Here is a 72,089-nt window from a genome sequence, read left to right on the forward strand (position 1 = left end):
CGTCACCCTCTCTCTGTGCCTGTCCCCTCTCCGTCACTCTCTCTCTGTGCCTGTCCCCTCAGTCCCCCTCTCTCTGTGCCTGTCCCCTCTCCCCGTCACCCTCTCTCTGTGCCTGTCCCCTCAGTCCCCCTCTCTCTGTGCCTGTCCCCTCTCTCAGTCCCCCTCTCTCTCTGTGCCTGTCCCCTCTCTCCGTCACTCTCTCTCTGTGCCTGTCCCCTCTCTCAGTCCCCCTCTCTCTGTGCCTGTCCCCTCTCCCCGTCACCCTCTCTCTGTGCCTGTCCCCTCAGTCCCCCTCTCTCTGTGCCTGTCCCCTCTCCGTCACTCTCTCTCTGTGCCTGTCCCCTCAGTCCCCCTCTCTCTGTGCCTGTCCCCTCTCCCCGTCACTCTCTCTCTGTGCCTGTCCCCTCTCCGTCACTCTCTCTCTGTGCCTGTCCCCTCTCCGTCACTCTCTCTCTGTGCCTGTCCCCTCAGTCCCCCTCTCTCTGTGCCTGTCCCCTCTCCCCGTCACTCTCTCTCTGTGCCTGTCCCCTCTCCGTCACTCTCTCTCTGTGCCTGTCCCCTCTCTCCGTCACCCTCTCTCTGTGCCTGTCCCCTCTCCCCGTCACCCTCTCTCTGTGCCTGTCCCCTCTCTCCGTCACCCTCTCTCTGTGCCTGTCCCCTCAGTCCCCCTCTCTCTGTGCCTGTCCCCTCTCTCCGTCACCCTCTCTCTGTGCCTGTCCTCTCTCTCCGTCACCCTCTCTCTGTGCCTGTCCCCTCTCTCCGTCACCCTCTCTCTGTGCCTGTCCCCTCTCCCCGTCACCCTCTCTCTGTGCCTGTCCCCTCTCTCCGTCACCCTCTCTCTGTGCCTGTCCCCTCAGTCCCCCTCTCTCTGTGCCTGTCCCCTCTCTCCGTCACCCTCTCTCTGTGCCTGTCCTCTCTCTCCGTCACCCTCTCTCTGTGCCTGTCCCCTCAGTCCCCCTCTCTCTGTGCCTGTCCCCTCTCCCCGTCACTCTCTCTCTGTGCCTGTCCCCTCTCTCCGTCACCCTCTCTCTGTGCCTGTCCCCTCTCCGTCACTCTCTCTCTGTGCCTGTCCCCTCTCTCCGTCACTCTCTCTCTGTGCCTGTCCCCTCAGTCCCCCTCTCTCTGTGCCTGTCCCCTCTCCCCGTCACCCTCTCTCTGTGCCTGTCCCCTCAGTCCCCCTCTCTCTGTGCCTGTCCCCTCTCTCAGTCCCCCTCTCTCTCTGTGCCTGTCCCCTCTCTCCGTCACTCTCTCTCTGTGCCTGTCCCCTCAGTCCCCCTCTCTCTGTGCCTGTCCCCTCTCCCCGTCACCCTCTCTCTGTGCCTGTCCCCTCTCCGTCACTCTCTCTCTGTGCCTGTCCCCTCAGTCCCCCTCTCTCTGTGCCTGTCCCCTCTCCCCGTCACCCTCTCTCTGTGCCTGTCCCCTCTCCGTCACTCTCTCTCTGTGCCTGTCCCCTCAGTCCCCCTCTCTCTGTGCCTGTCCCCTCTCCCCGTCACCCTCTCTCTGTGCCTGTCCCCTCAGTCCCCCTCTCTCTGTGCCTGTCCCCTCTCCCCGTCACCCTCTCTCTGTGCCTGTCCCCTCAGTCCCCCTCTCTCTGTGCCTGTCCCCTCTCTCAGTCCCCCTCTCTCTCTGTGCCTGTCCCCTCTCTCCGTCACTCTCTCTCTGTGCCTGTCCCCTCAGTCCCCCTCTCTCTGTGCCTGTCCCCTCTCCCCGTCACCCTCTCTCTGTGCCTGTCCCCTCTCCGTCACTCTCTCTCTGTGCCTGTCCCCTCAGTCCCCCTCTCTCTGTGCCTGTCCCCTCTCCCCGTCACCCTCTCTCTGTGCCTGTCCCCTCTCCGTCACTCTCTCTCTGTGCCTGTCCCCTCAGTCCCCCTCTCTCTGTGCCTGTCCCCTCTCCCCGTCACCCTCTCTCTGTGCCTGTCCCCTCTCCGTCACTCTCTCTCTGTGCCTGTCCCCTCAGTCCCCCTCTCTCTGTGCCTGTCCCCTCTCCCCGTCACCCTCTCTCTGTGCCTGTCCCCTCTCCGTCACTCTCTCTCTGTGCCTGTCCCCTCAGTCCCCCTCTCTCTGTGCCTGTCCCCTCTCCCCGTCACCCTCTCTCTGTGCCTGTCCCCTCAGTCCCCCTCTCTCTGTGCCTGTCCCCTCTCCCCGTCACCCTCTCTCTGTGCCTGTCCCCTCTCCCCGTCACCCTCTCTCTGTGCCTGTCCCCTCTCCGTCACTCTCTCTCTGTGCCTGTCCCCTCAGTCCCCCTCTCTCTGTGCCTGTCCCCTCTCCCCGTCACCCTCTCTCTGTGCCTGTCCCCTCTCCGTCACTCTCTCTCTGTGCCTGTCCCCTCAGTCCCCCTCTCTCTGTGCCTGTCCCCTCTCCCCGTCACCCTCTCTCTGTGCCTGTCCCCTCAGTCCCCCTCTCTCTGTGCCTGTCCCCTCTCCCCGTCACTCTCTCTCTGTGCCTGTCCCCTCTCTCCGTCACCCTCTCTCTGTGCCTGTCCCCTCAGTCCCCCTCTCTCTGTGCCTGTCCCCTCTCCGTCACCCTCTCTCTGTGCCTGTCCCCTCAGTCCCCCTCTCTCTGTGCCTGTCCCCTCTCCGTCACTCTCTCTCTGTGCCTGTCCCCTCTCTCCGTCACCCTCTCTCTGTGCCTGTCCCCTCAGTCCCCCTCTCTCTGTGCCTGTCCCCTCTCCCCGTCACCCTCTCTCTGTGCCTGTCCCCTCTCCGTCACTCTCTCTCTGTGCCTGTCCCCTCAGTCCCCCTCTCTCTGTGCCTGTCCCCTCTCCCCGTCACCCTCTCTCTGTGCCTGTCCCCTCAGTCCCCCTCTCTCTGTGCCTGTCCCCTCTCCCCGTCACTCTCTCTCTGTGCCTGTCCCCTCTCTCCGTCACCCTCTCTCTGTGCCTGTCCCCTCTCCCCGTCACCCTCTCTCTGTGCCTGTCCCCTCTCCGTCACTCTCTCTCTGTGCCTGTCCCCTCAGTCCCCCTCTCTCTGTGCCTGTCCCCTCTCCCCGTCACCCTCTCTCTGTGCCTGTCCCCTCTCCGTCACTCTCTCTCTGTGCCTGTCCCCTCAGTCCCCCTCTCTCTGTGCCTGTCCCCTCTCCCCGTCACCCTCTCTCTGTGCCTGTCCCCTCTCCGTCACTCTCTCTCTGTGCCTGTCCCCTCAGTCCCCCTCTCTCTGTGCCTGTCCCCTCTCCCCGTCACCCTCTCTCTGTGCCTGTCCCCTCAGTCCCCCTCTCTCTGTGCCTGTCCCCTCTCCCCGTCACCCTCTCTCTGTGCCTGTCCCCTCTCTCCGTCACCCTCTCTCTGTGCCTGTCCCCTCAGTCCCCCTCTCTCTGTGCCTGTCCCCTCTCCGTCACCCTCTCTCTGTGCCTGTCCCCTCAGTCCCCCTCTCTCTGTGCCTGTCCCCTCTCCCCGTCACTCTCTCTCTGTGCCTGTCCCCTCTCTCCGTCACCCTCTCTCTGTGCCTGTCCCCTCAGTCCCCCTCTCTCTGTGCCTGTCCCCTCTCCGTCACCCTCTCTCTGTGCCTGTCCCCTCAGTCCCCCTCTCTCTGTGCCTGTCCCCTCTCCGTCACTCTCTCTCTGTGCCTGTCCCCTCTCTCCGTCACCCTCTCTCTGTGCCTGTCCCCTCAGTCCCCCTCTCTCTGTGCCTGTCCCCTCTCCCCGTCACCCTCTCTCTGTGCCTGTCCCCTCTCCGTCACTCTCTCTCTGTGCCTGTCCCCTCAGTCCCCCTCTCTCTGTGCCTGTCCCCTCTCCCCGTCACCCTCTCTCTGTGCCTGTCCCCTCAGTCCCCCTCTCTCTGTGCCTGTCCCCTCTCCCCGTCACTCTCTCTCTGTGCCTGTCCCCTCTCTCCGTCACCCTCTCTCTGTGCCTGTCCCCTCTCCCCGTCACCCTCTCTCTGTGCCTGTCCCCTCTCCGTCACTCTCTCTCTGTGCCTGTCCCCTCAGTCCCCCTCTCTCTGTGCCTGTCCCCTCTCCCCGTCACCCTCTCTCTGTGCCTGTCCCCTCTCCCGTCACTCTCTCTCTGTGCCTGTCCCCTCAGTCCCCCTCTCTCTGTGCCTGTCCCCTCTCCCCGTCACCCTCTCTCTGTGCCTGTCCCCTCTCCGTCACTCTCTCTCTGTGCCTGTCCCCTCAGTCCCCCTCTCTCTGTGCCTGTCCCCTCTCCCCGTCACCCTCTCTCTGTGCCTGTCCCCTCAGTCCCCCTCTCTCTGTGCCTGTCCCCTCTCCCCGTCACTCTCTCTCTGTGCCTGTCCCCTCTCTCCGTCACCCTCTCTCTGTGCCTGTCCCCTCTCCCCGTCACCCTCTCTCTGTGCCTGTCCCCTCTCCGTCACTCTCTCTCTGTGCCTGTCCCCTCAGTCCCCCTCTCTCTGTGCCTGTCCCCTCTCCCCGTCACCCTCTCTCTGTGCCTGTCCCCTCTCCGTCACTCTCTCTCTGTGCCTGTCCCCTCAGTCCCCCTCTCTCTGTGCCTGTCCCCTCTCCCCGTCACCCTCTCTCTGTGCCTGTCCCCTCTCCGTCACTCTCTCTCTGTGCCTGTCCCCTCAGTCCCCGTCCGCCTCTCCCCGTCACTCCGTCTCTCTGTGCCTGTCCCTCAGTCCCCCCTCTCTCTGTCCTGGTCCTCTCTCTCCCGTCACCCTCGCTCTGTGCTGTCCCCTCTCCGTCACTCTCCTCTCGTGGTCCGGTCCCCTCAGGTCCCCCTCTCTCTGTGCTGTGCCTGCGTCCCTCTCCCCGGGTCAGCCCTCTCTGCTGTCCGTCCCCTCTCCGTCACTCTCTCTCTGTGCCTGTCCCCTCAGTCCCCCTCTCTCTGTGCCTGTCCCCTCTCCCCGTCACCCTCTCTCTGTGCCTGTCCCCTCTCCGTCACTCTCTCTCTGTGCCTGTCCCCTCAGTCCCCCTCTCTCTGTGCCTGTCCCCTCTCCCCGTCACCCTCTCTCTGTGCCTGTCCCCTCAGTCCCCCTCTCTCTGTGCCTGTCCCCTCTCCCCGTCACCCTCTCTCTGTGCCTGTCCCCTCTCCGTCACTCTCTCTCTGTGCCTGTCCCCTCAGTCCCCCTCTCTCTGTGCCTGTCCCCTCTCCCCGTCACTCTCTCTCTGTGCCTGTCCCCTCAGTCCCCCTCTCTCTGTGCCTGTCCCCTCTCCCCGTCACCCTCTCTCTGTGCCTGTCCCCTCAGTCCCCCTCTCTCTGTGCCTGTCCCCTCTCCCCGTCACTCTCTCTCTGTGCCTGTCCCCTCAGTCCCCCTCTCTCTGTGCCTGTCCCCTCTCCCCGTCACCCTCTCTCTGTGCCTGTCCCCTCAGTCCCCCTCTCTCTGTGCCTGTCCCCTCTCCCCGTCACTCTCTCTCTGTGCCTGTCCCCTCTCTCCGTCACCCTCTCTCTGTGCCTGTCCCCTCTCCCCGTCACCCTCTCTCTGTGCCTGTCCCCTCTCCGTCACTCTCTCTCTGTGCCTGTCCCCTCAGTCCCCCTCTCTCTGTGCCTGTCCCCTCTCTCCGTCACCCTCTCTCTGTGCCTGTCCCCTCTCTCCGTCACTCTCTCTCTGTGCCTGTCCCCTCAGTCCCCCTCTCTCTGTGCCTGTCCCCTCTCTCCGTCACCCTCTCTCTGTGCCTGTCCCCTCTCTCCGTCACTCTCTCTCTGTGCCTGTCCCCTCAGTCCCCCTCTCTCTGTGCCTGTCCCCTCTCTCCGTCACTCTCTCTCTGTGCCTGTCCCCTCTCCCCGTCACTCTCTCTCTGTGCCTGTCCCCTCTCTCCGTCACCCTCTCTCTGTGCCTGTCCCCTCTCCCCGTCACCCTCTCTCTGTGCCTGTCCCCTCTCCGTCACTCTCTCTCTGTGCCTGTCCCCTCAGTCCCCCTCTCTCTGTGCCTGTCCCCTCTCTCCGTCACCCTCTCTCTGTGCCTGTCCCCTCTCTCCGTCACTCTCTCTCTGTGCCTGTCCCCTCAGTCCCCCTCTCTCTGTGCCTGTCCCCTCTCTCCGTCACCCTCTCTCTGTGCCTGTCCCCTCTCTCCGTCACTCTCTCTCTGTGCCTGTCCCCTCAGTCCCCCTCTCTCTGTGCCTGTCCCCTCTCCCCGTCACCCTCTCTCTGTGCCTGTCCCCTCTCTCCGTCACCCTCTCTCTGTGCCTGTCCCCTCTCCGTCACTCTCTCTCTGTGCCTGTCCCCTCAGTCCCCCTCTCTCTGTGCCTGTCCCCTCTCCCCGTCACCCTCTCTCTGTGCCTGTCCCCTCTCCCCGTCACCCTCTCTCTGTGCCTGTCCCCTCTCCGTCACTCTCTCTCTGTGCCTGTCCCCTCAGTCCCCCTCTCTCTGTGCCTGTCCCCTCTCTCCGTCACCCTCTCTCTGTGCCTGTCCCCTCTCTCCGTCACTCTCTCTCTGTGCCTGTCCCCTCAGTCCCCCTCTCTCTGTGCCTGTCCCCTCTCTCCGTCACCCTCTCTCTGTGCCTGTCCCCTCTCTCCGTCACTCTCTCTCTGTGCCTGTCCCCTCAGTCCCCCTCTCTCTGTGCCTGTCCCCTCTCCCCGTCACCCTCTCTCTGTGCCTGTCCCCTCTCTCCGTCACCCTCTCTCTGTGCCTGTCCCCTCTCCGTCACTCTCTCTCTGTGCCTGTCCCCTCAGTCCCCCTCTCTCTGTGCCTGTCCCCTCTCCCCGTCACCCTCTCTCTGTGCCTGTCCCCTCTCCCCGTCACCCTCTCTCTGTGCCTGTCCCCTCTCCCCGTCACCCTCTCTCTGTGCCTGTCCCCTCTCTGTTCCTCTCTCCGTCCTCTGTCCCTCCTGTCCTCACAGAGACCATCCTCTCCCCCCGGCCCATGTCGGTGCTGCGGCCGGTGTGTGCCGGGGACTCTCCTCCCCGGTTCTCCCGCCGGTATCCGGTAGGGGGCAGCTGTCCTCGCTCCTCCCCCGCCACACAGTCACTGTTCCCGGAGCCGCTGCTGCCTGGATCTGCCGGTCTCCTCCCTGCACAGGCCTCACTGACTACTGCACAGGTAACGGGCGGCGGCGGACGGGAGGCGGCTGCGAGCTCAGGAAAGTCCCCGGCTTGCGGCCTAGCCCGAATGTTTCCCCTCACTGGCCTGTCACCATGTCACATAATACCCAGAGGCACATACACAGTATATAGTATACAGCCCCAGCTGCAGTGCTATATATAATGCCTGTATTATATTATCCCCCCATATACTGAGTGTGCTGGGAACCGGAGTATTATATATACATTATATTATCCCCCCATATACTGACTGTGCTGGGAACCGGTGTATTATATATACATTATATTATCCCCCCCTATACTGACTGTGCTGGGAACCGGTGTATTATATATACATTATATTATCCCCCCATATACTGACTGTGCTGGGAACCGGTGTATTATATATACATTATATTATCCCCCCATATACTGACTGTGCTGGGAACCGGTGTATTATATATACATTATATTATCCCCCCATATACTGACTGTGCTGGGAACCGGTGTATTATATATACATTATATTATCCCCCCATATACTGACTGTGCTGGGAACCGGTGTATTATATATACATTATATTATCCCCCCATATACTGACTGTGCTGGGAACCGGTGTATTATATATACATTATATTATCCCCCCATATACTGACTGTGCTGGGAACCGGAGTATTATATATACATTATATTATCCCCCCATATACTGACTGTGCTGGGAACCGGTGTATTATATATACATTATATTATCCCCCCATATACTGACTGTGCTGGGAACCGGTGTATTATATATACATTATATTATCCCCCCATATACTGACTGTGCTGGGAACCGGTGTATTATATATACATTATATTCCCCCATATACTGACTGTGCTGGGAACCGGTGTATTATATATACATTATATTATCCCCCCATATACTGACTGTGCTGGGAACCGGTGTATTATATATACATTATATTATCCCCCCATATACTGACTGTGCTGGGAACCGGTGTATTATATATACATTATATTATCCCCCCATATACTGACTGTGCTGGGAACCGGTGTATTATATATACATTATATTATCCCCCCATATACTGACTGTGCTGGGAACCGGTGTATTATATATACATTATATTATCCCCCCATATACTGACTGTGCTGGGAACCGGTGTATTATATATACATTATATTATCCCCCCATATACTGACTGTGCTGGGAACCGGTGTATTATATATACATTATATTATCCCCCCATATACTGACTGTGCTGGGAACCGGTGTATTATATATACATTATATTATCCCCCCATATACTGACTGTGCTGGGAACCGGTGTATTATATATACATTATATTATCCCCCCATATACTGACTGTGCTGGGAACTGGTGTATTATATATACATTATATTATCCCCCCATATACTGACTGCTGGGAACCGGTGTATTATATATACATTATATTATCCCCCCATATACTGACTGTGCTGGGAACCGGTGTATTATATATACATTATATTATCCCCCCATATACTGACTGTGCTGGGAACCGGTGTATTATATATACATTATATTATCCCCCCATATACTGACTGTGCTGGGAACTGGTGTATTATATATACATTATATTATCCCCCCCTATACTGACTGTGCTGGGAAGCGGTGTATTATATATACATTATATTATCCCCCCATATACTGACTGTGCTGGGAACCGGTGTATTATATATACATTATATTATCCCCCCATATACTGACTGTGCTGGGAACTGGTGTATTATATATACATTATATTATCCCCCCATATACTGACTGTGCGGGGAACCGGTGTATTATATATACATTATATTATCCCCCCCTATACTGACTGTGCTGGGAACCGGTGTATTATATATACATTATATTATCCCCCCATATACTGACTGTGCTGGGAACTGGTGTATTATATATACATTATATTATCCCCCCATATACTGACTGTGCGGGGAACTGGTGTATTATATATACATTATATTATCCCCCCATATACTGACTGTGCTGGGAACCGGAGTATTATATATACATTATATTATCCCCCCATATACTGAGTGTGCTGGGAACCGGTGTATTATATATACATTATATTATCCCCCCATATACTGACTGTGCGGGGAACCGGTGTATTATATATACATTATATTATCCCCCCATATACTGACTGTGCTGGGAACCGGTGTATTATATATACATTATATTATCCCCCCATATACTGACTGTGCTGGGAACTGGTGTATTATATATACATTATATTATCCCCCCATATACTGACTGTGCTGGGATCTGGTGTATTATATATACATTATATTATCCCTCCCTATACTGACTGTGCTGGGAACCGGTGTATTATATATACATTATATTATCCCCCCATATACTGACTGTGCTGGGAACCGGTGTATTATATATACATTATATTATCCCCCCATATACTGACTGTGCTGGGAACCGGAGTATTATATATACATTATATTATCCCCCCATATACTGACTGCTGGGAACCGGTGTATTATATATACATTATATTATCCCCCCATATACTGAGTGTGCTGGGAACTGGTGTATTATATATACATTATATTATCCCCCCATATACTGAGTGTGCTGGGAACTGGTGTATTCTATATACATTATATTATCCCCCCATATACTGACTGTGCTGGGAACCGGTGTATTATATATACATTATATTATCCCCCCTATACTGAGTGTGCTGGGAACTGGTGTATTATATATACATTATATTATCCCCCCATATACTGACTGTGCTGGGAACTGGTGTATTATATATACATTATGTTATCCCCCCATATACTGACTGTGCTGGGAACCGGTGTATTATATATACATTATATTATCCCCCCATATACTGACTGTGCTGGGAACCGGTGTATTATATATACATTATATTATCCCCCCATATACTGACTGTGCTGGGAACTGGTGTATTATATATACATTATATTATCCCCCCATATACTGACTGCTGGGAACCGGTGTATTATATATACATTATATTATCCCCCCATATACTGACTGCTGGGAACTGGTGTATTATATATACATTATATTATCCCCCCATATACTGACTGTGCGGGGAACCGGTGTATTATATATACATTATATTATCCCCCCATATACTGAGTGTGCTGGGAACCGGTGTATTATATATACATTATATTATCCCCCCATATACTGACTGTGCTGGGAACCGGTGTATTATATATACATTATATTATCCCCCCATATACTGACTGTGCTGGGAACTGGTGTATTATATATACATTATATTATCCCCCCATATACTGAGTGTGCTGGGAACCGGTGTATTATATATACATTATATTATCCCCCCATATACTGACTGTGCTGGGAACTGGTGTATTATATATACATTATATTATCCCCCCATATACTGACTGCTGGGAACCGGTGTATTATATATACATTATATTATCCCTCCATATACTGACTGTGCTGGGAACCGGTGTATTATATATACATTATATTATCCCCCCATATACTGACTGTGCTGGGAACCGGTGTATTATATATACATTATATTATCCCCCCATATACTGACTGTGCTGGGAACCGGTGTATTATATATACATTATATTATCCCCCCATATACTGACTGTGCGGGGAACCGGTGTATTATATATACATTATATTATCCCCCCATATACTGACTGTGCTGGGAACCGGTGTATTATATATACATTATATTATCCCCCCATATACTGACTGTGCTGGGAACTGGTGTATTATATATACATTATATTATCCCTCCCTATACTGACTGTGCTGGGAACCGGTGTATTATATATACATTATATTATCCCCCCATATACTGACTGTGCTGGGAACCGGTGTATTATATATACATTATATTATCCCCCCATATACTGACTGTGCTGGGAACCGGAGTATTATATATACATTATATTATCCCCCCATATACTGACTGCTGGGAACCGGTGTATTATATATACATTATATTATCCCCCCATATACTGAGTGTGCTGGGAACTGGTGTATTATATATACATTATATTATCCCCCCATATACTGACTGTGCTGGGAACCGGTGTATTATATATACATTATATTATCCCCCCTATACTGAGTGTGCTGGGAACTGGTGTATTATATATACATTATATTATCCCCCCATATACTGACTGTGCTGGGAACTGGTGTATTATATATACATTATGTTATCCCCCCATATACTGACTGTGCTGGGAACCGGTGTATTATATATACATTATATTATCCCCCCATATACTGACTGTGCTGGGAACCGGTGTATTATATATACATTATATTATCCCCCCATATACTGACTGTGCTGGGAACCGGTGTATTATATATACATTATATTATCCCCCCATATACTGACTGTGCTGGGAACTGGTGTATTATATATACATTATATTATCCCCCCATATACTGACTGCTGGGAACCGGTGTATTATATATACATTATATTATCCCCCCATATACTGACTGCTGGGAACTGGTGTATTATATATACATTATATTATCCCCCCATATACTGACTGTGCGGGGAACCGGTGTATTATATATACATTATATTATCCCCCCATATACTGAGTGTGCTGGGAACCGGTGTATTATATATACATTATATTATCCCCCCATATACTGACTGTGCTGGGAACCGGTGTATTATATATACATTATATTATCCCCCCATATACTGACTGTGCTGGGAACTGGTGTATTATATATACATTATATTATCCCCCCATATACTGAGTGTGCTGGGAACCGGTGTATTATATATACATTATATTATCCCCCCATATACTGACTGTGCTGGGAACTGGTGTATTATATATACATTATATTATCCCCCCATATACTGACTGCTGGGAACCGGTGTATTATATATACATTATATTATCCCTCCATATACTGACTGTGCTGGGAACCGGTGTATTATATATACATTATATTATCCCCCCATATACTGACTGTGCTGGGAACTGGTGTATTATATATACATTATATTATCCCCCCATATACTGACTGTGCGGGGAACTGGTGTATTATATATACATTATATTATCCCCCCATATACTGACTGTGCTGGGAACTGGTGTATTATATATACATTATGTTATCCCCCCATATACTGACTGTGCTGGGAACCGGTGTATTATATATACATTATATTATCCCCCCATATACTGACTGTGCTGGGAACCGGTGTATTATATATACATTATATTATCCCTCCTATACTGAGTGTGCTGGGAACTGGTGTATTATATATACATTATATTATCCCCCCATATACTGACTGCTGGGAACCGGTGTATTATATATACATTATATTATCCCTCCATATACTGACTGTGCTGGGAACTGGTGTATTATATATACATTATATTATCCCTCCATATACTGACTGTGCTGGGAACCGGTGTATTATATATACATTATATTATCCCCCCATATACTGACTGTGCTGGGAACCGGTGTATTATATATACATTATATAATCCCCCCTATACTGAGTGTGCGGGGAACCGGTGTATTATATATACATTATATTATCCCCCCCTATACTGAGTGTGCGGGGAACTGGTGTATTATATATACATTATGTTATCCCCCCCTATACTGACTGTGCTGGGAACCGGTGTATTATATATACATTATATTATCCCTCCTATACTGAGTGTGCTGGGAACTGGTGTATTATATATACATTATATTATCCCCCCATATACTGACTGTGCTGGGAACCGGTGTATTATATATACATTATATTATCCCCCCCTATACCGAGTGCGCGGGGAACCGGTGTATTATACAGTCAGGTCCATAAATATTGGGACATTGACAGAATTGTCATATTTTGTCCTCTATTCACCACCACAATGGCTTTGAAATGAAACAAACAAGATGTGCTTTACCTGCAGACTATCAGATTTAATTTGAGGGTAATTACATCCAAATCAGGTGAACGGTGTAGGAATTACAACGGTTTCTATATATGCCTCCCACTTTTTAAGGGGCCAAAAGTAATGGGACAAACTAAACAATCCTAAATCTAACTTTCACTTTTTAATACTTTGTTGCAAATCCTTTGCAGGCAATTACAGCCTGAAGTCTGGAACGCATAGACATCACCAGACGCTGGGTTTCATCCCTGGTGATGCTCTGCCAGGCCTCTACTGCAAATGTCTTCAGTTCCTGCTTGTTCTTGGGGCATTTTCCCTTCAGTTTTGTCTTCATCAAGTGAAATGCATGCTCAATCAGATTCAGGTCAGGGGATTGACTTGGCCATTGCATAACATTCCACTTTTTAGTCTTAAAAACTCTTTGGTACCTTTTACAGTATGCTTCGGGTCATTGTCCATCTGCACTGTGAAGCGCCGTCCAATGAGTTCTGAAGCATTTGACTGAATATGAGCATATAATATTGCCCGAAACACTTCAGAATTCATTCTGCTGCTTTTGTCAGCAGTCACATCATCAATAAATACAAGGCAACCAGTTCCATTGGCAGCCATACATGCCCACGCCATGACACTACCACCACCATGCTTCACTGATGAGGTGGTATGTTTTGGATCATGAGCAGTTCCTTTCCTTCTCTTCTCTTCCCATCACTCTGGTACAAGTTGATCTTTGTCTCATCTGTCCATAGGATGTTGTTCCAGAACTGTAATGGCTTTTTTAGATGTTGTTTGGCAAACTCTAATCTGGTCTTCCTGTTTTTGAGGCTCACCAATGGTTTACATCTTGTGGTGAACCCTCTATATTCACTCTTGTGAAGTCTTCTCTTGATTGGTGACTTTGACACATATACACCTACCTCCTGGAGAGTGTTCTTGATTTGGCCAAATGTTGTGAAGGGATTTTTCTTCACCAGGGAAATAATTCTTCTGTCATCCACCACAGTTGTTTTCCGTGGTCTTCCGGGTCTTTTGGTGTTGCTGAGCTCTCCGGTGCGTTCTCTCTTTTTAAGAATGTTCCAAACAGTTGATTTGGCCACACCTAATGTTTTTGCTATCTCTCTGATGGGTTTGTTTTCATTTTTCAGCCTAATGATGGCTTCACTGATAGTGACAGCTCTTTGGATCTCATATTGAGAGTCGACAGCAACTGATTCCAAATGCAAATGTCACACCTAGAATCAACTCCAGACCTTTTACCTGCTTAATTGATAATGAAATAACGAGGGAATAGCCCACACCTGTCCATGAAATAGCTTTTGAGTTGATAGTCCCATTACTTTTGGCCCTTTAAAAAGTGGGAGACACATATAGATACCATTGTAATTCCTACACCGTTCACCTGATTTGGATGTAATTACCCTCAAATTAAATCTGAAAGTCTGCAGGTAAAGCTCATCTTGTTTGTTTCATTTCAAAGCCATTGTGGTGGTGAATAGAGGCCAAAATCTGAAAATTCTGTCAATGTCCCAATATTTATGGACCTGACTGTATATACATTATATTATCCCCCCTTTACTGACTGTGCTGGGAACCGGTGTATTATATATACATTATATTATCCCCCCCTATACCGAGTGCGCGGGGAAGCGGTGTATTATATATACATTATATTATCCCCCCCTATACTGAGTGTGCGGGCAACCGGTGTATTATATATACATTATATTATCCCCCCCTGTACTGACTGTGCTGGGATCTGGTGTATTATATATACATTATATTATCCCCCCCTATACTGAGTGTGCTGGGAACCGGAGTATTATATATACATTATATTATCCCCCCATATACTGAGTGTGCTGGGAACCGGTGTATTATATATACATTTTATTATCCCCCCCTATACTGAGTGTGCTGGGAACCGGAGTATTATATATACATTATATTATGCCCCCATATACTGAGTGTGCTGGGAACCGGTGTATTATATATACATTATATTATCCCCCCCTATACTGAGTGTGCTGGGAACCGGAGTATTATATATACATTATATTATCCCCCCATATACTGAGTGTGCTGGGAACCGGTGTATTATATATACATTTTATTATCCCTCCCTATACTGAGTGTGCGGGGAACTGGTGTATTATATATACATTATATTATCCCCCCCCTATACCGAGTGTGCGGGGAAGCGGTGTATTATATATACATTATATTATCCCTCCTATACTGAGTGTGCGGGGAACCGGTGTATTATATATACATTATATTATCCCTCCCTATACTGAGTGTGCTGGGAACCGGAGTATTATATATACATTATATTATCCCCCCATATACTGAGTGTGCTGGGAACCGGTGTATTATATATACATTATATTATCCCCCCTATACTGAGTGTGCGGGGAACCGGTGTATTATATATACATTATATTATCCCTCCTATACTGAGTGTGCGGGGAACCGGTGTATTATATATACATTATATTATACCCCCATATACTGACTGTGCTGGGAACCGGTGTATTATATATACATTATATTATCCCCCCCTATACTGAGTGTTCTGGGAACCGGTGTATTATATATACATTATATTATCCCCCCCTATACTGAGTGTGCTGGGAACCGGTGTATTATATATACATTATATTATCCCCCCCTATACTGAGTGTGCTGGGAACCGGTGTATTATATATACATTATATTATCCCCCCCTATACTGAGTGTTCTGGGAACCGGTGTATTATATATACATTATATTATCCCCCCTATACTGAGTGTGCGGGGAACCGGTGTATTATATATACATTATATTATCCCCCCCTATACTGAGTGTGCGGGGAACCGGTGTATTATATATACATTATAGTATCCCCCCTATACTGAGTGTGTGGGGAACTGGTGTATTATATATACATTATATTATCCCCCCATATACTGACTGTGCTGGGAACCGGTGTATTATATATACATTATATTATCCCCCCCTATACCGAGTGCGCGGGAAACTGGTGTATTATATATACATTATATTATCCCCCCCTATACTGAATATTATATTATTCCTGTGACCGGATGGCCTTGCCTCATCCGGGGATTCCTTCTTACACTCATTAAATACTTTTTACTGACTCCACCCACTGCGCAGTGGCAGGTAACTTGTTGCCACCACCAAGCTCCTACCACTGGCCTTTGGGACCGCTTACTTCCACCCAGGCTCCTACGTTGGCACCTGGCAATGCTTTGATATGTGTGCGGGCACAGTGCTGGTACTGTCTGCTAACTTACACTGGTCCCTCACCATGGCGCAGTCTCTGCAGGGTAGCCGGCCCTCTAATATCCCGTTCTTACACCTACGCTGTGTCCCTTACCCAATCACACTATCTCACTAAATATAAATAAATATACCTTAGATTCCACAGGAAATAGTACATTTATACAGATCTGTCCCTTCTCATCCAGCCTCTATATGCCATGCAGTGCGGTATGCCGGGCGTGAGTGAGCCTACATGTCCCGTGCAACACTGCTAGCGTCAGGCGGCTGCTTCTGCCAAAAATGTTTTGTGATGGGTGCAGGGTGCTAGAATGAACACTAGTCACGTGTCTTATTCAGCAGTCACCTTAGTACAGGTGTCACCGGTATCACCTGTCCCGGCACAGGTCTGGCTTAGTCTGGCTGTAGCTATGAGGGGATATATGTGTCTTATTCAGCAGTCACCTTAGTACAGGTGTCACCGGTATCACCGGTCCCGGCACAGATCTGGCTTAGTCTGGCTGTAGCTATGAGGGGATATATGTGTCTTATTCAGCAGTCACCTTAGTACAGGTGTCACCGGTATCACCGGTCCCGGCACAGGTCTGGCTTAGTCTGGCTGTAGCTATGAGGGGATATATGTGTCTTATTCAGCAGTCACCTTAGTACAGGTGTCACCGGTATCACTTGTCCCGGCACAGATCTGGCTTAGTCTGGCTGTAGCTATGAGGGGATATATGTGTCTTATTCAGCAGTCACCTTAGTACAGGTGTCACCGGTATCACCGGTCCCGGCACAGATCTGGCTTAGCCTGGCTGTAGCTATGAGGGGATATATGTGTCTTATTCAGCAGTCACCTTAGTACAGGTGTCACCAGTATCACCGGTCCCGGCACAGGTCTGGCGGCTTAGTCTGGCTGTAGCTATGAGGGGATATATGTGTCTTATTCAGCAGTCACCTTAGTACAGGTTTCACCGGTATCACCGGTCCCGGCACAGGTCTGGCTTAGTCTGGCTGTAGCTATGAGGGGATATATGTGTCTTATTCAGCAGTCCCCTTAGTACAGGGGTCACCGGTTTCACCGGTCCCGGCACAGGTCTGGCTGTAGCTATGAGGGGATATATGTGTCTTATTCAGCAGTCACCTTAGTACAGGGGTCACCGGTATCACCAGTCCCGGCACAGGTCTGGCTTAGTCTGGCTGTAGCTATGAGTGGATATATGTGTCTTATTCAGCAGTCACCTTAGTACAGGTGTCACCGGTATCACCGGTCCCGGCACAGGTCTGGCTTAGTCTGGCTGTAGCTATGAGGGGATATATGTGTCTTATTCAGCAGTCCCCTTAGTACAGGTGTCACCGGTATCACCGGTCCCGGCAGAGGTCTGGCTTAGTCTGGCTGTAGCTATGAGGGGATATATGTGTCTTATTCAGCAGTCCCCTTAGTACAGGTGTCACCGGTATCACCGGTCCCGGCACAGGTCTGGCTTAGTCTGGCTGTAGCTATGAGGGGATATATGTGTCTTATTCAGCAGTCACCTTAGTACAGGTGTCACCGGTATCACCGGTCCCGGCACAGGTCTGGCTTAGTCTGGCTGTAGCTATGAGGGGATATATGTGTCTTATTCAGCAGTCACATTAGTACAGGTGTCACTGGTATCACAGGTCCCGGCACAGGTCTGGCTTAGTCTGGCTGTAGCTATGAGGGGATATATGTGTCTTATTCAGCAGTCACCTTAGTACAGGGGTCATCGGTATCACCGGTCCCTGCACAGGTCTGGCTTAGTCTGGCTGTAGCTATGAGGGGATATATGTGTCTTATTCAGCAGTCACCTTAGTACAGGGGTCACCGGTATCACCGGTCCCGGCACAGGTCTGGCTTAGTCTGGCTGTAGCTATGATGAGATATATGTGTCTTATTCAGCAGTCACCTTAGTACAGGGGTCACCGGTATCACCGGTCCCGGCACAGGTCTGGCTTAGTCTGGCTGTAGCTATGAGGGGATATATGTGTCTTATTCAGCAGTCACATTAGTACAGGTGTCACTGGTATCACAGGTCCTGGCACAGGTCTGGCTGTAGCTATGAGGGGATATATGTGTCTTATTCAGCAGTCACCTTAGTACAGGGGTCACCGGTATCACCGGTCCCTGCACAGGTCTGGCTTAGTCTGGCTGTAGCTATGAGGGGATATATGTGTCTTATTCAGCAGTCACCTTAGTACAGGGGTCACCGGTATCACCGGTCCCGGCACAGGTCTGGCTTAGTCTGGCTGTAGCTATGAGGGGATATATGTGTCTTATTCAGCAGTCACCTTAGTACAGGTGTCACCGGTATCACCAGTCCCGGCACAGGTCTGGCTTAGTCTGGCTGTAGCTATGAGGGGATATATGTGTCTTATTCAGCAGTCACCTTAGTACAGGTGTCACCGGTATCACCATCCCTGCACAGGTCTGGCTTAGTCTGACTGTAGCTTTGTGGGGACATATGTGTCTTATTCAGCAGTCACCTTAGTACAGGTATCACCGGTATCATCGGTCCCGGCACAGGTCTGGCTTAGTCTGGCTGTAGCTATGATGAGATATATGTGTCTTATTCAGCAGTCCCCTTAGTGCCGGTGCCACCGGTCCCGGCACAGATCTGGTTTAGTCCGTTTATAGCTATGAGGGGATATATGTGTCTTATTTAGCAGTCACCTTAGTACAGGTGTCACCGGTATCACCGGTCCCGGCACAGATCTGGCTTAGTCTGGCTGTAGCTATGAGGGGATATATGTGTCTTATTCAGCAGTCCCCTTAGTACAGGGGTCACCGGTATCACCGGTCCCGGCACAGGTCTGGCTTAGTCTGGCTGTAGCTATGAGGGGATATATGTGTCTTATTCAGCAGTCACCTTAGTACAGGTGTCACCAGTATCACCGGTCCCGGCACAGGTCTGGCTTAGTCTGGCTGTAGCTATGAGGGGATATATGTGTCTTATTCAACAGTCACCTTAGTACAGGTGTCACCGGTATCACAGGTCTGGCTTAGTCTGGCTGTAGCTATGAGGGCATATATGTGTCTTATTCAGCAGTCACCTTAGTACAGGTATCACCGGTCTTGGCACAGGTCTTGCTTAGTCTGGCTGTAGCTATGAGGAGATATGTGTCTTATTTAGCAGTCACCTTAGTACATGTGTCACCGGTATCACCGGTCCCGGCACAGGTCTGGCTTAGTCTGGCTGTATCTATGAGGGGATATATGTGTCTTATTCAGCAGTCACCTTAGTACAGGTATCACCGGTATCACCGGTCCCGGCACAGGTCTGGCTTAGTCTGGCTGTAGCTATGAGGGGATATATGTGTCTTATTCAGCAGTCCCCTTAGTACAGGGGTCACCGGTTTCACCGGTCCCGGCACAGGTCTGGCTTAGTCTGGCTGTAGCTATGAGGGGATATATGTGTCTTATTCAGCAGTCCCCTTAGTACAGGGGTCACCGGTTTCACCGGTCCCGGCACAGGTCTGGCTGTAGCTATGAGGGGATATATGTGTCTTATTCAGCAGTCACCTTAGTACAGGGGTCACCGGTATCACCAGTCCCGGCACAGGTCTGGCTTAGTCTGGCTGTAGCTATGAGGGGATATATGTGTCTTATTCAGCAGTCACCTTAGTACAGGTGTCACCGGTATCACCGGTCCCGGCACAGGTCTGGCTTAGTCTGGCTATAGCTATGAGGGGATATATGTGTCTTATTCAGCAGTCCCCTTAGTACAGGTGTCACCGGTATCACCGGTCCCGGCACAGGTCTGGCTTAGTCTGGTTGTAGGTATGAGGGGATATATGTGTCTTATTCAGCAGTCCCCTTAGTACAGGTGTCACCGGTCCCGGCACAGGTCTGGCTTAGTCTGGCTGTAGCTATGAGGGGATATATGTGTCTTATTCAGCAGTCACCTTAGTACAGGTGTCACCGGTATCACCGGTCCCGGCACAGGTCTGGCTTAGTCTGGCTGTAGCTATGAGGGGATATATGTGTCTTATTCAGCAGTCACATTAGTACAGGTGTCACTGGTATCACAGGTCCCGGCACAGGTCTGGCTTAGTCTGGCTGTAGCTATGAGGGGATATATGTGTCTTATTCAGCAGTCACCTTAGTACAGGGGTCACCGGTATCACCGGTCCCTGCACAGGTCTGGCTTAGTCTGGCTGTAGCTATGAGGGGATATATGTGTCTTATTCAGCAGTCACCTTAGTACAGGGGTCACCGGTATCACCGGTCCCGGCACAGGTCTGGCTTAGTCTGGCTGTAGCTATGAGGGGATATATGTGTCTTATTCAGCAGTCACCTTAGTACAGGTGTCACCGGTATCACCAGTCCCGGCACAGGTCTGGCTTAGTCTGGCTGTAGCTATGAGGGGATATATGTGTCTTATTCAGCAGTCACCTTAGTACAGGTGTCACCGGTATCACCATCCCTGCACAGGTCTGGCTTAGTCTGACTGTAGCTTTGTGGGGACATATGTGTCTTATTCAGCAGTCACCTTAGTACAGGTATCACCGGTATCATCGGTCCCGGCACAGGTCTGGCTTAGTCTGGCTGTAGCTATGATGAGATATATGTGTCTTATTCAGCAGTCCCCTTAGTGCCGGTGCCACCGGTCCCGGCACAGATCTGGTTTAGTCCGTTTATAGCTATGAGGGGATATATGTGTCTTATTTAGCAGTCACCTTAGTACAGGTGTCACCGGTATCACCGGTCCCGGCACAGATCTGGCTTAGTCTGGCTGTAGCTATGAGGGGATATATGTGTCTTATTCAGCAGTCCCCTTAGTACAGGGGTCACCGGTATCACCGGTCCCGTCACAGGTCTGGCTTAGTCTGGCTGTAGCTATGAGGGGATATATGTGTCTTATTCAACAGTCACCTTAGTACAGGTGTCACCGGTATCACAGGTCTGGCTTAGTCTGGCTGTAGCTATGAGGGCATATATGTGTCTTATTCAGCAGTCACCTTAGTACAGGTATCACCGGTCTTGGCACAGGTCTTGCTTAGTCTGGCTGTAGCTATGAGGAGATATGTGTCTTATTTAGCAGTCACCTTAGTACATGTGTCACCGGTATCACCGGTCCCGGCACAGGTCTGGCTTAGTCTGGCTGTATCTATGAGGGGATATATGTGTCTTATTCAGCAGTCACCTTAGTACAGGTATCACCGGTATCACCGGTCCCGGCACAGGTCTGGCTTAGTCTGGCTGTAGCTATGAGGGGATATATGTGTCTTATTCAGCAGTCACCTTAGTACAGGTGTCTCCGGTCTCGGCACAGGTCTGGCTTAGTCTGGCTGTAGCTATGAGGGGATATATGTGTCTTATTCAGCAGTCACCTTAGTACAGGTTTCACCGGTATCACCGGTCCCGGCACAGGTCTGGCTTAGTCTGGCTGTAGCTATGAGGGGATATATGTGTCTTATTCAGCAGTCCCCTTAGTACAGGGGTCACCGGTTTCACCGGTCCCGGCACAGGTCTGGCTGTAGCTATGAGGGGATATATGTGTCTTATTCAGCAGTCACCTTAGTACAGGGGTCACCGGTATCACCAGTCCCGGCACAGGTCTGGCTTAGTCTGGCTGTAGCTATGAGGGGATATATGTGTCTTATTCAGCAGTCACCTTAGTACAGGTGTCACCGGTATCACCGGTCCCGGCACAGGTCTGGCTTAGTCTGGCTATAGCTATGAGGGGATATATGTGTCTTATTCAGCAGTCCCCTTAGTACAGGTGTCACCGGTATCACCGGTCCCGGCACAGGTCTGGCTTAGTCTGGCTGTAGGTATGAGGGGATATATGTGTCTTATTCAGCAGTCCCCTTAGTACAGGTGTCACCGGTATCACCGGTCCCGGCACAGGTCTGGCTTAGTCTGGCTGTAGCTATGAGGGGATATATGTGTCTTATTCAGCAGTCACCTTAGTACAGGTGTCACCGGTATCACCGGTCCCGGCACAGGTCTGGCTTAGTCTGGCTGTAGCTATGAGGGGATATATGTGTCTTATTCAGCAGTCACATTAGTACAGGTGTCACTGGTATCACAGGTCCCGGCACAGGTCTGGCTTAGTCTGGCTGTAGCTATGAGGGGATATATGTGTCTTATTCAGCAGTCACCTTAGTACAGGGGTCACCGGTATCACCGGTCCCTGCACAGGTCTGGCTTAGTCTGGCTGTAGCTATGAGGGGATATATGTGTCTTATTCAGCAGTCACCTTAGTACAGGGGTCACCGGTATCACCGGTCCCGGCACAGGTCTGGCTTAGTCTGGCTGTAGCTATGAGGGGATATATGTGTCTTATTCAGCAGTCACCTTAGTACAGGTGTCACCGGTATCACCAGTCCCGGCACAGGTCTGGCTTAGTCTGGCTGTAGCTATGAGGGGATATATGTGTCTTATTCAGCAGTCACCTTAGTACAGGTGTCACCGGTATCACCATCCCTGCACAGGTCAGGCTTAGTCTGACTGTAGCTTTGTGGGGATATATGTGTCTTATTCAGCAGTCACCTTAGTACAGGTATCACCGGTATCATCGGTCCCGGCACAGGTCTGGCTTAGTCTGGCTGTAGCTATGATGAGATATATGTGTCTTATTCAGCAGTCCCCTTAGTGCCGGTGCCACCGGTCCCGGCACAGATCTGGTTTAGTCCGTTTATAGCTATGAGGGGATATATGTGTCTTATTTAGCAGTCACCTTAGTACAGGTGTCACCGGTATCACCGGTCCCGGCACAGATCTGGCTTAGTCTGGCTGTAGCTATGAGGGGATATATGTGTCTTATTCAGCAGTCCCCTTAGTACAGGGGTCACCGGTATCACCGGTCCCGGCACAGGTCTGGCTTAGTCTGGCTGTAGGTATGAGGGGATATATGTGTCTTATTCAGCAGTCACCTTAGTACAGGTGTCGCCAGTATCACCAGTCCCGGCACAGGTCTGGCTTAGTCTGGCTGTAGCTATGAGGGGATATATGTGTCTTATTCAACAGTCACCTTAGTACAGGTGTCACCGGTATCACAGGTCTGGCTTAGTCTGGCTGTAGCTATGAGGGCATATATGTGTCTTATTCAGCAGTCACCTTAGTACAGGTATCACCGGTCTTGGCACAGGTCTTGCTTAGTCTGGCTGTAGCTATGAGGAGATATGTGTCTTATTTAGCAGTCACCTTAGTACATGTGTCACCGGTATCACCGGTCCCGGCACAGGTCTGGCTTAGTCTGGCTGTATCTATGAGGGGATATATGTGTCTTATTCAGCAGTCACCTTAGTACAGGTATCACCGTTCCCGGCACAGGTCTGGCTTAGTCTGGCTGTAGCTATGAGGGGATATATGTGTCTTATTCAGCAGTCACCTTAGTACAGGTGTCTCCGGTCTCGGCACAGGTCTGGCTTAGTCTGGCTGTAACTATGAGGGGATATATGTGTCTTACTCAGCAGTCACCTTAGTACAGGTGTCACCGGTATCATCGGTCCCGGCACAGGTCTGGCTGTAGCTATGAGGGGATATATGTGTCTTATTCAGCAGTCACCTTAGTACAGGTGTCACCGGTATCACAGGTCCCGGCACAGATCTGGCTTAGTCTGGCTGTAGCTATGAGGGGATATATGTGTCTTATTCAGCAGTCACCTTAGTACATGTGTCACCGGTATCACCGGTCCCGGCACAGGTCTGGCTTAGTCTGGCTGTAGCTATGAGGGGATATATGTGTCTTATTCAGCAGTCACGTTAGTACAGGTGTCACCGGTATCACCGGTCCCGGCACAGGTCTGGCTTAGTCTGGCTGTAGCTATGAGCGGATATATGTGTCTTATTCAGCAGTCACCTTAGTACATGTGTCACCGGTATCACAGGTCCCGGCACAGGTCCGGCTTAGTCTGGCTGTAGCTATGAGCGGATATATGTGTCTTATTCAGCAGTCACCTTAGTACAAGTGTCACCGGTATCAACGGTCCCGGCACAGGTCTGGCTGTAGCTATGAGGGGATATATGTGTCTTACTCAGCAGTCACCTTAGTACAGGTGTCACCGGTCCCGGCACAGATCTGGCTTAGTCTGCCTGTAGCTATGAGGGAATATATGTGTCTTATACCACAGTCACCTTAGTAGAGGTGTCACCGGTATCACAGGTCCCGGCACAGGTCTGGCTTAGTCTGGCTGAAGCTATGAGGGGATATATGTGTCTTATTCAGCAGTCACCTTAGTACAGGTGTCACCGGTATCACCGGTCCCGGCACAGGTCTGGCTTAGTCTGGCTGTAGCTATGAGGGGATATATGTGTCTTATTCAGCAGTCATCTTAGTACAGGTGTCACAGGTCCCGGCACAGGTCTGGCTTAGTCTGGCTGTAGCTATGAGGGGATATATGTGTCTTATTCAGCAGTCACCTTATTACAGGTGTCACCGGTATCACCGGTCCCTGCACAGGTCTGGCTTAGTCTGGCTGTAGCTATGAGGGGATATATGTGTCTTATTCAGCAGTCACCTTAGTACAGGTGTCACCGGTATCACCGGTCCCGGCACAGGTCTGGCTTAGTGTGGCTGTAGCTATGAGGGGATATATGTGTCTTATTCAGCAGTCACCTTAGTACAGGTATCACCGGTATCACAGGTCCTGGCACAGATCTGGCTTAGTCTGGCTGTAGCTATGAGGGGATATATGTGTCTTATTCTGCAGTCACCTTAGTACAGGTGTCACCGGTATCACCGCTCCCGGCACAGGTCTGGCTTAGTCTGGCTGTAGCTATGAGGGGATATATGTCTTATTCAGCAGTCACCTTAGTACAGGTATCACCGGTCCCGGCACAGATCTGGCTTAGTCTGGCTGTAGCTATGAGGGGATATATGTGTCTTATTCAGCAGTCCCCTTAGTACAGGGGTCACCGGTATCACCGGTCCCGGCACAGGTCTGGCTTAGTCTGGCTGTAGCTATGAGGGGATATATGTGTCTTATTCAGCAGTCCCCTTAGTACAGGGGTCACCGGTTTCACCGGTCCCGGCACAGGTCTGGCTGTAGCTATGAGGGGATATATGTGTCTTATTCAGCAGTCACCTTAGTACAGGGGTCACCGGTATCACCAGTCCCGGCACAGGTCTGGCTTAGTCTGGCTGTAGCTATGAGGGGATATATGTGTCTTATTCAGCAGTCACCTTAGTACAGGTGTCACCGGTATCACCGGTCCCGGCACAGGTCTGGCTTAGTCTGGCTATAGCTATGAGGGGATATATGTGTCTTATTCAGCAGTCCCCTTAGTACAGGTGTCACCGGTATCACCGGTCCCGGCACAGGTCTGGCTTAGTCTGGCTGTAGGTATGAGGGGATATATGTGTCTTATTCAGCAGTCCCCTTAGTACAGGTGTCACCGGTATCACCGGTCCCGGCACAGGTCTGGCTTAGTCTGGCTGTAGCTATGAGGGGATATATGTGTCTTATTCAGCAGTCACCTTAGTACAGGTGTCACCGGTATCACCGGTCCCGGCACAGGTCTGGCTTATTCTGGCTGTAGCTATGAGGGGATATATGTGTCTTATTCAGCAGTCACATTAGTACAGGTGTCACTGGTATCTCAGGTCCCGGCACAGGTCTGGCTTAGTCTGGCTGTAGCTATGAGGGGATTTATGTGTCTTATTCAGCAGTCACCTTAGTACAGGGGTCACCGGTATCACCGGTCCCTGCACAGGTCTGGCTTAGTCTGGCTGTAGCTATGAGGGGATATATGTGTCTTATTCAGCAGTCACCTTAGTACAGGGGTCACCGATATCACCGGTCCCGGCACAGGTCTGGCTTAGTCTGGCTGTAGCTATGAGGGGATATATGTGTCTTATTCAGCAGTCACCTTAGTACAGGTGTCACCGGTATCACCAGTCCCGGCACAGGTCTGGCTTAGTCTGGCTGTAGCTATGAGGGGATATATGTGTCTTATTCAGCAGTCACCTTAGTACAGGTGTCACCGGTATCACCATCCCTGCACAGGTCAGGCTTAGTCTGACTGTAGCTTTGTGGGGATATATGTGTCTTATTCAGCAGTCACCTTAGTACAGGTATCACCGGTATCATCGGTCCCGGCACAGGTCTGGCTTAGTCTGGCTGTAGCTATGATGAGATATATGTGTCTTATTCAGCAGTCCCCTTAGTACAGGTGTCTCCGGTCTCGGCACAGGTCTGGCTTAGTCTGGCTGTAGCTATGAGGGGATATATGTGTCTTACTCAGTAGTCACCTTAGTACAGGTGTCACTGGTATCATCGGTCCCGGCACAGGTCTGGCTGTAGCTATGAGGGGATATATGTGTCTTATTCAGCAGTCACCTTAGTACAGGTGTCACCGGTATCACAGGTCCCGGCACAGATCTGGCTTAGTCTGGCTGTAGCTATGAGGGGATATATGTGTCTTATTCAGCAGTCACCTTAGTACATGTGTCACCGGTATCACCGGTCCCGGCACAGGTCTGGCTTAGTCTGGCTGTAGCTATGAGGGGATATATGTGTCTTATTCAGCAGTCACGTTAGTACAGGTGTCACCGGTATCACCGGTCCCGGCACAGGTCTGGCTTAGTCTGGCTGTAGCTATGAGCGGATATATGTGTCTTATTCAGCAGTCACCTTAGTACATGTGTCACCGGTATCACAGGTCCCGGCACAGGTCCGGCTTAGTCTGGCTGTAGCTATGAGCGGATATATGTGTCTTATTCCGCAGTCACCTTAGTACAAGTGTCACCGGTATCAACGGTCCCGGCACAGGTCTGGCTGTAGCTATGAGGGGATATATGTGTCTTACTCAGCAGTCACCTTAGTACAGGTGTCACCGGTATCACCGGTCCCGGCACAGGTCTGGCTTAGTCTGGCTGTAGCTATGAGGGGATATATGTGTCTTATTCAGCAGTCACCTTAGTACAGGTGTCACTGGTCCCGGCACAGATCTGGCTTAGTCTGCCTGTAGCTATGAGGGAATATATGTGTCTTATACCGCAGTCACCTTAGTAGAGGTGTCACCGGTATCACAGGTCCCAGCACAGGTCTGGCTTAGTCTGGCTGAAGCTATGAGGGGATATATGTGTCTTATTCAGCAGTCACCTTAGTACAGGTGTCACCGGTATCACCGGTCCCGGCACAGATCTGGCTTAGTCTGGCTGTAGCTATGAGGAGATATATGTGTCTTATTCAGCAGTCATCTTAGTACAGGTGTCACAGGTCCCGGCACAGGTCTGGCTTAGTCTGGCTGTAGCTATGAGGGGATATATGTGTCTTATTCAGCAGTCACCTTATTACAGGTGTCACCGGTATCACCGGTCCCTGCACAGGTCTGGCTTAGTCTGGCTGTAGCTATGAGGGGATATATGTGTCTTATTCAGCAGTCACCTTAGTACAGGTGTCACCGGTATCACCGGTCCCGGCACAGGTCTGGCTTAGTCTGGCTGTAGCTATGAGGGGATATATGTCTTATTCAGCAGTCACCTTAGTACAGGTATCACCGGTCCCGGCACAGATCTGGCTTAGTCTGGCTGTAGCTATGAGGGGATATATGTGTCTTATTCAGCAGTCACCTTAGTACAGGGGTCACCGGTATCACAGGTCCCGGCTCAGGTCTGGCTTAGTCTGGCTGTAGCTATGAGTGGATATATGTGTCTTATTCAGCAGTCACCTTAGTACAGGTATCACCGGTCCCGGCACAGGTCTGGCTTAGTCTGGCTGTAGCTATGAGGGGATATATGTGTCTTATTCAGCAGTCCCCTTAGTACAGGGGTCACCGGTTTCACCGGTCCCGGCACAGGTCTGGCTGTAGCTATGAGGGGATATATGTGTCTTATTCAGCAGTCCCCTTAGTACAGGTGTCACCGGTATCACCGGTCCCGGCACAGGTCTGGCTTAGTCTGGCTGTAGGTATGAGGGGATATATGTGTCTTATTCAGCAGTCCCCTTAGTACAGGTGTCACCGGTATCACCGGTCCCGGCACAGGTCTGGCTTAGTCTGGCTGTAGCTATGAGGGGATATATGTCTCTTATTCAGCAGTCACCTTAGTACAGGTGTCACCGGTATCACCGGTCCCGGCACAGGTCTGGCTTAGTCTGGCTGTAGCTATGAGGGGATATATGTGTCTTATTCAGCAGTCACATTAGTACAGGTGTCACTGGTATCACAGGTCCCGGCACAGGTCTGGCTTAGTCTGGCTGTAGCTATGAGGGGATATATGTGTCTTATTCAGCAGTCACCTTAGTACAGGGGTCACCGGTATCACCGGTCCCTGCACAGGTCTGGCTTAGTCTGGCTGTAGCTATGAGGGGATATATGTGTCTTATTCAGCAGTCACCTTAGTACAGGGGTCACCGGTATCACCGGTCCCGGCACAGGTCTGGCTTAGTCTGGCTGTAGCTATGAGGGGATATATGTGTCTTATTCAGCAGTCACCTTAGTACAGGTGTCACCGGTATCACCAGTCTCGGCACAGGTCTGGCTTAGTCTGGCTGTAGCTATGAGGGGATATATGTGTCTTATTCAGCAGTCACCTTAGTACAGGTGTCACCGGTAACACCATCCCTGCACAGGTCAGGCTTAGTCTGACTGTAGCTTTGTGGGGATATATGTGTCTTATTCAGCAGTCACCTTAGTACAGGTATCACCGGTATCATCGGTCCCGGCACAGGTCTGGCTTAGTCTGGCTGTAGCTATGATGAGATATATGTGTCTTATTCAGCAGTCCCCTTAGTGCCGGTGCCACCGGTCCCGGCACAGATCTGGTTTAGTCCGTTTATAGCTATGAGGGGATATATGTGTCTTATTCAGCAGTCCCCTTAGTACAGGTGTCACCGGTATCACCGGTCCCGGCACAGGTCTGGCTTAGTCTGGCTGTAGGTATGAGGGGATATATGTGTCTTATTCAGCAGTCCCCTTAGTACAGGTGTCACCGGTATCACCGGTCCCGGCACAGGTCTGGCTTAGTCTGGCTGTAGCTATGAGGGGATATATGTGTCTTATTCAGCAGTCACCTTAGTACAGGTGTCACCGGTATCACCGGTCCCGGCACAGGTCTGGCTTATTCTGGCTGTAGCTATGAGGGGATATATGTGTCTTATTCAGCAGTCACATTAGTACAGGTGTCACTGGTATCTCAGGTCCCGGCACAGGTCTGGCTTAGTCTGGCTGTAGCTATGAGGGGATTTATGTGTCTTATTCAGCAGTCACCTTAGTACAGGGGTCACCGGTATCACCGGTCCCTGCACAGGTCTGGCTTAGTCTGGCTGTAGCTATGAGGGGATATATGTGTCTTATTCAGCAGTCACCTTAGTACAGGGGTCACCGGTATCACCGGTCCCGGCACAGGTCTGGCTTAGTCTGGCTGTAGCTATGAGGGGATATATGTGTCTTATTCAGCAGTCACCTTAGTACAGGTGTCACCGGTATCACCAGTCCCGGCACAGGTCTGGCTTAGTCTGGCTGTAGCTATGAGGGGATATATGTGTCTTATTCAGCAGTCACCTTAGTACAGGTGTCACCGGTATCACCATCCCTGCACAGGTCAGGCTTAGTCTGACTGTAGCTTTGTGGGGATATATGTGTCTTATTCAGCAGTCACCTTAGTACAGGTATCACCGGTATCATCGGTCCCGGCACAGGTCTGGCTTAGTCTGGCTGTAGCTATGATGAGATATATGTGTCTTATTCAGCAGTCCCCTTAGTACAGGTGTCTCCGGTCTCGGCACAGGTCTGGCTTAGTCTGGCTGTAGCTATGAGGGGATATATGTGTCTTACTCAGTAGTCACCTTAGTACAGGTGTCACTGGTATCATCGGTCCCGGCACAGGTCTGGCTGTAGCTATGAGGGGATATATGTGTCTTATTCAGCAGTCACCTTAGTACAGGTGTCACCGGTATCACAGGTCCCGGCACAGGTCCGGCTTAGTCTGGCTGTAGCTATGAGCGGATATATGTGTCTTATTCCGCAGTCACCTTAGTACAAGTGTCACCGGTATCAACGGTCCCGGCACAGGTCTGGCTGTAGCTATGAGGGGATATATGTGTCTTACTCAGCAGTCACCTTAGTACAGGTGTCACCGGTATCACCGGTCCCGGCACAGGTCTGGCTTAGTCTGGCTGTAGCTATGAGGGGATATATGTGTCTTATTCAGCAGTCACCTTAGTACAGGTGTCACTGGTCCCGGCACAGATCTGGTTTAGTCTGCCTGTAGCTATGAGGGAATATATGTGTCTTATACCGCAGTCACCTTAGTAGAGGTGTCACCGGTATCACAGGTCCCAGCACAGGTCTGGCTTAGTCTGGCTGAAGCTATGAGGGGATATATGTGTCTTATTCAGCAGTCACCTTAGTACAGGTGTCACCGGTATCACCGGTCCCGGCACAGATCTGGCTTAGTCTGGCTGTAGCTATGAGGAGATATATGTGTCTTATTCAGCAGTCATCTTAGTACAGGTGTCACAGGTCCCGGCACAGGTCTGGCTTAGTCTGGCTGTAGCTATGAGGGGATATATGTGTCTTATTCAGCAGTCACCTTATTACAGGTGTCACCGGTATCACCGGTCCCTGCACAGGTCTGGCTTAGTCTGGCTGTAGCTATGAGGGGATATATGTGTCTTATTCAGCAGTCACCTTAGTACAGGTGTCACCGGTATCACCGGTCCCGGCACAGGTCTGGCTTAGTCTGGCTGTAGCTATGAGGGGATATATGTCTTATTCAGCAGTCACCTTAGTACAGGTATCACCGGTCCCGGCACAGATCTGGCTTAGTCTGGCTGTAGCTATGAGGGGATATATGTGTCTTATTCAGCAGTCCCCTTAGTACAGGGGTCACCGGTATCACCGGTCCCGGCACAGGTCTGGCTGTAGCTATGAGGGGATATATGTGTCTTATTCAGCAGTCACCTTAGTACAGGGGTCATCGGTATCACCGGTCCCGGCACAGGTCTGGCTTAGTCTGGCTGTAGCTATGAGTGGATATATGTGTCTTATTCAGCAGTCACCTTAGTACAGGGGTCACCGGTATCACAGGTCCCGGCTCAGGTCTGGCTTAGTCTGGCTGTAGCTATGAGTGGATATATGTGTCTTATTCAGCAGTCACCTTAGTACAGGTATCACCGGTCCCGGCACAGGTCTGGCTTAGTCTGGCTGTAGCTATGAGGGGATATATGTGTCTTATTCAGCAGTCCCCTTAGTACAGGGGTCACCGGTTTCACCGGTCCCGGCACAGGTCTGGCTGTAGCTATGAGGGGATATATGTGTCTTATTCAGCAGTCCCCTTAGTACAGGTGTCACCGGTATCACCGGTCCCGGCACAGGTCTGGCTTAGTCTGGCTGTAGGTATGAGGGGATATATGTGTCTTATTCAGCAGTCCCCTTAGTACAGGTGTCACCGGTATCACCGGTCCCGGCACAGGTCTGGCTTAGTCTGGCTGTAGCTATGAGGGGATATATGTCTCTTATTCAGCAGTCACCTTAGTACAGGTGTCACCGGTATCACCGGTCCCGGCACAGGTCTGGCTTAGTCTGGCTGTAGCTATGAGGGGATATATGTGTCTTATTCAGCAGTCACATTAGTACAGGTGTCACTGGTATCACAGGTCCCGGCACAGGTCTGGCTTAGTCTGGCTGTAGCTATGAGGGGATATATGTGTCTTATTCAGCAGTCACCTTAGTACAGGGGTCACCGGTATCACCGGTCCCTGCACAGGTCTGGCTTAGTCTGGCTGTAGCTATGAGGGGATATATGTGTCTTATTCAGCAGTCACCTTAGTACAGGGGTCACCGGTATCACCGGTCCCGGCACAGGTCTGGCTTAGTCTGGCTGTAGCTATGAGGGGATATATGTGTCTTATTCAGCAGTCACCTTAGTACAGGTGTCACCGGTATCACCAGTCTCGGCACAGGTCTGGCTTAGTCTGGCTGTAGCTATGAGGGGATATATGTGTCTTATTCAGCAGTCACCTTAGTACAGGTGTCACCGGTAACACCATCCCTGCACAGGTCAGGCTTAGTCTGACTGTAGCTTTGTGGGGATATATGTGTCTTATTCAGCAGTCACCTTAGTACAGGTATCACCGGTATCATCGGTCCCGGCACAGGTCTGGCTTAGTCTGGCTGTAGCTATGATGAGATATATGTGTCTTATTCAGCAGTCCCCTTAGTGCCGGTGCCACCGGTCCCGGCACAGATCTGGTTTAGTCCGTTTATAGCTATGAGGGGATATATGTGTCTTATTTAGCAGTCACCTTAGTACAGGTGTCACCGGTATCACCGGTCCCGGCACAGATCTGGCTTAGTCTGGCTGTAGCTATGAGGGGATATATGTGTCTTATTCAGCAGTCCCCTTAGTACAGGGGTCACCGGTATCACCGGTCCCGGCACAGGTCTGGCTTAGTCTGGCTGTAGCTATGAGGGGATATATGTGTCTTATTCAGCAGTCACCTTAGTACAGGTGTCACCAGTATCACCGGTCCCGGCACAGGTCTGGCTTAGTCTGGCTGTAGCTATGAGGGGATATATGTGTCTTATTCAACAGTCACCTTAGTACAGGTGTCACCGGTATCACAGGTCTGGCTTAGTCTGGCTGTAGCTATGAGGGCATATATGTGTCTTATTCAGCAGTCACCTTAGTACAGGTATCACCGGTATCACAGGTCCTGGCACAGATCTGGCTTAGTCTGGCTGTAGCTATGAGGGGATATATGTGTCTTATTCTGCAGTCACCTTAGTACAGGTGTCACCGGTATCACCGGTCCCGGCACAGGTCTGGCTTATTCTGGCTGTAGCTATGAGGGGATATATGTCTTATTCAGCAGTCACCTTAGTACAGGTATCACCGGTCCCGGCACAGATCTGGCTTAGTCTGGCTGTAGCTATGAGGGGATATATGTGTCTTATTCAGCAGTCACCTTAGTACAGGGGTCATCGGTATCACCGGTCCCGGCACAGGTCTGGCTTAGTCTGGCTGTAGCTATGAGTGGATATATGTGTCTTATTCAGCAGTCACCTTAGTACAGGGGTCACCGGTATCTCAGGTCCCGGCTCAGGTCTGGCTTAGTCTGGCTGTAGCTATGAGTGGATATATGTGTCTTATTCAGCAGTCACCTTAGTACAGGTATCACCGGTCCCGGCACAGGTCTGGCTTAGTCTGGCTGTAGCTATGAGGGGATATATGTGTCTTATTCAACAGTCCCCTTAGTACAGGTATCACCGGTCCCGGCACAGGTCTGGCTTAGTCTGGCTGTAGCTATGAGGGGATATATGTGTCGTATTCAGCAGTCACCTTAGTACAGGGGTCACCGGTATCACCGGTTCCGGCACAGGTCTGGCTTAGTCTGGCTGTAGCTATGAGGGGATATATGTGTCTGATTCAGCAGTCACCTTAGTACAGGTGTCACCGGTATCACCAGTCCCGGCACAGGTCTGGCTTAGTCTGGCTGTAGCTATGAGGGGATATATGTGTCTTATTCAGCAGTCACCTTAGTACAGGGGTCACCGGTATCACCGGTCCCGTCACAGATCTGGCTTAGTCTGGCTGTAGCTATGAGGGGATATATGTGTCTTATTCAGCAGTCACCTTAGTACAGGTGTCACCGGTATCACCGGTCCCGGCACAGATCTGGCTTAGTCTGGCTGTAGCTATGAGGGGATATATGTGTCTTATTCAGCAGTCACCTTAGTACAGGTATCACCGGTCCCGGCACAGATCTGGCTTAGTCTGGCTGTAGCTATGAGGAGATATGTGTCTTATTCAGCAGTCACCTTAGTACAGGTATCACCGGTCCCGGCACAGGTCTGGCTTAGTCTGGCTGTAGCTATGAGGGGATATATGTGTCTTATTCAGCAGTCCCCTTAGTACAGGTATCACCGGTCCCGGCACAGGTCTGGCTTAGTCTGGCTGTTGCTAAGAGGGGATATATGTGTCTTATTCAGCAGTCACCTTAGTACAGGGGTCACCGGTATCACCGGTTCCGGCACAGGTCTGGCTTAGTCTGGCTGTAGCTATGAGGGGATATATGTGTCTTATTCAGCAGTCACCTTAGTACAGGTGTCACCGGTATCACCAGTCCCGGCACAGGTCTGGTTTAGTCTGGCTGTAGCTATGAGGGGATATATGTGTCTTATTCAGCAGTCACCTTAGTACAGGTATCACCGGTCCCGGCACAGGTCTGGCTTAGTCTGGCTGTAGCTATGAGGGGATATATGTGTCTTATTCAGCAGTCACCTTAGTACAGGTGTCACCGGTATCACCGGTCCCGGCACAGATCTGGCTTAGTCTGGCTGTAGCTATGAGGGGATATATGTGTCTTATTCAGCAGTCACCTTAGTACAGGTATCACCGGTCCCGGCACAGATCTGGCTTAGTCTGGCTGTAGCTATGAGGGGATATATGTGTCTTATTCAGCAGTCACCTTAGTACAGGTGTCACAGGTCCCGGCACAGGTCTGGCTTAGTCTGGCTGAAGCTATGAGGGGATATATGTGTCTTATTCAGCAGTCACCTTAGTACATGTGTCACCGGTATCACAGGTCCCGGCACAGGTCTGGCTTAGTCTGGCTGTAGGTATGAGGGGATATATGTGTCTTATTCAGCAGTCACCTTAGTACATGTGTCACTGGTATCACCAGTCCCGGCACAGGTCTGGCTTAGTCTGGCTGTAGCTATGAGGGGATATATGTGTCTTATTCAGCAGTCACCTTAGTACAGGTGTCACCGGTATCACAGGTCCCGGCACAGGTCTGGCTTTAGTCTGGCTGTAGCTATGAGGGGATATATGTGTTTTATTCAGCAGTCACCTTATTACAGGGGTCACCGGTAACACCGGTCCCGGCACAGGTCTGGCTTAGTCTGGCTGAAGCTATGAGGGGATATATGTGTCTTATTCAGCAGTCACCTTAGTACAGGTATCACCGGTATCACCGGTCCCGGCACAGGTCTGGCTGTAGCTATGAGGGGATATATGTGTCTTATTCAATAGTCACCTTAGTACAGGTTTCACAGGTCCCGGCACAGATCTGGCTTAGTCTGGCTGTAGCTATGAGTGGATATATGTGTCTTATTCAGCAGTCACCTTAGTACAGGTGTCACCGGTATCACCGGTCCCGGCACAGGTCTGGCTTAGTCTGGCTGTAGCTATGAGGGGATATATGTGTCTTATTCAGCAGTCACCTTAGTACAGGTGTCACCGGTATCACCAGTCTCGGCACAGGTCTGGCTTAGTCTGGCTGTAGCTATGAGGGGATATATGTGTCTTATTCAGCAGTCACCTTAGTACAGGTGTCACCGGTAACACCATCCCTGCACAGGTCAGGCTTAGTCTGACTGTAGCTTTGTGGGGATATATGTGTCTTATTCAGCAGTCACCTTAGTACAGGTATCACCGGTATCATCGGTCCCGGCACAGGTCTGGCTTAGTCTGGCTGTAGCTATGATGAGATATATGTGTCTTATTCAGCAGTCCCCTTAGTGCCGGTGCCACCGGTCCCGGCACAGATCTGGTTTAGTCCGTTTATAGCTATGAGGGGATATATGTGTCTTATTTAGCAGTCACCTTAGTACAGGTGTCACCGGTATCACCGGTCCCGGCACAGATCTGGCTTAGTCTGGCTGTAGCTATGAGGGGATATATGTGTCTTATTCAGCAGTCCCCTTAGTACAGGGGTCACCGGTATCACCGGTCCCGGCACAGGTCTGGCTTAGTCTGGCTGTAGCTATGAGGGGATATATGTGTCTTATTCAGCAGTCACCTTAGTACAGGTGTCACCAGTATCACCGGTCCCGGCACAGGTCTTGCTTAGTCTGGCTGTAGCTATGAGGGGATATATGTGTCTTATTCAACAGTCACCTTAGTACAGGTGTCACCGGTATCACAGGTCTGGCTTAGTCTGGCTGTAGCTATGAGGGCATATATGTGTCTTATTCAGCAGTCACCTTAGTACAGGTATCACCGGTCTTGGCACAGGTCTTGCTTAGTCTGGCTGTAGCTATGAGGAGATATGTGTCTTATTTAGCAGTCACCTTAGTACATGTGTCACCGGTATCACCGGTCCCGGCACAGGTCTGGCTTAGTCTGGCTGTATCTATGAGGGGATATATGTGTCTTATTCAGCAGTCACCTTAGTACAGGTATCACCGGTATCACCGGTCCCGGCACAGGTCTGGCTTAGTCTGGCTGTAGCTATGAGGGGATATATGTGTCTTATTCAGCAGTCACCTTAGTACAGGTGTCTCCGGTCTCGGCACAGGTCTGGCTTAGTCTGGCTGTAGCTATGAGGGGATATATGTGTCTTACTCAGCAGTCACCTTAGTACAGGTGTCACCGGTATCAGCGGTCCCGGCACAGATCTGGCTGTAGCTATGAGGGGATATATGTGTCTTATTCAGCAGTCACCTTAGTACAGGTGTCACCGGTATCACAGGTCCCGGCACAGATCTGGCTTAGTCTGGCTGTAGCTATGAGGGGATATATGTGTCTTATTCAGCAGTCACCTTATTACAGGTGTCACCGGTATCACAGGTCCCGGCACAGGTCTGGCTTAGTCTGGCTGAAGCTATGAGGGGATATATGTGTCTTATTCAGCAGTCACCTTAGTACAGGTGTCACCGGTATCACCGGTCCCGGCACAGATCTGGCTTAGTCTGGCTGTAGCTATGAGGAGATATATGTGTCTTATTCAGCAGTCATCTTAGTACAGGTGTCACAGGTCCCGGCACAGGTCTGGCTTAGTCTGGCTGTAGCTATGAGGGGATATATGTGTCTTATTCAGCAGTCACCTTATTACAGGTGTCACCGGTATCACCGGTCCCTGCACAGGTCTGGCTTAGTCTGGCTGTAGCTATGAGGGGATATATGTGTCTTATTCAGCAGTCACCTTAGTACAGGTGTCACCGGTATCACCGGTCCCGGCACAGGTCTGGCTTAGTGTGGCTGTAGCTATGAGGGGATATATGTGTCTTATTCAGCAGTCACCTTAGTACAGGTATCACCGGTATCACAGGTCCTGGCACAGATCTGGCTTAGTCTGGCTGTAGCTATGAGGGGATATATGTGTCTTATTCTGCAGTCACCTTAGTACAGGTATCACCGGTCCCGGCACAGGTCTGGCTTATTCTGGCTGTAGCTATGAGGGGATATATGTCTTATTCAGCAGTCACCTTAGTACAGGTATCACCGGTCCCGGCACAGATCTGGCTTAGTCTGGCTGTAGCTATGAGGGGATATATGTGTCTTATTCAGCAGTCACCTTAGTACAGGGGTCATCGGTATCACCGGTCCCGGCACAGGTCTGGCTTAGTCTGGCTGTAGCTATGAGTGGATATATGTGTCTTATTCAGCAGTCACCTTAGTACAGGGGTCACCGGTATCTCAGGTCCCGGCTCAGGTCTGGCTTAGTCTGGCTGTAGCTATGAGTGGATATATGTGTCTTATTCAGCAGTCACCTTAGTACAGGTATCACCGGTCCCGGCACAGGTCTGGCTTAGTCTGGCTGTAGCTATGAGGGGATATATGTGTCTTATTCAACAGTCCCCTTAGTACAGGTATCACCGGTCCCGGCACAGGTCTGGCTTAGTCTGGCTGTAGCTATGAGGGGATATATGTGTCGTATTCAGCAGTCACCTTAGTACAGGGGTCACCGGTATCACCGGTTCCGGCACAGGTCTGGCTTAGTCTGGCTGTAGCTATGAGGGGATATATGTGTCTGATTCAGCAGTCACCTTAGTACAGGGGTCACCGGTATCACCGGTCCCGTCACAGATCTGGCTTAGTCTGGCTGTAGCTATGAGGGGATATATGTGTCTTATTCAGCAGTCACCTTAGTACAGGTGTCACCGGTATCACCGGTCCCGGCACAGATCTGGCTTAGTCTGGCTGTAGCTATGAGGGGATATATGTGTCTTATTCAGCAGTCACCTTAGTACAGGTATCACCGGTCCCGGCACAGATCTGGCTTAGTCTGGCTGTAGCTATGAGGAGATATGTGTCTTATTCAGCAGTCACCTTAGTACAGGTATCACCGGTCCCGGCACAGGTCTGGCTTAGTCTGGCTGTAGCTATGAGGGGATATATGTGTCTTATTCAGCAGTCCCCTTAGTACAGGTATCACCGGTCCCGGCACAGGTCTGGCTTAGTCTGGCTGTTGCTAAGAGGGGATATATGTGTCTTATTCAGCAGTCACCTTAGTACAGGGGTCACCGGTATCACCGGTTCCGGCACAGGTCTGGCTTAGTCTGGCTGTAGCTATGAGGGGATATATGTGTCTTATTCAGCAGTCACCTTAGTACAGGTGTCACCGGTATCACCAGTCCCGGCACAGGTCTGGCTTAGTCTGGCTGTAGCTATGAGGGGATATATGTGTCTTATTCAGCAGTCACCTTAGTACAGGTATCACCGGTCCCGGCACAGGTCTGGCTTAGTCTGGCTGTAGCTATGAGGGGATATATGTGTCTTATTCAGCAGTCACCTTAGTACAGGTGTCACCGGTATCACCGGTCCCGGCACAGATCTGGCTTAGTCTGGCTGTAGCTATGAGGGGATATATGTGTCTTATTCAGCAGTCACCTTAGTACAGGTATCACCGGTCCCGGCACAGATCTGGCTTAGTCTGGCTGTAGCTATGAGGGGATATATGTGTCTTATTCAGCAGTCACCTTAGTACAGGTGTCACAGGTCCCGGCACAGGTCTGGCTTAGTCTGGCTGAAGCTATGAGGGGATATATGTGTCTTATTCAGCAGTCACCTTAGTACAGGTGTCACCGGTATCACAGGTCCCGGCACAGGTCTGGCTTAGTCTGGCTGTAGGTATGAGGGGATATATGTGTCTTATTCAGCAGTCACCTTAGTACATGTGTCACTGGTATCACCATTACCGGCACAGGTCTGGCTTAGTCTGGCTGTAGCTATGAGGGGATATATGTGTCTTATTCAGCAGTCACCTTAGTACAGGTGTCACCGGTATCACAGGTCCCGGCACAGGTCTGGCTTTAGTCTGGCTGTAGCTATGAGGGGATATATGTGTTTTATTCAGCAGTCACCTTATTACAGGGGTCACCGGTAACACCGGTCCCGGCACAGGTCTGGCTTAGTCTGGCTGAAGCTATGAGGGGATATATGTGTCTTATTCAGCAGTCACCTTAGTACAGGTATCACCGGTCCCGGCACAGGTCTGGCTGTAGCTATGAGGGGATATATATGTCTTATTCAATAGTCACCTTAGTACAGGTATCACAGGTCCCGGCACAGATCTGGCTTAGTCTGGCTGTAGCTATGAGTGGATATATGTGTCTTATTCAGCAGTCACCTTAGTACAGGTGTCACCGGTATCACCGGTCCCGGCACAGGTCTGGCTTAGTCTGGCTGTAGCTATGAGGGGATATATGTGTCTTATTCAGCAGTCACCTTAGTACAGGTGTCACCGGTATCACCGGTCCCGGCACAGGTCTGGCTTAGTCTGGCTGTAGCTATGAGTGGATATATGTGTCTTATTCAGCAGTCACCTTAGTACAGGGGTCACCGGTATCACCAGTCCCGGCACAGATCTGGCTTAGTCTGGCTGTAGCTATGAGGGGATATATGTGTCTTATTCAGCAGTCACCTTAGTACAGGTATCACCGGTCCCGGCACAGGTCTGGCTTAGCCTGGCTGTAGCTATGAGGGGATATATGTGTCTTATTCAGCAGTCACCTTAGTACAGGTGTCACCGGTATCACCGGTCCCGGCACAGGTCTTGCTTAGTCTGGCTGTAGCTATGAGGGGAATATATGTATCTTATTCAGCAGTCCCCTTAGTACAGGGGTCACCGGTATCACCGGTCCCGGCACAGGTCTGGCTTAGTCTGGCTGTAGGTATGAGGGGATATATGTGTCTTATTCAGCAGTCACCTTAGTACAGGTATCACCGGTCCCGGCACAGGTCTGGCTTAGTGTGGCTGTAGCTATGAGGGGATATATATGTCTTATTCAGCAGTCACCTTAGTACAGGTATCACCGGTCCCGGCACAGGTCTGGCTTAGTCTGGCTGTAGCTATGAGGGGATATATGTGTCTTATTCAGCAGTCACCTTAGTACAGGTGTCACCGGTATCACCTGTCCCGGCACAGGTCTGGCTTAGTCTGGCTGTAGCTATGAGGGGATATATGTCTTATTCAGCAGTCACCTTAGTACAGGTATCACCGGTCCCGGCACAGGTCTTGCTTAGTCTGGCTGTAGCTATGAGGGGATATATGTGTCTTATTCAGCAGTCACCTTAGTACAGGTATCACCGGTCCCGGCACATGTCTGGCTTAGTCTGACTGTAGCTATGAGGCGATATATGTGTCTTATTCAGCAGTCACCTTAGTACAGGGGTCACCGGTATCACCGGTCCCGGCACAGGTCTGGCTTAGCCTGGCTGTAGCTATGAGGGGATATAGGTGTCACCTTATTACGATATATGGGTACACATTGGTGGATTGTTGATTGGTGAAATCTGGGAATAACTCAGAATAGTGTATTTTTGGTAACAGATCTGCCAATCACGAGAGTCGTCATTTTACTAGTCTGCAAATTCGGCTTATCGTTAACGTACTCTAGCAAAGTATAGTCCCAATTGGTCGGTGAACTCCAACATGTTAAGGGGCCATATCAGCAATGAATTGGAGCAATTGCCCATTTTGCAGATGATGGTGTAAAAATACCGGCAATGTTTGGGGTTCACCAATTGCCGATTCCAACAAAAAAGTGATCGGAATTAATCGGCGTAATTTCCATATATGAATCTGTAATTAGGAATATAGAGGTTTATGTCACCGTGTGTAGATGGCTCCTGATAACAGGCTTATCTCTGCCCCGTATACATTACTGGTCACACGGATGTTAGTATAATCGTGGTCTCAGTGCGGGGTACCGTGTCCCTGAGTGTATGCTATATACTGTATATAATGTGTATAATATGTCACACGGATGTTAGTATAATCGTGGTCTCAGCGCGGGGTACCGTGTCACACAATGTATGCTATATACTGTATATAATGTGTATAATATATAATTGCGCCCTGATGAAGCCACTTACACTCTCTCTCTTCCCAGGTATCCTGTGGGTGATGCAGTGACTTTCTGTGCAGGGTCTTAGCCCCCGAATCACTGTCCTCCTGGATCGGACATTGAGACACCAGAACCCCTGGGGCCTTCGGTTTCCTTTGCCCCAGCATGTCAGAGGGCTGGCCCCCCGCACAGGCCCCCCCTCCCTCGTTACAGCCCTCCCAGCAGCAGGCACCTCAGCATCCCATTGCCCTCGGGGAGCACCCAAACCCAGGCTCTGCCGACAACCCGTTGGGCTGTGCCGTCTACGGAATTCTGCTGCAACCGGATCTTGGGGTACAGCACCCTCCCTTACCACCCGGCGAGCCTCTGCACAAATGTGGCTTGTGTGGGCATGACCTCTCTCACCTGACCAACCCGCAGGATCACCAGTGCATGCCCTCCGTGAATCAGGACCGCTCCTTCCAATGCACCCAGTGTCTGAAGATCTTTCACCAGGCGACCGAGCTGCTGGAGCACCAGTGCGCACAAGTGGAGCAAAAACCTTTTGTTTGTGGTGTCTGCAAAATGGGCTTTTCTCTCCTGACCTCCCTTGCCCAGCACCACAACGCCCACAACGAGAGCTCCCTAAAATGCACTATCTGTGAGAAAACGTATAAACCTCCTGATGCAGACCGGGCCTGTTTGCCCACCGCGCCCCCTCCCCTACCTGCCCCTGTCCAGTCAGCGCACGATTCGCAGGACAGACCCTTCAGCTGCACCCTGTGCCACAAACCATTCAAACACCTGTCAGAATTATCTCGTCACGAGCGCGTTCACACCGGGGAGAAGCCGTACAAGTGCACGCTGTGCGACAAGAGCTTCAGCCAGTCCTCGCACCTCGTACACCACAAGCGCACACACAGCTCCGAGCGCCCCTACAAGTGCACGGTGTGTGAGAAGAGCTTTAAGCATCGTTCCCACCTCCTGCGGCACATGTACGCCCACGCCGGCGAGCAGCTCTTCCAGTGCCAGACATGCCAGCTGCGATTCAAGGAATCCTCCCAGTTACTGCAGCACCCGTGCACGCCGGCGGGAGAGCGACCCTTCCGCTGCAGCGCCTGTCAGAAGACTTTTCGCCGCCCGTCTGATCTCAGACAGCACGAGCGGACGCACAGCGAGGAGCGCCCCTTCCACTGCGACCTGTGTCAGATGAGCTTCAAGCAGCAGTACGCGCTCATGAGACACCGGCGCACGCACAAAACGGACGACCCCAACAACTGCACTCTGTGCGAGAAGGGCCTGGTGTACAATCCGCATGGGGCGGAGAGCGTATTTAAATGCAATGCTTGCCAGCGGGGCTTCAACCAGTCGCAGGAGTTGCTGCGGCACAAGTGTGGACAGAACAGCGCAGAGCGTCCCTTCCAGTGCAGCGTGTGTCACAAGACGTACAAGCGTTCCTCTGCCCTCCAGAAACACCAGGCCGCACACTGCTCCGAGAAGCCGCTGCGATGTACGGCGTGCGAACGACGCTTCTTTTCCTCTTCGGAGTTCGTACAGCATCGCTGTGACCCAGCCAGGGACAAACCCCTCAAGTGCCCGGACTGTGAGAAACGTTTCAAATATGCATCGGACCTTCAGAGACACCGACGGGTGCACACGGGCGAGAAGCCCTACAAGTGCCTGTCATGTGACAAAAGCTTTAAGCAGCGAGAACACCTGAACAAACACCAAAGTGTCCACAGCCGAGAGCAGCAGTACAAGTGTTTGTGGTGCGGGGAGAGGTTCCAGGAGCTGGGGCAGCTGCAGGAACATAGCGCCCAGCACACAGCGGACGGGGCCTTCCAGGTGGCTGCCTGTCTGCCCTGAGTGCACTGTGATCGTTATCATGCCACCCGGGGGTACAGGGGGAGGTGCCACAGTGTATGTAATGTGCAGTATAATGCTCCTCACCCCTCACTGTAATAAGCTGGCAGACTTGGGGCAGAACTAGACATTAACCATGAACATCCTTGTACTGATTCCCTTATTACTGGTCCTACTCTGAGCAAACTCTGATGTTTCATTCTCAGACCCACATCCCACAGTATAATTGCCCCCCATACATTATGCCAACATAGTGACCCCACATGGTATATCACAAGGCTTACACTAAGGTTTATTGTACAATACAGCCTTCATTCTCTGGTGGCTAGAGCACACTGCAGCTGCTGTTCTCTGGTGGCTAGTGCACACTGCAGCTGCTGTTCTCTGGTGGCTAGTGCACACTGCAGCTGCTGTTCTCTGGTGGCTAGTGCACACTGCAGCTGCTGTTCTCTGGTGGCTAGTGCACAGTGCAGCTGCTGTTCTCTGGTGGCTAGTGCACAGTGCTGCTGCTGTTCTCTGGTGGCTAGTGCACAGTGCAGCTGCTGTTCTCTGGTGGCTAGTGCACAGTGCAGCTGCTGTTCTCTGGTGGCTAGTGCACACTGCAGCTGCTGTTCTCTGGTGGCTAGTGCACACTGCAGCTGCTGTTCTCTGGTGGCTAGTGCACAGTGCAGCTGCTGTTCTCTGGTGGCTAGGGGACAATGCAGCTGCTGTTCTCTGGTGGCTAGTGCACAGTGCAGCTGCTGTTCTCTGGTGGCTAGTGCACACTGCAGCTGCTGTTCTCTGGTGGCTAGTGCACAGTGCAACTGTTGTTCTCTGGTGGCTAGTGCACACTGCAGCTGTTGTTCTCTGGTGGCTAGTGCACAGTGCAGCTGCTGTTCTCTGGTGGCTAGTGCACAGTGCAGTTGCTGTTCTCTGGTGGCTAGGGGACAATGCAGCTGCTGTTCTTTGGTGGCTAGGGGACAATGCAGCTGCTGTTCTCTGGTGGCTAGTGCACACTGCAGCTGCTGTTTTCTGGTGGCTAGTGCACAGTGCAGCTGTTGTTCTCTGGTGGCTAGTGCACAGTGCAGCTGCTGTTCTCTGGTGGCTAGTGCACAGCGCAGCTGCTGTTCTCTGGTGGCTAGGGGACAATGCAGCTGCTGTTCTTTGGTGGCTAGGGGACAGTGCAGCTGCTGTTCTCTGGTGGCTAGTGCACAGTGCAGCTGCTGTTCTCTGGTGGCTAGTGCACACTGCAGCTGCTGTTCTCTGGGGGCTAGTGCACACTGCAGCTGCTGTTCTCTGGTGGCTAGTGCACAGTGCAGCTGCTGTTCTCTGGTGGCTAGTGGACAATGCAGCTGCTGTTCTCTGGTGGCTAGTGCACACTGCAGCTGCTGTTCTCTGGTGGCTAGGGGACAATGCAGCTGCTGTTCCCTGGTGGCTAGTGCACACTGCAGCTGCTGTTCTCTGGTGGCTAGGGGACAATGCAGCTGCTGTTCCCTGGTGGCTAGTGCACACTGCAGCTGCTGTTCTCTGGTGGCTAGTGCACACTGCAGCTGCTGTTCTCTGGTGGCTAGTGCACACTGCAGCTGCTGTTCTCTGGTGGCTAGGGGACAATGCAGCTGCTGTTCTCTGGTGGCTAGTGCACACTGCAGCTGCTGTTCTCTGGTGGCTAGTGCACACTGCAGCTGCTGTTCTCTGGTGGCTAGGGGACAATGCAGCTGCTGTTCTCTGGTGGCTAGTGCACACTGCAGCTGCTGTTCTCTGGTGGCTAGTGCACACTGCAGCTGCTGTTCTCCTGGGGCTAGTGCACAGTGCAGCTGCTGTTCTCTGGTGGCTAGTGCACACTGCAGCTGCTGTTCTCCTGGGGCTAGTGCACAGTGCAGCTGCTGTTCTCTGGTGGCTAGTGCACAGTGCAGCTGCTGTTCTCTGGTGGCTAGGGGACAATGCAGCTGCTGTTCTCTGGTGGCTAGTGCACACTGCAGCTGCTGTTCTCTGGTGGCTAGTGCACACTGCAGCTGCTGTTCTCCTGGGGCTAGTGCACAGTGCAGCTGCTGTTCTCTGGTGGCTAGTGTACAGTGCAGCTGCTGTTCTCTGGTGGCTAGTGGACAATGCAGCTGCTGTTCTCTGGTGGCTAGTGCACACTGCAGCTGCTGTTCTCTGGTGGCTAGTGCACACTGCAGCTGCTGTTCTCTGGTGGCTAGTGCACACTGCAGCTGCTGTTCTCTGGTGGCTAGTGCACAGTGCAACTGTTGTTCTCTGGTGGCTAGTGCACACTGCAGCTGTTGTTCTCTGGTGGCTAGTGCACAGTGCAGCTGCTGTTCTCTGGTGGCTAGTGCACAGTGCAGTTGCTGTTCTCTGGTGGCTAGGGGACAATGCAGCTGCTGTTCTTTGGTGGCTAGGGGACAATGCAGCTGCTGTTCTCTGGTGGCTAGTGCACACTGCAGCTGCTGTTTTCTGGTGGCTAGTGCACAGTGCAGCTGTTGTTCTCTGGTGGCTAGTGCACAGTGCAGCTGCTGTTCTCTGGTGGCTAGTGCACAGCGCAGCTGCTGTTCTCTGGTGGCTAGGGGACAATGCAGCTGCTGTTCTCTGGTGGCTAGTGCACAGTGCAGCTGCTGTTCTCTGGTGGCTAGTGGACAATGCAGCTGCTGTTCTCTGGTGGCTAGTGCACACTGCAGCTGCTGTTCTCTGGTGGCTAGGGGACAATGCAGCTGCTGTTCCCTGGTGGCTAGTGCACACTGCAGCTGCTGTTCTCTGGTGGCTAGGGGACAATGCAGCTGCTGTTCCCTGGTGGCTAGTGCACACTGCAGCTGCTGTTCTCTGGTGGCTAGTGCACACTGCAGCTGCTGTTCTCTGGTGGCTAGTGCACACTGCAGCTGCTGTTCTCTGGTGGCTAGGGGACAATGCAGCTGCTGTTCTCTGGTGGCTAGTGCACACTGCAGCTGCTGTTCTCTGGTGGCTAGTGCACACTGCAGCTGCTGTTCTCCTGGGGCTAGTGCACAGTGCAGCTGCTGTTCTCTGGTGGCTAGTGCACACTGCAGCTGCTGTTCTCCTGGGGCTAGTGCACAGTGCAGCTGCTGTTCTCTGGTGGCTAGTGCACAGTGCAGCTGCTGTTCTCTGGTGGCTAGGGGACAATGCAGCTGCTGTTCTCTGGTGGCTAGTGCACACTGCAGCTGCTGTTCTCTGGTGGCTAGTGCACACTGCAGCTGCTGTTCTCCTGGGGCTAGTGCACAGTGCAGCTGCTGTTCTCTGGTGGCTAGTGTACAGTGCAGCTGCTGTTCTCTGGTGGCTAGTGCACAGTGCAGCTGCTGTTCTCTGGTGGCTAGGGGACAATGCAGCTGCTGTTCTCTGGTCGCTAGTGCACAGTGCAGCTGCTGTTCTCTGGGGGCTAGTGCACACTGCAGCTGCTGTTCTCTGGGGGCTAGTGCACAGTGCAGCTGCTGTTCTCTGGTGGCTAGTGCACACTGCAGCTGCTGTTCTCTGGTGGCTAGGGGACAATGCAGCTGCTGTTCTCTGGTGGCTAGGGGACAATGCAGCTGCTGTTCTCTGGTGGCTAGTGCACAGTGCAGCTGCTGTTCTCTGGTGGATAATAAAGAGCAAATTTGCAATCCAGGTCCCAGTTTCTGGTGGCTAGTATATAATACATATAGTAGTAACGTTCAGAATTTATGTATAATTCATAACCATCAACTTCAGCTTTTCTTGAATTCTCATTGTGTTGATGCAGAAGAAGTAAAAGCGACTTCCCCCAGTGTGCAGACTCGTTAGTCCTCTGTATGGTCTGTGTGACGTCCATTGGAAAACTCTTTGTGTTGGGTTATTATCTGCATTCCGTCTCCTGGCTCCAATCACATCATTGTTGTAGTTTATATATCGGCAGCATGATCTGCGTTTCCATCAGTCACAATGCAGCTTATAGTCTAAATTCCCTACACACATAAACACACACACATATAAATACACACATAAACACACACATATAAATACACGCACACATAAACACACGCACATATAAACACACACATAAACGCACGCACACATAAACACACGCACATATAAACACACACATAAACGCACGCACACATAAACATACGCACATATAAACACACACATAAACGCACGCACACATAAACGCACGCACACATAAACACACACACATATAAATACACACACAAACACACACATATAAACACACACATAAACGCACGCACACATAAACATACGCACATATAAACACACATAAACGCACGCACACATAAACACACACATATAAATACACACACAAACACACACAAATACACACATAAACACACACACATATAAATACACACACATATAAATGCACACATAAACGCACGCACACATAAACGCACGCACACATAAACGCACACACACATATAAATACACACAAACGCACATATAAACACACACATAAACGCACGCACACATAAACATACGCACATATAAACACACATAAACGCACGCACACATAAATGCACGCACACAAACACACATATAAATACACACATAAACACACACATAAACGCACACACACATAAACGCACGCACACACAAACACACACACATAAACACACACAAACGCACATAGAGGGGTATTCAATATGAAACGTTAACTTCACTGTCGAAGTTAACGTTTCATATCGGAGTTTTTACCTGCGTTAAAGTATCGGGCGCGCTCCCGCTTATACCCGTATTCAATATAAAATTAACGAAAACGGGAAACTCCGAAGTTGGATTTCCGTAAAATTACGAATTTTTCCTTAAAAAAATTGTAAGATCCCCCCTAAAGTTGTAAAAACATGGGGGATCACTATGGACACACCTGCCGCTAATAATCTATTCTAGAATCCACCTGCAGCTAATAGCCTATTCTAGAATACACCTGCCGCTAATAGCCTATTCTAGAATACACCTGCAGCTAATAGCCTATTCTAGAATACTCCTGCCGCTAATAGCCTATTCTAGAATACACCTGCAGCTAATAGCCTATTCTAGAATACTCCTGCCGCTAATAGCCTATTCTAGAATACACCTGCCGCTAATAGCCTATTCTAGAATACACCTGCTGCTAATAGCCTATTCTAGAATACACCTGCCGCTAATAATCTATTCTAGAATACACCTGCAGCTAATAGCCTATTCTAGAATACTCCTGCCGCTAATAGCCTATTCCTTAATACACCTGCAGCTAATAGCCTATTCTAGAATACACCTGCCGCTAATAGCCTATTCTAGAATACACCTGCTGCTAATAGCCTATTCTAGAATACACCTGCCGCTAATAGCCTATTCTAGAATACTCCTGCCGCTAATAGCCTATTCCTTAATACACCTGCAGCTAATAGCCTATTCTAGAATACATCTGCCGCTAATAGCCTATTCTAGAATACACCTGCCGCTAATAGCCTATTCTAGAATACACCTGCCGCTAATAGCCTATTCTAGAATACACCTGCCGCTAATAGCCTATTCTAGAAAACACCTGCCGCTAATAGCCTATTCTAGAATACACCTGCCGCTAATAGCCTATTCTAGAATACACCTGCCGCTAATAGCCTATTCTAGAATACACCTGCCGCTAATAGCCTATTCTAGAATACACCTGCCGCTAATAGCCTATTCTAGAATACACCTGCCGCTAATAGCCTATTCTAGAAAACACCTGCCGCTAATAGCCTATTCTAGAATACACCTGCCGCTAATAGCCTATTCTAGAATACACCTGCCGCTAATAGCCTATTCTAGAATACACCTGCCGCTAATAGCCTATTCTAGAATACACCTGCCGCTAATAGCCTATTCTAGAATACACCTGTCGCTAATAGCCTATTCTAGAAAACACCTGCCGCTAATAGCCTATTCTAGAATACACCTGCCGCTAATAGCCTATTCTAGAATACACCTGCCGCTAATAATCTATTCTAGAATCCACCTGCCACTAATAGCCTATTCTAGAATACACCTGCCGCTAATAGCCTATTCTAAAATACACCTGCCGCTAATAGCCGATTCTAGAATACACCTGCCGCTAATAGCCTATTCTATAATACACCTGCCGCTAATAGCCTATTCTAGAATACACCTGCTGCTAATAGCCTATTCTAGAATACACCTGCCGCTAATAGCCTATTCTAGAATACACCTGCTGCTAATAGCCTATTCTAGAATACACCTGCCGCTAATAGCCTATTCTAGAATACACCTGCTGCTAATAGCCTATTCTATAATACACCTGCCGCTAATAGCCTATTCTAGAATACACCTGCTGCTAATAGCCTATTCTAGAATACACCTGCTGCTAATAGCCTATTCTAGAATACACCTGCCGCTAATAGCCTATTCTAGAATACACCTGCCGCTAATAGCCTATTCTAGAAAACATCTGCCACATACTTGAAGAATAGCCCTGAACCTATTTCCTTAATGTTAAACAATTTTTTCCCATTTTTTTTTTTTACCCCAATTTTTAAATAAATTTTTTGGGGTGTCCCTATTTTTTTTAAAAAAACTTTTTTTGACACAGTTCTTTTTTAAATGTCAGTCCCAGGGGTGCAGGCTATTTTTTTTAAGCCTGCACCCCTAAACCCCACCCCAATTCTGCACTTTTTTTCGACACCTATTCAATGGTGAAAAGTTATCCCCGTTTTTTATCAAAGACTTTTCAAAACTGCGATAATTACGTCATACCTCCGATATTAACGAAAAAACGATGTTATCGCATCCATATTGAATTCCCCTGATATACACATAAACGCACAATGTTTCTTTTAGTTCGTAGCATGTGGGAGGATATTCAGAAGCAAACACATGGAGAACATACAAACTCCACTCATATATGTCAGTATTCAAACTCATGTCCTGAATGCTGCGGAACAGCAATGCTAACTACTGTGCCACTGTGTTGACCATATGGTCACCTTTCTTGGCCATCTAGATTACCATTAATACACAACCCAAACTAATGCCTGTGGGACACCACTACTTAGTCTGTCCCCATCTACAATATGTTCCATTTAAAATTACTTTTTATTTTCTATCCTTCAACAGGTCTCTGCCCATATACACCGAGTCCTCTCCTCCTGCCAGACAGGACTGGTCCTTCATCAAAGCTACTGGCACTGTATTACCACATCCCTCAGAGTAACCGCACTAATCATTTACCCCACACACAGGTCAGGCTCACATCCCTCAAGAGTAACCGCACTAATCATTTACCACACACACAGGTCAGGCTCACATCCCTCAGAGTAACCGCACTAATCATTTACCCCACACAGAGGTCAGGCTCACATCCCTCAGAGTAACCGCACTAATCATTTACCCCACACACAGGTCAGGCTCACATCCCTCAGAGAATCCGCACTAATCATTTACCACACACACAGGTCAGGCTCACATCCCTCAGAGTAACCGCACTAATCACTTACCCTACACACAGGTCAGGCTCACATCCCTCAGAGTAACCGCACTAATCATTTACCCTACACACAGGTCAGGCTCACATCCTTCAGAGTATCCGCGACATAATAATTTACCCCACATACAGGTCAGGCTCACATCCCTCAGACTAACCGCACTAATCACTTACCCTACACACAGGACAGGCTCACATCCTTCAGAGTATCCGCACTAATCATTTACCACACACACACAGGTCAGGCTCACATCCCTCAGAGTAACCGCACTAATCACTTACCCTACACACAGGTCAGGCTCACATCCTTCAGAGTATCAGCACTAATCTCTTACCCTACACACAGGTCAGGCTCACATCCCTCAGAGTATCCGCGACATAATAATTTACCCCACATAGAGGTCAGGCTCACATCCCCCAGACTAACCGCACTAATCACTTACCCTACACACAGGTCAGGCTCACATCCCTCAGTATCCGCATTAATCATTTACCCCACACACAGGTCAGGCTCACATCCCTCAGAGTAACCGCACTAATCATTTACCCCACACACAGGTCAGGCTCACATCCCTCAGAGTAACCGCACTAATCACTTACCCTACACACAGGTCAGGCTCACATCCTTCAGAGTATCCGCGACATAATAATTTATCCCACATAGAGGTCAGGCTCACATCCCTCAGAGTAACCGCACTAATCACTTACCCTACACACAGGTCAGGCTCACATCCCTCAGAGTATCCGCGACATAATCATTTACCCCACACAGAGGTCAGGCTCACATCCCTCAGAGTAACCGCACTAATCACTTACCCTACACACAGGTCAGGATCACATCCCTCCGAGTATCCGCATTAATCATTTACCCCACACACAGGTCAGGCTCACATCCCTCAGAGTAACCGCACTAATCATTTACCCCACACACAGGTCAGGCTCACATCCCTCAGCGTAACCGCACTAATCACTTACCCTACACACAGGTCAGGCTCACATCCCTCAGAGTATCCGCACTAATCATTTACCCCACACACAGGTCAGGCTCACATCCCTCTGAGTATCCGCACTAATCATTTACCCCACACACAGGTCAGACTCACATCCCTCAGAGTAACCGCACTAATCATTTACCCCACACAGAGGTCAGACTCACATCCCTCAGAGTAACCGCACTAATCATTTACCCCACACACAGGTCAGACTCACATCCCTCAGAGTATCCGCACTAATCATTTACCCACACACAGGTCAGGCTCACATCCCTCAGTATCCGCGACATAATCATTTACCCCACACAGAGGTCAGGTTCATCCCTCAGAGTAACCCCACTAATCACCCCACACACAGGTCAGGCTCACATCCCTCAGAGTATCCGCACTAATCATTTACCCCACACACAGGACAGGCTCACATCCTTCAGAGTATCCGCACTAATCATTTACCACACACACACAGGTCAGGCTCACATCCCTCAGAGTAACCGCACTAATCACTTACCCTACACACAGGTCAGGCTCACATCCTTCAGAGTATCAGCACTAATCACTTACCCTACACACAGGTCAGGCTCACATCCCTCAGAGTATCCGCGACATAATAATTTACCCCACATAGAGGTCAGGCTCACATCCCCCAGACTAACCGCACTAATCACTTACCCTACACACAGGTCAGGCTCACATCCCTCAGTATCCGCATTAATCATTTACCCCACACACAGGTCAGGCTCACATCCCTCAGAGTAACCGCACTAATCATTTACCCCACACACAGGTCAGGCTCACATCCCTCAGAGTAACCGCACTAATCACTTACCCTACACACAGGTCAGGCTCACATCCTTCAGAGTATCCGCGACATAATAATTTACCCCACATAGAGGTCAGGCTCACATCCCTCAGAGTAACCGCACTAATCACTTACCCTACACACAGGTCAGGCTCACATCCCTCAGAGTATCCGCGACATAATCATTTACCCCACACAGAGGTCAGGCTCACATCCCTCAGAGTAACCGCACTAATCACTTACCCTACACACAGGTCAGGATCACATCCCTCCGAGTATCCGCATTAATCATTTACCCCACACACAGGTCAGGCTCACATCCCTCAGAGTAACCGCACTAATCATTTACCCCACACACAGGTCAGGCTCACATCCCTCAGCGTAACCGCACTAATCACTTACCCTACACACAGGTCAGGCTCACATCCCTCAGAGTATCCGCACTAATCATTTACCCCACACACAGGTCAGGCTCACATCCCTCTGAGTATCCGCACTAATCATTTACCCCACACACAGGTCAGACTCACATCCCTCAGAGTAACCGCACTAATCATTTACCCCACACAGAGGTCAGACTCACATCCCTCAGAGTAACCGCACTAATCATTTACCCCACACAGAGGTCAGACTCACATCCCTCAGAGTAACCGCACTAATCATTTACCCCACACACAGGTCAGACTCACATCCCTCAGAGTATCCGCACTAATCATTTACCCACACACAGGTCAGGCTCACATCCCTCAGAGTATCCGCGACATAATCATTTACCCCACACAGAGGTCAGGTTCATCCCTCAGAGTAACCCCACTAATCACCCCACACACAGGTCAGGCTCACATCCCTCAGAGTATCCGCACTAATCATTTACCCCACACACAGGTCAGGCTCACATCCCTCAGAGTAACCGCACTAATCATTTCTCCTTCATCCACTAGGGGACACTGGAGGCTTCAAGACAGTGGGGTATAGACAGTGCTAAGTGGAGCCGGGCACTTTAAATTTTAAGAAGTGTGACTAGCTCCTCCCCTTCTATACCCCCCTCCAAGCCCAGTCCTAGTTTGTGCCCGAGGGGAGCTGGTTTGTTATTAGTTAGAAGCGCTGAAGTACAGAAGATTGAAGAAGACAGACGGGCAGTAGCTGCACTGCCTGTCTGCGTCGCTGGAGCTGCCGGTGGGGATCCGCTCGCAAGTGCACTGACTTCGCCTGTGGTCCCCGACTACAGAGACCTACGTCTCCACTCAGGGGGTCCCGCATGCCGCTGCTTGCAGCGCGCACAGCGGACGCCCATCAGTCAATGCCGCTGCCGGCAGTGGGCAGCTCCGTGAGTACTACCTGGCTGCCCGATTAGCGGGGTAGCCAGGCTAACACTTCAATAGGCGGTATTTTACGCAGTGGGGCAGCCCAGTGTATTGCGTGCTCAGTGTTAATGAAGCGCCATAGCAGGGGGGTGGAGCTTAGCTCCGGAGTCCTGCGCCTTCCAGCAGCCCCAGCACTTCTCTGGAAGTGTGTTGGCGGCAATTACCCGGAGGGACAGCGTCTGCTGTTTATCTACACGCTGCTGCAGGAAACTGATAATCTACCTGGACTGTAAGTAACACAGTGGGGTTTAGGCTGGTCAGGGGAGCATTTAAGGCAGGTTAGTAGCTACTTAATTATCAGTGGTTATTTCCTTATATGCCAGGCATTTTCTGGCACTGCTAGGAGCGCTATTAGGGCAATTGTGGCTCTCTTCTGACTATATCTCAGTTTCTTCCTTATCGACCTTTACACTACACTTTTATGTTGATTGTGTGGGGTCTGTATGTAGCATGACTGGCAGATCTAAGGTGTCTAAAAACTTATTTACCTGCAAAAAGTGTGCAGATAAGTTTACACAGGTACAGTCATCTAACTCTCGATTGTGTGACAATTGCAATCCTGGGCAACAATCTGCAGGGATGTCAGAACCACCACCTTGGTCAGAACACAGGTTACATCCATTATGTCCCCTCTCTCTCTGCTGAGCTGCAGGCTTCTCGCAAAGAAAGAGAGGCTTCCAGGTCAGCGACTCTAGAGGAACCAGCATGGGCGAGGTCCTAAGCAAGATCCATGGAGGGAATTTCAAAATCCATGACTCTTTCCCATACCACAAGTGGATCCTCTCCTCAGGTCTCAAAAAGAAGACTTTTGCCCTTAGTCCTCCAATCGGACGACTCTGAGGAGGAGCATATGCCAATTTTAGAAGAAGGCGAATATGCTCCAGATTCGCCTGAAGCACTCCAGGAGGAGTCTGAGCCGGGATCCGAGGGGATAGAGGCTCTTATTTCTGTAATCTGACAGGTATTATAGATACAAGAGGAGGACACAGGTCCTGCTTGACAGTCTTTCTTTCTGAAGAAACAAAGACAGGCTATTGCTTTTCCGGTCTCGGAAGAGCTGGATTCTCTTCTAACGTCATCTTGGGAACATCCAGATAAAAAATTTTAGATGTCCCGGCGGTTATTATCTTTTTATCCTTTTCCGGCAGATAGCAGAAAATCTTATGAGACTACCCCTCAGTAGATCCATCGGTATCGTGGCTGTCTAAGAAGACTTTGCTTCCAGTTCCTGGGGCAAAACAATTGGCTTTGGGCAAAACAATTGGCTGACGGAATGAGAGATCAGCTGCCGGTGGAAGACTTTATTTGGTTGGCAGAACATATAGGTGAAGCTGCAGCTTACCTTGAAGAAGCGAACAAAGACGTTTGCAATATCGCCTCCAGAACTTCAGCTCTGGCGATTTCGGCACGTAGGGCGCTGTGGCTTAAACAATGGCAGTCGAATGCAGAATCTAAGAAAGCTGTAGAAGCACTTCCATTCACTGGAAGTGTATTATTTGGAGCGAGACTAGATAAATGGATTTCTCAAGCTACTGAAGGTATATCTACTTATTTTCCTTCTGCGGCTCCTCCCCCTAAAAGATCTTACTTGGGACCCTCGTGTCCATCCATTCGGACTCTGTGACGTTCACGTGGTCGCTTCAGAGGAGGGCCATCAATTTCCCGTGGTTCCAGAGGTAGGAGCAGAGCCGCAACAACATCTACTCAACATGAGGTTAAGTCCACTACTAAGAACAGTGCATGACGGGCTTCCCTCTCACCAGGGGGACCCGAGAGTGGGAGCGCGTCTTCGGGACTTCAGAGAAGTATGGATGGAATCTTGTACGGACTCTTGGGTCAAGGATCTCATTACTCGGGGATACAAGCTCGACTTTCAGTTTCAACCTCCACCTCTGTTTTTTAATACAGGTTTGCCAGTTTCCAACGACAGGAGTGTTGATTTACAGCAAGCTATAGACAAGCTTCTATCCGCCGTCCACGTTTCCGTACATCAGACCGGACAAGGTTTTTACTGCAGTCTCTTCGTGGTTCTGAAGCCAGACTGTTTGGTCAGACCTATTCTGAACTTGAAAGATCTCAATCCCTACCTAAGGGTGTTCAAGACGCAGTCCCTTCAGTCGGTGATTGTGGGCCTAGAGGAAGGCGAATTCAAGGTATCTCTAGATATCAAGGACGCCTACCTTCACATTCCTAGTCTGGCCGCCTCACCAGGCGTTTCTGAAATTAGCAGTTCGGAACTCATTTCCAGTTTCAGGCCTTACCCTTCGGCTTATCATCAGCCCCCAGGGTATTCACAAAGGTCATGGCTGTGATGAGGAGTATCTTTTGGAAACGGGATCACTATTATTCCTTACCTGGACAATCTTTATTCCAGGCGTAGAAAATTGGGAGGCAGATTACCTCAGCCTGCAGGACGTGCATCCAGGGGAATGGGCACTACATCCACAGGTTTTTCAACAGCTGGTCCAACGGTGGGGTCTTCAACAGGTCGACCTCATGGCATCCAGACAAAAACTTCCTCTCTACTGCTCTCGGACGAGAGACCCGGTGGCAGTGGACGCACTGTCAACACCGTTGCAGTTCCAATTTGTCTGTTTCCTCTTCTCCCTCGGATTCTGCAACGCATCAAAAGGGAGAAGGCCAAGGTTCTATTGGTAGCTCCGGATTGGCCTCGCAGGGCTTGGTATTCCAGCCTTCAACTTCTGCTGATCGACGATCCGTGGCCACTGCCTCTGAGAGAATATAAAAGGGTCTAAAGGGTCTTTTAGTCTATCCAGACTTAAAGAGGCTATGTTTGACAGCATGGCTGTTGAAAGGGCCATCTTAAGACGTAAAGGGATCCCATCCAGGGTAATCCCTACTATGCTTAGAGCTTGAAAGGAAGTTACTTCTAAACATTACCACCATATTTGGAAGGCTTATTTTTCCTGTTGTAAACATAGAGGGGCTCCTCCTACGGAATTCAACCTAGCCAGATTTCTGCTTTTTCTGCAAGCAGGTTTCTCAGCCGGTCTGTGTTTGGGCTCTCAGAAAGCTCAAATTTAAGCACTGACTATTTTCTTCCAGAAGAAGTTGGCCTTGATGCCGGAGGTACAGACTTTTCTACAAGGTGTGATTACAGTCTCCTCTATTCGAAGCTTTGGAGTCGGTGGAGTTAAAATACCTTTCGTGGAAGGTAACACTCTCTTCTCGCACTGGCCTGAACCAGGAGGGTGTCAGAACTAGGAGTTCTATCCTGTCGTTCTCCATACTTTTTTTTTTTTTTTAAATTGAGTATATTTATGAAAAAAATTTTGTTTCCATAACAAAACACAGTACCAATACACAAAAACATAATCCCCCCACCCCCTATAAACCTTAAAAAGAAAAGAAACCAAAAACATTTGCATTATACAGCCATTATCATATAATCTCAAGAGAATAATATCATAATTAAAATACCTGCGCAATACCCCTGAACCATAGAAAACAGCAGAAGAACTACAAATACAGATGCAGAATGCCAAATCATCATTGTGCCGCCCCGCCGGGTGCCAATCCATCAGCGTCTGAATTCTCCCCCCCCCCCCCCTCCCCCAGCAACATAGTGGGAAGAAGCAATCCAAGGGCCCCAAATACCCTCATATTTGTGAATACAATTTCGTTTAGTATATAGAAATCGTTCATGCCCCACAACTTCATTCATCAGCCCACACCACTCAGCAAAGGTAGGACCCCTAGATGCCATCCAAGTGCGGGCAATACAAACCTTTGTAAAAGTCTATGCATTAATTATATATTGGCCCTTTAAATGATTAACCCTGTCCAAGAGACCCAAGCCAAATATACACATTTTAGGGAATAAAGGGAATTACTCCTACTCCTGTTCTAGTGAGACAACTGGTGACTCGGGACCAAAACACTTGGACAGCAGACCACTCCCAGAGGAGATGCTAGAACGAGCACTGCGGAGTAGAACATTTAGGACACTTATCAGAGGCACCAGACCCAAATCTACTCAATAGCACGGGGGTAAGATACAATCTATGTAATAAGAAAAACTGAATCTGTTGAAATCGCACTGCAGAAGTTGCAGACAGAGGGCTATTCAACATTAAAGTCCACTCTTCATCTTCTATTGGTCCCAAATCCTCCCCCCATTTAAGTCTAAGCAGTGCTAGGGCGTCATCTGAGTTAACAGTAAGGAGGTAGTTGTAAATTCTGGAAATCAATCTCTTTCACTAGTTACTTGCAACAGAGCTTTAACAGGATCAGGAACAAATTGTGGAGGGCCAGGAGAAAACTGGGCAGAAAGGGCATGTCGGAGCTGTAAATAGCGGAAAAACATAGCATTCGGGATTCCAAATTCAGTCTTAAGAGTATCAAAGGTTGTAAAAACTCCATCACTATACAAATGTCCAAGGGAGAAGACCCCTTTCCTGGACCACAAAGAGCTGCCATCAAATAGGGCCAATTCTCCAAGAGCAGAGGAGTGCTTGTTATGGAAAAGTGTCTCACCACATAAGGCAGGGAAACTTGGTTTGTAGAGTAGCCTGCGAGGAGGACAGGATAACTTGGTTAGATGAGTTGCCTGCCAGGAGGGCAAGATTTCTTGGCTAGATGAGTTGCCTGCCATGGGGGCAGGATTTCTTGGCTAGATGAGTTGCCTGCCAAGAGGGCAGGATTTCTTGGCTAGATGAGTTGCCTGCCAGGAGGGCAGGATTTCTTGGCTAGATGAGTTGCCTGCCAGGAGGGCAGGATTTCTTGGCTAGATGAGTTGCCTGCCAGGAGGGCAGGATTTCTTGGCTAGGTGAGTTGCCTGCCAAGAGGGTAGGATTTCTTGGCTAGATGAGTTGCCTGCCAGGAGGGCAGGATTTCTTGGCTAGATGAGTTGCCTGCCAGGAGGGCAGGATAACTTGGCTAGATGAGTTGCCTGCCAGGAGGGCAGGATTTCTTGGCTAGATGAGTTGCCTGCCAGGAGGGCAGGATTTCTTGGCTAGATGAGTTTCCTGCCAAGAGGGCAGGATTTCTTGGCTAGGTGAGTTGCCTGCCAAGAGGGTAGGATTTCTTGGCTAGATAAGTTGCCTGCCAGGAGGGCAGGATTTCTTGGCTAGATGAGTTGCCTGCCAGGAGGGCAGGATTTCTTGGCTAGATGAGTTGCCTGCCAGGAGGGCAGCATTTCTTGGCTAGATGAGTTGCCTGCCAGGAGGGCAGGATAACTTTGCTAGATGAGTTGCCTGCCAGGAGGGCAGGATTTCTTGGCTAGATGAGTTGCCTGCCAGGAGGGCAGGATTTCTTGGCTAGATGAGTTGCCTGCCAGGAGGGCAGGATAACACAGGCTGAAAATAGTTCAGGTGTAAATGTACAGTTTGATTACACACAGTAGGGCTGAGAAAACTGTAGCTGCTGATTATACAGAGGAAGAATGGACCCAAAGGCTTGGGCCTGCATACACTGAGCACAGCATGTGGATGGTGAATACAGTCAGCAAGCTAACAGCATTCAGAGCAGAGTGGAACAACAGTCTTGAATAATTGAGCTACCTGCTGAAGCATGGCAGCATGGAGGGAGATGGAGAGGTAAATAGAAGCAGTGGCTGAAGTGTAGACAATCACGGAGGATAGCTGGAACAACCAGACCGAGGTGTAGGAGGAAACTATAACCGGCGAGGGGGAATGAATCTGGAAGCTACAAGTAGGAGGAGCAGCCAATCAGCAGCATATGGAGTATGAGTCACTCTCTGCAGCATCCCCGGTGCTTGGTAATCAGCGGAACCGGATTCTGAGTCAATGTAGGTCCCGATCCGGTGGGAAGCAAGCCACTGCCACGGCTTGTGACAGTACCCCCCCTTGACGCGGGGTTGAAGAACCCCCAGAGCCTGGTTTAAAGGGAAATTCCCGAAAAAACATCCTCTTCAACCTGGGAGCATGTAAGGCATCTTCTGGAATCCAGGAACGTTCTTCCGGACCATAGCCCTTCCAATGGACCAGAAACTGCAACTGACCTCTAGATACTCTAGAATCCAGCACTTTCTCAACCACAAACTCCTGTTGACCGTGGACCACCACCGGAGCAGGCCTGAAAGAACTCCAGTTCCCAAATCTATCTGACTTATGGACTGGCTTTAATAAAGAGGCATGAAAGGTGTTGTTAATCGAATTTGGTAGTTGGAGTTTGAAAGCAACTGGGTTAACTTGAGAAATGATCCGGAAAGGACCAATAAACCGAGGACCCAATTTGTGAGAGGGTTGCCGGAGTTTGATATTTCTAGTGGACAGCCACACTAAGGACCTCATTCAGAGTCGGTCGTACGGGAAAAGGGGCCGGATATGCAAATGATTCCCTCGCAAGTTGCGTCCCTAAGTTCGGATCGGTAGCTGGCCGACCAAGGGGAGGAAGCTGCCGGAATAAAAAAAAAATACGCCCCCTTCTCGTACGCATTGTACGTCATCTCCGGGCATATAAGGATTTATCGAGACCGTCGGGAACCATCGGAACTGGTCGTAGAGCTTAAGGTTGACCATACCCTCTCTTAAGCTCTACGATCATGTCAGTGTAAAAACCTCCCATATCACATGTGCCATGATGCTACTTTGTTAATTATGCACTCCCATAAACCGTATGCACTCCCATAAAACGCCGTTCGCATAATTAGGCACGCCTGCGTTCGGATCTCCACTCCCCCGTTTTCAAGCACCTTCCCCTGTTACCACCCACAAACGCCTCAATCTGTCACTCAAACTACCGACCTGGCTGTGTTCAAGGAGAGAGAAATTTTTGATCGTAGCGGCTAGTTTGCGCACGCGCATTGCGAACTTTACGCATGCGCAGTATAGCGAACATCGGTGGCGTACGACCGTGCGGCCGCTTCGACTGACTCTGAATGAGGTCCTAAGTCCCCCCTTTTGAACGTGCAAGGCCTCCGTTGTCTATCTGCCAATTTCTTAGAATGGAGAGATGCATTGAGGAGATTATGATGCACCTTGGCCCAAATACCACGGAGTCTGGAAACAGTCCCTGCATCAGAGGATCTGGAGAATGATAAATCAAATGAATTGGCCCGAGGATGTTGGCCCGTCACACAATAGAAGGGTGAAACTGAAGATGCAGAGTGACAGGAATTGTTAAAAGCAAATTCAGCCATGGGAAGATGAGATCCAATCATTCTGGAATTTTGAGACGTAACACCGTAAATATTGCTCCAGGGTTTGATTAGCACGTTCTGTCTGCCCATTAGACTGTGGGTGATATCCTGAAGACAAGCTGAGACTGATACCCAGTGCAGTGCAGAAACCTCTCCAAAACCGTGCAACAAATTGTGTCCCACGGTCGGAAACAATATCGCAGGGAAGACCATGCAAATGAAAAATATGTTCCAAGAAGAGGACAGAAAGTTCTTTGGCAGATGGCAATTTGGGCAGAGGAATAAAGTGCGTCATTTTGCTAAAGCGGTCCACGATAGTCCAAATAACTGAACAGCCAGCAGAGCGAAGAAGGTCCACAATGAAGTCCATCGCAATGTGTGTCCAGGGTCTTTTTGGTGTGGAAAGAGGATGCAGTACATGCTGGTGCATGGAGTGAGAGTAAATGAGGATGTCATCGAGATAAACAACCACAAAAATGCCAAGAAACTCCCGGAGTACATCGTTGATAAAGTCTTGAAAGACTGCTGGAGCATTAGCCAATCCAAACGGCATAACTAAATTTTCATAGTGCCCCGTATGCGTATTGAATGCCGTTTTCTGTTCATCTCTGGTCTTGATCCGGATCAAATTATAAGCTCCACGGAGATCAATCTTGGGAAAAATGGAAGCTTGCCGGAGCTGATCAAAAAGTACCGAGATCAAGGGCAAAGGGTACGAGTTTTTGATGGTGATTTCGTTCAATGCCCTAAAGTCAATGCAAGGACGTAATGACCCATCCTTCTTCTGGACGAAGAAGAAACCAGCCCCAACTGGAGATTTAGAAGGACGGTTGTATCCTTTAGCCAAGGAATCCGCAATATACTCCTCCATGGCCTTATTCTCAGGTATAGAAAGAGAATAGAGAGGACCCTTGGGTAACTTGGCTCCTGGTAACAGCTGTATGGCGCAATCATACGGACGATGAGGTGGTAGAGAATTGGCCTTTGATTTAGAAAAAACATCTGCAAAAAGATGGTATTGAGCAGGAAGTCCTGGAAGAGACTCTGAGACAGCAGAGATAGCCCGTCCGGATGGGTGTAGATAAACAGCAATTTTGACACGCTAGACTCCATTTGACAATATCCCCCGTAATCCAATCAATGACGGGATTATGGGTCATTAACCATGGAAACCCCAAAATGACAGTAGCAAAAGGACACTGGAGTAGCAAAAAAGAAATCATCTCCGAATGCAAAATTCCAACTGAGAGACGAAGAGGTGGTGTCTTGAATTTGATAAGACCATTAGCCACCAGACCACCATCTAACCCACAAATAGGAACCTCTTGAGGTAAAATATCTGCCGCTAAACCTAAGGAATGAAAAAATGATAAGTCCATGAAGTTCCCAGCAGCACCGCTGTCCACAAACGCCGATACGGAATGGACGGATTGCAACAGATGTACCACCGCAGGAACTAGCAACAAATTTTTTGAGGAAACAGATGCCAGGCCTAAATGTAACTCCTCTTTTACATTCAGACCCTATCTTTTACTGGCCTATGTGGGCAAGATTTCAGCGGATGACCTCTAGCTCCACAATATAGGCAGAGGCCTTCAGATCGTCATCTTTGTCTCTCCCTGGGCGATAGCCGGAAAGCTCCCAGTTGCATGGGTTCCTCAGAGTCCTCCACCAGCAGCCAGGAAGGTGACTGAGGCGACTGTACAGAAAGACTGCGTTCTCGTTTGCGTTCTCGGAGGCGATGGTCAATATGGATGGCTGAAGAGATTAAGTCGTCAAGGTGATGGATGTTGGACCAAAATGTCCTTGATGGCATCCGAAAGACCCAAGCGGAATTGGCTACGCAATGCCGGGTCGTTCCATCCTGAATCCACTGCCCATCTCCGAAACTCTGAGGAATAATCCTCTGCGGGATTCTTTCCCTGCCGAAGAGCCCGCAGCTTGGATTCGGCCAAAGAACTACGGTCAGGATCTGCATATAATAATCCAAGAGCATTAAAAAAAGGCATCTACTGATAAAAGTGCAGAATGTGTTGAAGCGAGACCAAATGCCCAAGTCTGTGGATCTCCTTGTAAGAGCGAGATCACTAATCCTACCCGCTGAGTCTCGGATCCAGAAGATAAAGGTCGGAGACGAAAATAGAGTTTACAACTCTCACAGAAGTTCGGGAACTGAGTACGGTCTCAAGAGGGAGATTCATTTTAGGTTCCTTGGGAACGGCTCCAGGAGTGGATGCCCGAACATCCTGAAATCTTATAGAGAGCTCCTGAACTTTTTGGGTAAGCACTTGGATCTGTGCGGCAAGGATTTGTGCAGGGTTTTGAGCCTGCTCCATAATGAACGACACAGAACGCACAGACTTAAATACAAAGTTGGCCGGTTATAATGTTATGGAAAAGTGTCTCACCAGATAAGGCAGGAAAACTTGGTTTGTAGAGTAGCCTGCGAGGAGGGCAGGATAACTTGGTTAGATGAGTTGCCTGCTAGGAGGGCAGGATTTCTTGGCTAGATGAGTTGCCTGCCAGGAGGGCAGGATAACTTGGCTAGATGAGTTGCTTGCCAGGAGGGCAGGATTTCTTGGCTAGATGAGTTGCCTGCCAGGAGGGCAGGATTTCTTGGCTAGATGAGTTGCCTGCCAGGAGGGCAGGATTTCTTGGCTAGATGAGTTGCCTGCCAGGAGGGCACGATAACACAGGCTGAAAATAGTTCAGGTGTAAATGTACAGTTTGATTACACACAGTAGGGCTGAGAAAGCTGTAGCTGCTGATTATACAGAGGAAGCACGGACCCAAAGGCTTGGGCCTGCATACACTGAGCACAGGAAACAGACAGCAAGCTAACAGCATTCAGAGCAGAGTGGAACAACAGTCTTGAATAACTGAGCTACCTGCTGAAGCCTGGAAGGCAGCGTGGAGGGAGACGGAGAGTGGTAAATAGAAGCAGTGGCTGAAGTGTAGACAATCACGGAGGATAGCTGGAACAACCAGACCGAGGTGTAGGAGGAAACTATAACCGGCGAGGGGGAATGAATCTGGAAGCTACAAGTAGGAGGAGCAGCCAATCAGCAGCATATGGAGTATGAGTCACTCTCTGCAGCATCCCCGGTGCTTGGTAATCAGCGGAACCAGATTCTGAGTCAGTGTAGGTCCCGAGCCAGTGGGAAACAAGCCGTTGCCACGGCTTGTGAGAGTGCCATAAGAACAATTCAGGGTCAATACGCTCCGCCCCCACTAAAGTACGGACCTGTTTCCACAATGTATGAGCCTGTGTGACCAGTGGAGCCCCCCCCTAAGACATCTGTCATCAAGTAAGAGCTGCAATGGTGAGCATCCTCTAGAAACAGTATGCACCAATAAAGTAGGTAGACCCTGGCTCTCCTCACCCAAAACCCACCCCCGCAGATGGCCTAACTGAGAAGCCAGATAATAAAGGCGGAAATTCGGCAGTTCCAAGCCACCCAACCCTCTCGGCCTACATAGAGTCTTCAATTTAATTTGAGATCATTTATTTACCCATACTAAAGAGGACAAGTAACTATCATCCGAAAAATACGAGGAGGAATATAAATGGGCCTGCTGAAAAACATAAAAATTTGGGAAGAACTGTCATTTTAACCAAATTCACCCGACCTGTAACGGTCAATGGAAGTTTATTCCAAACGTGCAGTTTAGATTTCAAGAGGTCAAACTGTGGCTGGACATTAAGTGGGATAAAGTCCGACATAGACGACGTAATCCAAATTCCCAAATATTTAAACCTGGAGGTCCATTCCAAGGGAGTATTCACAGGAAGAATGCAAGATTTACTCCAGTTAATGTGCAGCCCAGAAAACTGCCCAAAAGAATCTACCATGGAGAGGGGGGTGACCAATGACTCGGATGCATCAGACAAGAATAACAGCATGTCATCCGCATAGAGAGCTACCTTGTCAACCTTTTGCTTTATCCGAATCCCCTGTATGCCGGGATTACTTCTAATAAGACATGCTAGGGGTTCAAAGGTCAGGGCAAAAAGGGTCGGGGAAAGAGGACAGCCCTGTCTTGTACCTCTAGAGAGGCGAAAAGAAGGAGAAACATACCCATTAATGCTGACACGCCCTGAAGGGTAAGAATATAATAATTTAACACATGCTATAAACCTAGGTCCCATCCCAAAACAGCAGAATCTCCCAAAGATAGTGCCACTCCTCGGAATCAAAGGCCTTGGTGGCGTCCAAGGACACCACCACTGCCCCATCATCGACCGAGTTTGCCAGCTGCAAAATCAAATACAATCTCCTAAGATTCTGTGAGGTGTATTTTCCTGGCATAAAACCTGTCTGATGGGGATGCACAACCTCACAAATCACCTTATTAAGTCTAAGTGCAAGCATCTTAGCCAATACTTTAATATCTGTGGAGAGGAGAGAGATTGGGCGATAAAAGCCAGGATCAAGAGGGTCTTTGCCAGATTTAGGGATCATAACAATAATGGCCTCCGACATGGAACGGGGAAAAGAACCTTGGTCACACAGCTCATTAAATAGGTCAAGGAGTCTAGGGAAAAATAAAAGGGCTTGCTTCTTATAGAGCTCAATAGAATTCCCGTCCACCCCTGGGGCCTTACACCCTGGAAATGAAGAAACGGCCACTTCAATTTCCTCTATAGTAAATGGAGAGTCACGGAAAGCCCTACTGTCCAGGGAAATGGATGGGAGGGATATATGTCCTAAATATTCAAGTAACTCTTCCAAAGTATAGTGAGCCTGGGAACAATAAAGACTAGCAAAATATTCAAAAAACACATTCGCAATAGCCGGGGTAGAGGAGTGCAAATTATCTAAAGAGTCCCGAATTTGCGCTATAACTGTAACAGGCCAAACCTCCCTGGATAGATAAGCTAAGAAAGCTCCAGATTTATGCGAATCAGCATAATTACTATGCTTAACAAATAACAGGCGTCTTCTGGACTTATCTAAAAAAAAAAATCTGAAAATAGTTTAGCTGCCTCCATATAGGAGGATCTAGCAATAGTAGAGCCAGAGGACAGATATTGCTGTTCAAGCAGTTTACAAAGATTTTCAAGTTCCCCTTCTTTTTTCCTATGAAAAGTTTTGATACTTATCTCCCTCCCAATTAAAGACCCACGTAGGACAGACTTGAAAGCATCCCACAAAATATCAAAGGAAACGGAACCGGTAGTCTCAGAGAAAACATCACACCATTGGGATTCCAATTCTGAACCAGCACCCATCAATGTGAGCCAGAAAGGATTGAATTTCCAAAAAGAGTGACCTCGTAGAGCAACAATATCAATAGTTAGCACTAAAGGGGCATGATCCGACGACACCACGAGACCGGTACTCCACCTCAACCTGCGGGACTAGCCTCCCGGATATCAGAGCAAGATCAATCCTAGAAAAGGAGCGACGAGAAGCTGAAAAGCAAGAGTACCGAGCAGGGTGAGGATACTGAACCTGCCAAATACCCACCAGACCAAGTTCCTCCACTAAATTGGCAAAAGAATGAGGGGAAGGACCAGACACAACTGAACTCTCACGCCACCTATCCAGAGTAGGGTGTAACACATTACTAAAATCCCCTACACAAATAACACTAGAGTAAGGAGGGGAAATATAAGCAAGAATATGTAGTGGAGAGGAGTGAATAGATGCCCGAATGAAGACGTATCTACCCAAGGGGTCAATCCTAACCTCATCAAGCACAAAACCTAGGGATCTACGGACAAGTACTGACACTCCTCTAGAATATGAGGAATATGTGGAGTGAGATAGGCCCAACCTATCCAAGGTTTGCGCAAAGCCAAGAATTTCCCACCCACCAAGTGTGTTTCCATTAAACATATATCCGCCTGAGCCTTTTTCACCTGATTCAGAACTAAAGAGCGCTTGACACGGTCATTGAGGCCCCAGACATTCCAGGAGAGAACTTGGGGAGGGGGACCCAAATTAGAAGACATCATGGGGCAGCCACAGATCAGAGTGAAGAGGAAACCCAGACACCTGAAACATCACAGATGGAGGCACCCGTCGAGACATGGCAGACAGCAGAAAAAAAGCACAGTTGAAACTGAGAATATAAAAAATTAAAACATAAGTTTTGAGTAAAACACGACAATGGCATAGAATGGAAACAAAAAATAAAATCCCAAACAATAACCCCAAATATTGGCAAAAAATATAAACATAAAACAAAATCAAATACAATGACCCCAAAAAGAACCCCATCCCCCACCCTGTATACCCATCCCAACCTGGTATACCTAAATCCCTAAACTACCAACTACAAACCCCAGAACTTAATGTCTAGAAAAACTAACAAATCCTAGTTAATTTTAGGGGTAAGAGAGGGGGGAGCAAATCCTACCTTGGCCGAAAGATAAAGTGTTGCCCAGGCCCAAAGCAAAATTACCCACCCCAGCACCCAAAATACCAGACCCGAAAGGTCACAATATAACATTATACCTCAATATAATATCATTACAAAGGGCCTGATTCAGAGCTGAATGCTCTGACCAGAGCGCTCGCTCTGAATCAGGGACCTCCTACCTTTTTTTGGAGCGTCCTCATGGATGCTCACTTAGCTGTGGGTTACCACCTGTCCAGGAGGCCAATCGGCAGTCAGCTGCAACAATTGCTGGGTCCAGAAGCCACAGGAGACATCGGGGCCGAATCCAAAATGGCACCCGTGAGATCTTCAGCAGCCTGTAGCACAAGAGACAGGGAGCATAGGTAAGCCACCAGACTCCAGGAGACTTCAGAGGTAGCACTGTGGTAGAGAGAGGGTGCCAGGGACCAGGTAAAATATGAAGGATGGCTATATAGGATGATGGATTTTGGTACTTATCGATAAATCCCTTTCTCCAATTCCATAGGGGACACTGGACGCCCACCCTGTGCTGTTCCTTCCTGCCAGGGTTGGGGTCATTTTTTGTTATGACTGTTAGAGACTGGTTTGATGTGTCTGGTTGTGTTACTGTTATTTCAACCTTTTCATATGTCCTGTGTACTGGCTGCGCCTCCTCCTCTTCCGTTTGTTTTTTCTCAGCTCTCCTCAGTTTTCTAAGACTGGGCTTGTAGGGGGGGTATAGAGGGGGAGGAGCTAGTCCCACTTCTTAAAATTTAAAGTGCCAGCTCCCACTCAGCACCATCTATACCCCACTGTCTTGAAGCCTCCAGTGCCCCCTATGGAATCGGAGAAAGGGATTTATCGGTAAGTACCAAAATCCAGTTTTACCCACAAAGAGGTCATACTAATTACTTACTCACACAGAGGTCAAACTCACATCCCTCAGAGTATCCGCACTAATAATTTACCCGCACAGAGGTCATACTAATTATTTACCCCACACAGAAGTCATACTAATTATTTACTCACACAGTGGTTAGACTCACATCCCTCAGATTATAAGCACTAATCATTTACCCCACACAGAGGTCAAGCTCACATCCCTCTGAGTAATCACACTAATAATTTACCCAACATGCAGGTCAGGCTCCCATCCCTCAGAGTAAGTGCACTAATCATTTACCCCACACAGAGGTCAGGCTCACATCCCTCAGAGTATCCGCACTAATCATTTACCCCACACAGAAGTCAAGCTCACATCCCCCTGAGTAATCACACTAATAATTTACCCAATACGCTGGTCAGGCTCCCATCCCTCAGAGTAAGTGCACTAATCATTTACCCCACACAGAGGTCAAGCTCACATCCCTCAGAGTAAGTGCACTAATCATTTACCCCACACAGAGGTCAGGCTCGCATCCCTTAGAGTAACTGCACTAATCATTTACCCCACACAGAGGTCAGGCTCACATCCCTCAGAGTATCAGCACTAATCACTTACCCTACACACAGGTCAGGCTCCCATCCCTCTGAATAATCACACTAATAATTTACCCCACACGCAGGTCAGGCTTGCATCCCTCAGAGTAACTGCACTAATCATTTACCCCACACAGAGGTCAGGCTCACATCCCTCTGAGTAACTGCACTAATCATTTACCCCACACAGAGCTCAGGCTCACATCCCTCTGAGTAAGTGCACTAATCATTTACCCAACACAGATGTCAGGCTCACATCCCTCAGAGTATCCGCATTAATCATTTACCCCACACAGAGGTCAAGCTCACATCCCTCTGAGTAATCACACTAATAATTTACCCCACACAGAGGTCAGGCTCACATCCCTCTGAGTAAGTGCACTAATCATTTACCCAACACAGAAGTCAGGATCACATCCCTCAGAGTATCAGCACTAATCATTTACCCCACACAGAGGTCAAGCTCACATCCCTCAGAGTAAGTGCACTAATTTACCCCACGCAGAGATTATAATCATTTACCCCACGCAGAGGTCATACTAATCATTTACCCCACGCAGAGGTCATACTAATCATTTACCCCACGCAGAGGTCAGGCTCACAGGTCTATCATTTCCTGGCTCTGAGAGTATAATTATTTATGTAGCAGTTTTTTCCAATAGGACCCCAGGCGCTTGATACATTTTTCTACCAGACTTGTGGCCCGAGCGTCTATGATAAGGTATAATGGCTGCTTGGGTTGGTTAGCAGACATGGGATGCCGTTCGTGACCTGTGTAACATATCGTGGTGGGCAATGGGCTGTGTAACATCGTGGTGGGCAATGGGCTGTGTAACATATAGTGGTGGACAATGGGCTGTGTAACATACAGTGGTGGGCAATGGGCTGTGTAACATACTGTATAGTGGTGGGCAATGGGCTGTGTAACATACTGTATAGTGGTGGGCAATGGGCTGTGTACATACTGTATAGTGGTGGGCAATGGGCTGTGTAACATACTGTATAGTGGTGGGAAATGGGCTGTGTAACATACTGTATAGTGGTGGGCAATGGGCTGTGTAACATACTGTATAGTGGTGGGCAATGGGCTATTCCTGCACAACCTATTTCTCTGTATATTTTCCTCCATTGTGAATACAGAATAATAAAACATTTGACAGATCAGAGTGTTTCGTGCTTTATCACGTAGTGAGTGGCCCAATAGATCCTGTTTTCTTTTCGGACATAAAAGAAGTTTTGGGATTATGCCATTATCCATTTCCATAATGAGTTCTGAGTCCCCTCTAGTTTTACTAAATGCTCCTATTGTTCTGCTATATTCTCCATTATTTTCTTTTTGAACCATATTGGTTGCCTTTTATTGTAGATATTTTGTTGCCTTGCGGTATGTACTTGTAACAGTATTTATTTAAAATGTTTTTAGAAAATCACTATTTGGTCTCTGCTTTTATTTAAGAGTACAATGTACAAAGCTGCAGTGAGTCCCTGAGCTTTTCAAACTTTGGGCCTGATTCAGACTTGGGAATAGAGGCCCTGATTCAGAGCCGGACGCTCTGACAGAGCGATCGCTCTGAATCAAGAATAGCCTCCTGGCCGCTCGCATAGCTGTGGGTGACCACCCACAGCTATAGCGAGTGGCCAGGAAGATGGTCGCGATGGTCAAGACCATCGGGCTTGCGACGAGACCCTTGTGGTAGGGTCTCGTGGCCGCAAGACCCAGAGAAATTTCGGCTCTAACAGAGCCGAAATCTCTCCCACTGACATCACTCGTGATGTCAGCGGGGCCGCCCCCCAAACGGAGGCGTTCACATGGGAACGCCTCAGTTAGGGCAGCCACTCCCCCGGCCCGTCCACCAAACGGGGGCGAGCTGTCACCACCGACTGCACGCCCCCTTTGTTGCGAGACCCATAGTGACAGAGTACCCGTCGCTATCCGGGTCTCGCGCATGCACACGACGGAGCCGGCTCCGTCATGCGCATGTGCACTGGCCCACCATCGCCCCAGTTGCGAGCGCACAGCGCTTGCGACCGGGTCTGAATCAGGCCCAGAGTGAGATCTCTCTCTCAGCTGACACCATGCTGCACTGCAGGGGGGGGGGCAGATGTAACAAGCGCATAGAGATTAGATTTGGGAGGACTGTTTCCAAACGGACATCTAAATTGTAGAGTAATAATAAAGCTGTGCAGTATTTGTGAGTTACATGCAAAAGCAGCCAGTATTTACCCCACATGTAAAAAAAATTATGTATCTACACTCCTTGCATTGCAATATGGTTTGTTCAGGTTCACAGTTGAGAGAGATATCTCACTCTATTCCCAAGTCTGAATCAGGCCCATTGTCTTTCTACACCTAGTGTTACCTGTGCCAGGTGTATTAGTGTTACTGTACCTGTGCCAGGTTATAAAATGCTGCTTTAAATTTTGGATTCAAATCCACCTCTAAAGGGGCCTCTCCATGAGCAGATGTATCTCTGAACGATGAACGACAAAAGATATCTATTGAAAATTCCGGTGGCTGCGCTGAGCGATATCTGTCATGTACATGACAGATTTTGGCAAACGGTGACCGATATCGCATGACGACATCCAGGGAGAGGATTTTTTTTTCTCTGCAGCTGCTGCTAATATGTTTTGTCGTTTACCGCATATAAACTGCCAGATATTGCTAATATCATACAGCTATGTGCATTAATTGACCAACATGTTGGAAAGATGAAAGATTCAATTTATCGGCCACGGGAGTGCGCATCTGTCATCGTTCAGGGCCTATCCACAGCAGATAAATTGAACGACTGAACGATATATAGTTCAGTCTTTCAATTTATCTGCTAATGGATAGGCCCCCTTAGTAAATCTATGTCCCAGCGGTAATTATTTGACAATTCAAGTACCATTTTCAGGTAGCTAGTGTACAATACAGGTTCAGTTCTCAGGTAGCTAGTGTACAATGCAGGTTCAGTTCTCAGGTAGCTAGTGTACAATGCAGGTTCAGTTCTCAGGTAGCTAGTGTACAATACAGGTTCAGTTCTCAGGTAGCTAGTGTACAATACAGGTTCAATTCTCAGGTAGCTAGTGTACAATACAGTGCTTCTCACCTCACTAGCCGGTGCTCATCACCCATCTCTCACCTCACTAACCGGTGCTCATCACCCATCTCTCACCTCACTAGCCGGTGCTCATCACCCGTCTCTCACCTCACTGGCCGGTGCTCATCACCCCTCTCTCACCTCACTGGCCAGTGCTCATCACCCATCTCTCACCTCACTACCCGGTGCTCATCACCCCTCTCTCACCTCACTGGCCAGTGCTCATCACCCATCTCTCACCTCACTACCCGGTGCTCATCACCCATTTTTCACCTCACTAGCCGGTGCTCATCACCCGTCTCTCACCTCACTAGCCGGTGCTCATCACCCGTCTCTCACCTCACTGGCCGGTGCTCATCACCCCTCTCTCACCTCACTGGCCAGTGCTCATCACCCATCTCTCACCTCACTACCCGGTGCTCATCACCCATTTTTCACCTCACTAGCCGGTGCTCATCACCCGTCTCTCACCTCACTGGCCAGTGCTCATCACCCGTCTCTCACCTCACTGGCCGGTGCTCA

The 72,089-nt window shown here is 49.5% G+C and overlaps 1 protein-coding gene across 1 annotated transcript; it reads left to right on the forward strand.

Annotated features, from left to right (window-relative positions):
- Positions 1-6,676: 6,676 nt before the first annotated feature.
- On the forward strand, positions 6,677-43,468 carry ZNF319 (zinc finger protein 319). The gene is made up of 2 exons (XM_088450811.1): positions 6,677-6,923; positions 41,172-43,468. Exon 2 carries the CDS (start codon positions 41,292-41,294, stop codon positions 42,969-42,971), a length of 1,680 nt encoding a protein of 559 aa, XP_088306937.1. The 5' UTR covers positions 6,677-6,923; positions 41,172-41,291; the 3' UTR covers positions 42,972-43,468.
- Positions 43,469-72,089: the final 28,621 nt, after the last annotated feature.

Source organism: Taudactylus pleione, unplaced genomic scaffold (assembly GCF_031769625.1).
Source record: "Taudactylus pleione unplaced genomic scaffold, aTauple2 ptg000526l, whole genome shotgun sequence".
Classification (NCBI taxonomy): Eukaryota; Metazoa; Chordata; class Amphibia; order Anura; family Myobatrachidae; genus Taudactylus; species Taudactylus pleione.

What these genes read in the sequence shown, in the direction of transcription:
- ZNF319 (XM_088450811.1), top strand. Translation starts at nt 41,292, where the DNA reads ATGTCAGAGGGCTGGCCCCCCGCACAGGCCCCCCCTCCCTCGTTACAG.